Source organism: Microtus oregoni, unplaced genomic scaffold (genome assembly GCF_018167655.1).
Source record: "Microtus oregoni isolate MIOR12 unplaced genomic scaffold, Mior012 000004F_ref0000308, whole genome shotgun sequence".
NCBI classification, from domain to species: Eukaryota; Metazoa; Chordata; class Mammalia; order Rodentia; family Cricetidae; genus Microtus; species Microtus oregoni.
Window position 1 is genome coordinate 58796736 of NW_024543063.1, and position 71742 is coordinate 58868477.

A 71742-nucleotide genomic window follows, 5' to 3' on the forward strand; every position below is an offset into this window, starting at 1 on the left:
AGACTCCAGTTTTATTTTATGCTTACCCTTCAAGGCACCTATAGATTATTCAACATGTAAATCTGATGTTGAGGACAACACTTTGTGTGTGTGTGTGTGTGTGTGTGTGTGTGTGCATGCGCGCCTATGTAGCACTCAGTGCTGGACATACCCATCACAGAGATGGTGCACACTGGGGCCGCTGAATCCCTGGGAATTTGGATACAGGAGAAACAACATTGCATGGAAGGTTGATACTGCTTTCTTTGCTACCCCCCCCCCCCCCGCCCAGTCCACCTGATCCCCCTGCTTCAGGCTCTGAGTACTGGAATTGCAGATGGGTACCACCATACCAAATCATTTATTTTTAGAGAGACTTTGCACAGGTTGCTCTCTCTCTCTCTCTCTCTCTCTCTCTCTCTCTCTCTCTCTCTCTCTCTGTGTGTGTGTGTGTGTGTATGTGTGTGCGCGCGCGCGTGTGTAATAGAACTAGTAATTCCTGTTTAGTCTTTGTGGCTATGAAGCTTAGCAAGACGATGCGATGAGGGTGAAGCAGTACTTCAGAGCCTCTTGTCAGTGAAGTAAGAGTTATGAGATCATATCTGAACCACTGTTCTCTTCACAGATGAATTTTGAAAACCAGATTCTTCTTTCTTTTCTTTTCCACTGGTGCTGGGTATTGAACCTAGGGTCTTGTGCATGTCAGGCCATTGCTCAGCCATTGAGCCACACCTCCAGCCCAGATATCTATTTCTTTATTGATCTGGACAACAGTCAGGTTGTTCAACAACCTTTAAAATTCCAAGTGAGAGATCAAGAAGCCTTCAAATACCTACAGCAAGGAGTCAGTTCGCTCTCAGAAGTTATACGGTTCATTTTATTTTTGTGGAAGGAAGTTTTCTGTTAAGGAAAGGGAACTTTGAGGATGCTCCAGTTTATGGAACAGTTTATGGAAACACCTTCTGTCAGTTTAGAAAATATTTGTCATGCATGATAAATCCTCAAGTGTTGGTGTGTGGGGATGTGGCGTCCCTGTACACGCCTGTTCCTGTACCCTGACAGATGTCTGCATCCCACACAAACATTTGAGGTTGTGAACTTTGGTGGTGAACTCCTGACAATGACCATTTCTCATTGTACTTTCTGCAGCGTCTTCATTCTCCTTTGAACTTAGTCCAACCAGATGGGTTTCCATTGAGAAAGCTCTCATCGAAGTCACAGTGTTGCCAAGTCTCAGATGTCACCTGACTCAGCCTCACAAGAGTGTTGACAACCAGTTTTTCTCAACTTCTAAGACACCAGACTTCCCAGGGTGTCATCCTGCTCCAAGGAAACGGTTTCCTGGTTGGAGGTCTTCCACGTCTTTCCAACCTTGACTGGAAACGTCCTGGTCCTGCCTCTTCCCTCTCTGCCTACTCTTTTTCTTGTCACACAACCTTTGACTGTCCCCCTCCCTTTGTTTCTCCAGTCTGGTGGCTTGTAGTATCATCTTAAAACCCATCTCCAGCTGCCACTCCCCTCTTGAACTAGTGGCTCATCTGTCAAGTTGTCTACTTAACATCTCCACTTTGATGTCTAAAAGGCATCTCAAACTTAGTGTATCTAAAGTGAGTCCTGCCAACCTAGTTCAAGCCAATAGGCTCTTGCTATCATAAGCAACCCTTAGCCTTCTTGGCATTTCCATATCTCTGGGGTTTCATTTCCATCATTCTACTCTGATATGGGATTCCCCTCTGAATGCTGTTAATATGTTTTATTGCCATTGGTTAATAAAGAACTGCTTTCAGCCAATGGCTTAACAGAATATAGTCAGGCTGGAAAAGATATAGAGAGAGAGTAAGGCAGAGTCAGTGAGAAGTCATGGAGCTGCCTGCAAGAGACAGGTGCATCAGAATTTTGCTGGTAAGCCACACCCATGTGGCAATACACAGATGAATAGAACTGGGCTAATTTAAGATATAAGAGTTATCCAGAAATATGTTTAAGCTATTGGCCAAACAGTATTGCAATTAATACAGAATTCTGTGTGATTATTTCTGGAGTCTGGGCAGCTGGGAAATGAACAAGCAGCCTCCCCCAACAAATTGGTGCCAACATGGTCAACTAAATCTACTTAAAAATCTGGGAGAGCTTGAAAAAGAATTCTAGATACACAGACAAAAACACAGTTTCTTGCTTTGTTTGCATGGCTCCTGCAAGAAGTTTCCTGACTCAGCTTTAATGGCAAGAACTGTGCAGTTTCTTTGGAGGAAGGCTTCCTGGTTCATGCTAGTTATAGGAACAGCTCTGGCTCTTTTTGGGGGTTGATGCCCACCACCCACTTTGGGTTCTGATGCTAAGAAAGTAGCTAAGACTATGCCTCATGTGCTGAGAGTTCTCTGTTTAGGTCTACCAGACCTGCTTCTTAAAATGCTAAATGGTGTGGCTAAAACTAAGGCTGCTTTACTTTCTGGCTCCACCCAGTCCAACATGGCAGAGGCATGTTCATTGCCTCTGAGTCTGCTGGGTAGGAGCTCTCCTTACCACCTCAACTCTGGGAAGCACTGTGGAGTATATAAAACCTTTTTATCTTAGTACCTAGACAACAATGAGGACCCTGAAAGAGATATATATATATATATATATATATTGATCTAATCTACATGGGAAGTAGAAAAAGACAAGATCTTCTGAGTAAATTGGGAGCATGAAGGCAAGGGGAGAGGAAGGGAAGAGAGCAGAGCAAAATGTATAGCTCAATAAAATAAAAATAAATAAATAAATTTAAAAAAAGAATCAGTCTTGGTCAGAAAAGGGTTACAGATAAACAATAAAGACAAATTTAGATGAAAAAGACCTCTAAATGGGTCAAAGTGTGTTTGGAAAATGTATATAAGCTTGGGAGAGAGAAGAAAAAGAGTATAGAGAGTTATAAAAAGAAGAAAATGGTTTTTAAAAAATAAAACAAAGTCTTTAAAGAGCCAGAGTACAGACAGTCATAGATTAAAGAAAAAATAAGCCACATAAAGATGGAATATACATAGAGAGTCTGGATTATGTATATTATTGTGTTTTCTTTGAAATTTTTGACTGTGAATGAACTAAGTACAGAGAGATTTTTCATTGTATGGACTGCCAAGATAAACCAACATATATATTTTAAAGGTATCTTGACTTCAAAATGTGGGTCTTAGGATTTGTTGCTTTGGAAGAGAGGTTCTTCTTTTGTTTGCTCAAGCTATGAGAACCTGTGGATTCCTTTCAGACTAATGTTGTATGATGGACCAAGACTCCTTTGAAAGGTTGCCATGAACACCCCCAAAAATTACTTTGCCCAACAAAAAGCAAGAAGCAGTTTGGAGAGAACTATGTACAAATCCCAAAATATCATTTATAAATGTTTGTTTGCATTTAAAGGGGTATGCTACAGAGATTAGTGTTGGTATGGATCTTGGTTTATTGATACAAATTTAAGGTCAATTTTGTTATATATATATATTTCTGCTCTTGATTAAGGTATTATATTTGTGCAGCTCATTTTAAAATGTAGTGTATAATTAAGAAATATAGGTTAATAGATAATCATCTCTAATAGTCATACTTGTAGCCATATTAGTTAGGATATATATATATATGTTATATATATATATGTTAAATAGATATTCTTCAAATCTCTCAAAGACCTTTGAATATGGCATTTAAGATATTTTAAAAACTTGGAGTTTTCATGACAATGAGACACATCTGCTCCTGGCAGCACCAATTACTTCAAGAGGAAGATGGGCATTGAAGAGGCTCCTTATGGATTTTGTTAGCCATTTGAACAAGAAACTGCTCTTGCCTGGACTGCTTGATGTTATGCTGTATGGACTGGACATGCAGAACCCACAGAAAAATGACTGCTAAACTTTCCTAAAGATGAGATGGTCCTTCAGGGTTCCTGTTTCATGAAAGAGTCTGCCAGACATTCTAGCAGGGCACAGAAGAAAGTGGCTGACAAACTGCCAATATTGGTGGAACTGTCTTTGAAATTTCCTGCTTCATGGAAAAGTCTGCTGGATACTATGGGCCTGTAGGTTGAAGATGGGTGCCCCAATGTTGTGGAAGAACTTTGGGTGACTGTCCAGGCAGCAAGATGTCTCTATCAATCCTAGAGTTTTGGAAGTTCCTTACAATGTACTTCCTGTTTACTTAGGTAATATTATATACTTCAGGAGTCTTTGATGGAATTGAAGAATAGTTATAATTATAGTTTTTTAGTTATGATAAAAGATAAAGCAGATATGAATATTGTAACTGTAATTCTTGCTTGATAACTGTTTTGTTGTAAGTAATCTTGCTATGTTAAAGTTAAAACCTTCCTTTTTAATTAGACAGAAAAGGGGAGGTGATGTGGGATTCCCCTCTGTATCCTGTTAATATGTTTTATTGCCATTGGTTAATAAAGAAGCTGCTTTCAGCCAATGGCTTAACAGAATATAGCCAGGCTGGAAAAAATACATAGAGAGTGTAGGCAGAATCAGTGAGAAGCCATATAGCCACTTGCAGGAAACAGACATATTGGAACCTTGCTGGTAAGCCACACCCACGTGGCAATGCACAGATGAATAGAAATGGGTTAATTTAAGATATAAGAGTTAGTCAGAAATATGCTTAAACTATTGGCCAAGCAGTATCGGAATTAATATAGATTTCTGTGTGATTATTTCGGGAGTCTGGGTGGCCAAAAAATGAACAAGCACCCACCCCCAACACCACTTTTGTCCCAATCTCTTATAGAAGAACCAGAATAGTCCTCTAAAAATGTGACTCTGATCATGCCATTTCCTTGGAGATCAAATCTTCACAGTGATTCTTACACCAGGGTCTCCCTGCCCTTTCAGATGTCCCTCTCCCTCCTATCTCCCTTAAGCATTCTGCTCCAGTCAGATTTGCCTTTTTCACTGCTGCGCTCTCAGGACTTTGCCCTTGTTGTTCTCTCTGCCTAGATGGCTTTTCCATCACGTGTCCAAACAACTTATGCCTTTACCTCCTTCAAGTGTCCACAGAAATGTCACACCAAACATTATGCCATCCTTGACTAGCCGTTATAGAACATCCCAGACTTCACTGCTCTCTGCCCTGTTTTGTTTTTTCTCTTTTGAGTTGACTGATCCCTGCCTTATATTCATTTATATGGGCACATGGTAGGTGCTTACAAATGCTTGTTGATGGGTGGTTGAAGGGATGAGGCCTGGCAAACAGACCCCTAGGGGAGTAGTGTCTGCCTAGCAGGCTTCTTCCTTCTGGGCCTAGGGTCTCTTAGTCCTGCTGCCTAGGGTATGCTACTTCCTCTAGCCTCCGCTCACCTCTGAGGTCCAGATCCTGGACGGGCCTGGCAGCTTTGGCCACACAGGCGGTGGCCTTGGATCCTATCTGGCTCAGGAAGGGCAGGAGGGGGTAAAGAGCAACATGCTGTTGGGACTCAGGCATTTGGGCAAAAATCCTGAAAGGAGACAGAAGTACTTTACAGGAGAGGCCCAAAGACACATGGGTTGCCATCCCTAGCTGCCAAGTTCGCTTTGTCATCAATTCAGGGAGAATTGATCTGGCCTGATTTCCTTGGGGGGAGAGGTAATGTGTCAGGAATTATTCTTTAAAGAGGAGACACCATCTTTATCACAGGTTACTCAGGTACCTGCTCCCAGGGTTGTGGGAGGCGATAGGCCCAGAACCAGGCTCCTACCTTCAGGAAACCTCCTCTATCCTGCATAAGAGTTGGAGTGGGCATTGACTCAACACGCCGATCCGCAAACTGCCTCAGGAGACCCCACGTTGAGATAGAAGAGCCCCTCTGAGCTGGAGCTTGGGAAAGAACCAAGCCACACAGGGCTGGTTTTATGCTTTTAGCTGAGATAGGGATCGTGGAGGAAAATTCCCTGCATTTGTAGAATCATAAATTTTTTAAGGTCTCTTGGCTCCACTTTTAAATTTAGTGCCTGAATAAAATGTTGGCTCAAGCTCCATATTCGATTATTAAAAACCATCCTCAGGCCTGGGAGACGGGCATTTACACATCTGCCCGCTCGTCTGCAGGCAAGCACATGAAACCCAGCTCTCTGCAGCTCCACCGCGCTGGAAGAAGCCTCAGGGATCTCGGGCCCGCTCTATCCAGGAAGGAGCTGGACTTAGCTTGAATTCCCACCTGTTTCATCAAAAATATTGGTCAATGGCATGGGTTAGACCTTACCAAAATTCATTCTTTTTTTGTCTGTTTCCTTGATTTGTAGGGATTGAAGGACAGATATCTATAGTGTATGTTTGTGTGTGTGTGTGTGTGTGTGTGTGTGTGTGTGTGTGTGTGTATGGGGGGGTTGCATGGACATGTCGATGCCATTGATAAACACAAAGCCCATAGGACACAAATTAAACTGGTGGTAATATGAGTACCCTTGAAGATGGTCCCTCATATGAATTTTTTTTCTAGGAATGCAATCATATGTTTATTACTTATTTTTAGAATTTAAGAAAATGACACTTATTTTAGTGTGTGTTGCATTTATTTTTGTGTGGGTGTGCGTGCGCATGTGTAGTGTATGAGTGTTTGTATAATACACTGGTCACAACCTGCATGTGGGGGTCAGAGGTCAACTTGTCAAAGTTGATGTGCTGTTTTTTTTGTTTTTGTTTTTTTGTCAACTTGACACAAACTTTACTCATCTTGGAAGAAGGAGCCTCAGCTGAGAAAAGGCCTCCATCAGATCAGAAAGCAAATAGTAGGTAGGGTCTTTCTTTCTACTGTGTGGATTCCGGTGAGGGAAGTTAGGTTGCCAGGTGTGTTGGCAAGCCCCCTCACTCACTGAGCATCTTACCAACCCTGAAGTTACTCTGAAACTGGCACCCAACCACTCTAGATAATCCAGAAGTCAAAGAAAGCGAAAGTAAACCTTACTTCTCCCACTGCAGAGAGGCTCTGAGAAATGCGGATGTTCTGTATTAGGAAATGCTCAGTGAAGACCGGGTCCATCCACAAGGCGGCCCTGGGACTATAACCAGCACATTGCTTTCACAGGCAGGGTGATAGCTTCGGATTCCTGACCAAAAATGATAATATATGTTTTCCTGTAAATAAAAGTCATCCAGGAAATACTCTGGGGAGCGAAAGTCTCCACAGCGTCCATTTGGGCCACTTCGGTAACATTTCAAGAGCATCTGCATGCTTTATCTTTGGTGGGTTATGGATCCCAAGAGTCGCCGGTATGATAAATATTCACCCAAATGAGGAGAGAAGGGAGAGGGGATGCTGGAATAATACGCAGACCTCTGGTTTCTGTCTTAAAGAAAGTTTAGTAAAAAGCCAACTTCCTCCCAATGGCTCTATTAGCCCTACCTCCCCCCCCCCAAAAAAAAAAACCATGAAACACCTGCGATTCAGGTACTGCTGACATGGCAGAATAATAGTTTTTTAAAAGCCTGGAAACAGCTAATCTGTAGTTTGGAGACTTTCCCCATAAACTTTAACTGGACTTTGAACAGCATCAACAGCACACACTTACACACACACACACACACACACACACACACACACACACACACACACACTTTACAGGCACCAAAATGGAAAAACCAACATGACTAACTAGGTAAGTTACTTTTATATAAAAATTCTTAAATATTTTAACATCTATTAACTTTTGGTTAATGTACAAAATAATGGGTTTCCTTATCACATTTTTATAAATGGGTGACATTATATTTTGTTCATATTCCCTCCATATGTAAGATAGAACAATGGAACAATTACTTTCAAATTTTAATGCTTTTTAAAGTTTTTTTTTAAATTGTGTGTCTATGTGCATCTCTGTGTAGGTATTGTACACTAGTATCAGCACCCATGGAAGCCAGAAGTGTTAGCCACCCCTAGAGATAGAATTCTAGGCAGTTGTCAACCACCCAACATGGATGCTGGGGATAGAATCTGTATCCTCTGCAAGGGCACAGCACACTCTTAGCCGCTGAGCCATTTCTCCCGCCTCCATGGTTTTTAAAATTACGTCCCAGATAAGAATGTGTGGCACCATGTAGACTTCCACTATTCCTGGCACGTGACCGAAAACTCAAAGAAATAAAACAAGAATGTTTTTGTTCATAACATGGAGAAGTGAGAGACTCAGCTTCCCCTTCAGTCTTGAACGAGCTCTCTAGGGTGAAGTTCGGGAAGAGAGAGACCTGAGCACAGAAGCACAGAAATACAGCTTCCATGTTGGAACCTCTCACCAACCTTTAGCGGGGCCTCCTGATGCTCTCATGGGCACTCCATGGGGTCATGGAGGGGCATCATCTACTTTCGACTCTACCTGGCCCAAGGTGCTGGACCTTCAGCAGGTAGATTGCATCCGAGGAACCCCCAGGGCTCACACAGGTGGTAGGTCACAGGAAAAGTAGGCACAGTTCCAGGCGGGAGCAGGGCTCACGTTCCAATGACAGTTTCAGGGTTCCATTGATTTAAGCATCCAGGTTGTGATTTAAAGTCATCTCCATGGCAACTTGACCCTCACAAGCGTAATCCCTGTGCGGGAAAACCAGGGCCACAAGTGAGAACGACTTGGTTTAAACTCTCGCATCTTCATCCTGAAGATAAAGTCATCATAACTTAGGGTCACCAGGAGTGGAAGGGCTTCTGGTTAATTTTCCCTGTGACATCATGGGGGGACAGTTTTCTCCTTAACGCTTCAATGGGAGGGAGTTTCTTATCTCTACACAACTTGATGTGGGTAGCTTTTCCTCAGACTAGGTTCAAATAATCTATCCTAAAGTCCCTTCCTCCAGTGGCATGTGCTGTGGGGTCTTTATGGTAAAAGACCACCCCATCTTCCCACAGCCAACCGCGGTATGTTTTCAGCTGTCCCATTGGGCGTGTCTCCAAGTTCCTTTCCTATGCGCTTGTTGGGTTGGTGATGTCCCTCTAGTCTAGTTTGGGGTTAGTGGGAGACCTACAATTTGGTTATTCAAGGACAGAGTCCAGCTTTTGGGACAGATTGTATGAATGGGTCAGGACTCTTTCCGTACTAAATAATGGGATGTCCAGTTCAAATGTATGTTAGTGAAAAGAGGGGTTGGATTGGCTCACAGTGGGCATGAGGCCTGGCTCCATCTGTATGCTCGATAGCCTCCTCAGGATTCAGTCTCACTGTTTTTCTCTCTCCCATCTTTGTTGCCTTCCAGGCCAGCGAAATGGCACCAGCCTCTTCACTCCTCCAGTATGACCCCTTCACTTAAGGAAGCAGGAATTTGTTCCTGATGGTTTGGGAGAAATTCCAGAGACAGCCTGATTGGCCTGACCTGGCTCTCAGGCCTATGCCTACAGGGAGAGCTGAGGACACAGGGGCAATGTGCTCTGGTAATCCAGAATGAGCCAAAGATACACCAGAAGGCCGTGCTGGAGTCAACTTCTCCCAAACTGGAACTGACCAGAGGACAATGGGAACTGCCATGAGAGAGAGAGTGGGTGACCAGAGCAAGTGAGTGTCCTTTCTGTGGCTTCAGATCAGGGCGTCAAGGAGCCAGTGAACAGATTTTTGGAGAGGCTAGGAGATAGCATGATGGGCCTGCATCCAGCTCAGGAAAATCCTTTGTGAATGCAGTCAGCTGCCATGGCCAGCTTCCCCCTTGGGCTTTGGTAAAAAGCTTTTTCTTACAGTCTCTGTTTTCGCGCTACCATTCACACTTCCTAGCTTGTTGCCACATTGTTCAGAAGGAAGTTTGATTTTTACACCTAAGTTAGGTTGCTCAAAAAAAACAAAAACAAATACAAAAAACCTCCAAACCTCCAACAAAATTAAATCCTGGTTATCCCCTCTTTTCCTTCCTTCTTCCTCCCTCCTTCTCTTCACTTTCCTCCCTCTACTTCCCTCCCTTCCTCCCTCCACCTCCCTCCCTCCCTCCCTCCCTTCTACCCCTCCCTCCCTCCCTTCTATCCCTTCCTCCCTCCCTCCCTTCTACCCCTTCTTCCCTCCCTCCCTCCCTCCCCTCCTCCCTTCCTCCCTCCCTCCCCCCCCCTCCTCCTCCTCCTCCTCCTCCCTCCCTCCCTCCCTCCCTCCCTTCCTTCCTTCCTTCCTTTTTTTCCTTCCCTGTTACATTCAGAGACAGTATTCCTGCCCTGGACTCACTAGAGTCAGGGTGCTCACCACAGCTCTGAGTTAACTTGAGGCTGTCTCAGCCTCAATAGCCAGCAGGCAGTCCTAGGGTTCTGGGAAGGCTATGATATGAAGCCTGAGGGTCCTGGCTCCTGAAGAAACCTGGAGCCCTGCTGGACTGGATTCTGCTTCACGTGGAAACAGGGGTTAGAGAAGATCAGGGCTTCAATGACAGCATGCTTATTCTGTTTTACTCTAGAATTGTGATTAAGACATGAAAAGATACCAAAATAAAGCCTGAGAGGTACAGTTCAGCAAATACAATGTCAACAGAGCTTTAGTTTCAGCAATTACACTATGTGCCAAGATGACCGGTTCAGGTTTTATGTTTTGTTTTGTTCTGGACACAGAACCTCAGTATGTTCTGTCTGACCTAGAGCTTGTATTTGCCCTTCTCACCCTCCATGGTGCTGGGATGGCAGGGATGCTAACAGCGAGCTTGGCTTAAGGCATAGTGGTTTAGTTAAGACAAATACTAGTCCAGGAGAGAACTAGACTGAAGATTTAATCAGGCAGTTTATCAGTAACAAAGAACTGGTGAAGACTTAACTCCCATTGCGTTTCCATCAAGGAAACACAATATAAACAGAAAGAGGTCCATCTAAAGTGAGAATATGTATTTCCACATTTGTAAATAAATAGCCCAGAGCCTCAGACTAATGGGCAAGGGTTGTAGTTTACTCTTTGAGAGTTTAGCAAGTTGATATTTCCAGTCTTAGAGGGTTGGTTGAGAGAGCTGCAAAGGAGCTGGGTGTGCTGGCAAAAGTCTTCATCCCAGTGCTTGGAGACCAGAAACCAATAAACCTCTGTGAGCTTCAGAGAAGCCAGGGCTGTGTGAAGAGACCCTGCCTCAAAACCAAACCAAGCAAAGCAAAACAAAAACAAGCGAAAAGGAGCTTTTAAGGGCTGAAGAGATGGCTCAGCTGTTAAAGGCTAGGCTCACAACAGAAAGTGTAAAAAAGCTATGAAAGTCGTATTTCAAAAGAACTTGATAATATGAGAAATGTTTAAGATATATCTGAAATTAACAGACAAATGACAAAATAGCAAGCATATATATAATAAATAGCATGTTTATATGTGTGTATATGCATATTTGTGTGCATACATATAGACATATTGGCTCAGAGGAAGCTAGGAAAGATAATTCCTAGACTCTTAATTATGATTATTTCTAGATTTGTACAGTAGATGACATTTGTATATATTTTTTTACATTTCAATTAATAAAAAAAATAATGATGCTACCCAGGCATGGTGGTGTGTGCCTGTACTCGCAGTCCTCAAGAAGCGGAGACAGGAGGATACCAGTTTGAGGCTAGCTTATAACAGCAGCAATGGTGGCTGCTCCTTGTTGAGGACCTATGGCACATCCGGCACTGTGATAATCTCTTTGCTTAGACTAATCCGCCTCTGAGCTCCTGTGGAGGTAGACATCACGGCCCTATTTCGCCTTAGAGATAAAATGGAAAGGTTGTGGCCACTCACAGCTCCAGCCTCTCTTCTAGGCCACAAGGCCAATAGCAAGGGCTCGCTGCAGCCAGGGCCTGAGCCGAGCTCAGTTGGAAGGACAGACACAGTCTGTATATCCCCCTCCTGTCCCCCTCTGCCTGTCTCTCAGTTCCACGCACACTGATGAAGTGCATGTTATTGGTGTCTAAGTTTGAGCAGAAAGAGAAGAGAGTTTATACACAGCTGCCGGCAGTGATGTTTGAGTTTCTGGGCTAAAACCCTCTCACAGGTGACAGAAATAAGAAGGGCATAGTGGGTGCTCAGTAAATATTTGGTAAGCGTCTAATTCTCTTCGGAGGCAACCCTGAGATCTTCCTGAAAGAGGAGGCCATGAGGTTGAGTCTGGACACTAAATACCTCGCTTGGGCCCCCCTTGCTGAGGCCTGTATCGGCTGTTCACCATCCAGTCGTACTTTTTCCCAGAATGACCTCATCAGTTTCAGCCACTATCTTTGTCCAGGCTTCCGCCACAACGCTGCTCACAGTCCCTGCCTTCCTTTTATTCTTGTCCCTTCTCAGCTGCCCTATTTCTGGTGCTTAATTCTGGTCCTGCTACTCAGATAATGACGATGCCATCCTTCTCAAAAGATGATTGTGTCTGCAGGCTCTTTTGTCCAGAGCAAAAAAGACAGCAAGCCCATCCGATCGTCAAAAGGAGTGCTGTGTTGGTTGGGGACCCTTTCAGGAGGCACTGAGTGATGTCTGCTATCACCACACTCACGGGCTCATCCAAGTACCAGTGCAGCTTCTGGTCTGCTTGCTTCTGGAGGATAGCCTATTAAATTATTACACTTTTTAGATCTGAGTCAGCATATGCTTGAGTACTGTGTGTGTGTGTGTGTGTGTGTGTGTGTACGTGTGTACGCGCGCGCATGTGCATGCACTTGACCCAGCAGGAGAAAATTTAGGCCCTCAACAGTCTTGCTAGGAACTAAGTCTGTTCAGCCCGAGGTAGAGCTCCGCAAATGGACTTCTTGTCTCCATTGGCAACAGAATCCAAAGACTCTGAAACTTTTCAAGGCCCTTCAGATTCCACAAAACCTGGGGTGCCAAGTCCGGACAGAGCCATCAGTCCCCCCAAAGGAAGGAAAAAGTATCAACAGCTGAAAAGAAGTTACATACAGACCTAGAGAGATTGAAAGTAGCATGAACCATGAGATTCACGACCCCACCCAGGGCAACAAAGACAGACACTGCAGGTTGGTAGAGGACTCCGGAGGGCTGGCAGGCTACGGGTTTGCCTGTCTCCTTTCTCTCATCTTTTGGCCTTCTAAATGCCACCCGGAATGATCCGAAGAGAAACCTTTTGTGCCGTGCAGAAGAGCTTTTATTTCCCCATCATAAATCAGGGAATTGGAACTTCAGCGGCAAGAGGAAGACTGAAGAATTAAAACGCTGAGAACTTACAAGATTTCCCCAACAGGATGGTAATTGCGCCACTAATCCCCTTTGTTACAAAAGCTGCTGTATTTGGGTGACCTTGACTTCCATTATGTACTGCTACCTTTGGCTTGGAATCTATAACTCAGGGGACTATTAATTATCTTGCTGGAAGTGCGGGCAAGAGTGAGGGGCTTTCTGAAAGAGTAAATGCCACATCGATATGGAGTGGAGTGCCTTGGCGGCTGGACGGCTGTTATCAGTGATTAGGGTTCAACAGCCCATAGTCAAAGCCGGGAGATTATTCCTGCCGAGGCTCCCGCACCGACTCCAACTTTGCCCATCACCACGAGCTGATTTACTCCAGCTTGAAAAACAAAATAGTTTATATATATACAATTTAAACACTCCCTCACATCCCTGGGGCCATATTCTGCATCTAAGAGTTGGTTGGGAATAAAATACTGCGTTTTTTAAATATTTTTTTTCTTGGAGTGTTTTTCCCAGTGTGTAGCTTAAGCTCACAGAATCGCATATTCTCATATTTCCTGTAGGGCCAACAGAATGGAGCGCATGGACTACCCTACACCCAGTTCAATGAACATGCAATATGCTGTGTTGGGGGTTACACAGAGACGAGAGAAGAATTTTTTTTTTTAAAGAGCTAGAGATCAGATAAAAGGCAGGCATCTCACTTGCCATCTTTGTCTTTAAAGGCCTCACCCAAATCTGTGTGCTGGCTACCCAGCAGCATCCTTGGAGACTTTTGTCCTTCGATTTTAATCTTTAGTTGTAGCCGAAGAACTATTCCGATTCCAAGAAGTTCTCAGCAGTCATGCCTAACCCCAAAGCCAAATTTCCATTTTCCCTCCTAACGCCCTAATTGAATTTCGGGGCGGTTGTGTTTTGCATAGGCACCCACCCCACATCAATGGCGTCCGTTCAAAAAGAGACTTATGGAGTGGATCAGATAAATATGGGCTGCAAATGTGCTGATTTACCCCAGCTTGTAAAACAAAACAATTTACGTATACAATTGAGACATTCTTTCTAGTTTTTCATAAACCACATCCCTTGGGTGTATAATTGAGATTTCCTTGCCACCCAGAGAGGGTGAGATGGTCCTCAGGGCTTTGTTCCTCTTCCGCGCACTGCGCGGGGAGAGCCGGCTGGAGTTGGGAGCTGCTTCCTGCTCCCCAGAAAGACCCGCAACAGCTTGGGTTGGTCAGAGCTGCAGAAGCTGCAGATGGGGTCAGGTGCTTGACCCAGTCCACGACGCTAGGGGGCAGGCTGACACCAGGATTATGGCAGGCACCATGTCTGGAAAGGCAGAAGCCCCAGCAAAAGGAAGCTCCTCTGTTTCTTTAGGCTTGGAGAAGGAAAGGAGAGCCCAAAGAGGCCACGAATTATGCTCAAAAGCTCTTCCCAGCTTGAGCTATGCAGCCTTGGGAGATGCAAAAACAGCTTACTCAAGGGGGACACTTTCTTCTGTGACTGAGCCCTGTGGGCGGAGATGCAGATTTTTCTCTACAGCGGAAGCTATAGCCTCGCCAAAGGTCTGGAATCCACTTCAGGCACCTGAGTCCTTTCTCCCAGTTGATGTCAAATAGTTACAATAAGGCGATTCATCCTGACGAGCAGTGGCAGATATAGTCCATACGGCTATCATAACACCGTTGATAAGAACAAATTCGATTTTCAGGTTGGAAAGGCAAGCTGGAGAATTATACAAACAAAACGCTTGGGTGTTAGGCATTGGCTATGGTTAACTACGCCATGAAAGTGTAGAACCAAAGGCTAGCAGAAGGTTAGCACTGCCATTGGGGGAAGGATGTAGAGAAGGCTAAAGATGTTTGTGAAAGATGTGAGGTTTAGTTTATGGTTTTATTTACTGGTACAAAATAAGCCAAGGCACATATGACTGGGGAACTTGTAATTTTACAATTTTAGATTTTTGTATCTGAAGCAATGCGTTTTGCAAGAAAAGTAATAGGAAAGTTGTATGCACTGGGCACTTGGGATATAGCTCAAACCTTGGCTCTAAAACTCAAGCCCGAATTCAGCTCAAAACTCACAGAAGTCACTCACCTTTATAATTTCAAATTGCACCATTTGGGTGTAATGGAGTCTCTTTTCTCCCCCGCCCCTCTCCTTTTAGTCAAATTAAACTTATTGATTAGAGCCCATTAGTATGTAATGGATTGTTAATTTGACTCTTTTTACAAATCATATTTATCTGCACCAGTAAAATATTTGGATTTAACACTCGTAGATCACATTTATGACGACACTGATTGAAGGCCAAGCAATTGGAAGGGAAAGCAGACACCTTGTCCTTTGTGCACACCGGGGAAGTGTAAGTTAGTGCCGTGAACTCTTGGAAAGATGAGACTTAGGGGTGAGGAGAATTACAGAAAGGAAAAAAAAATGTACCCCCCTCGGTTTCTCAAGATCGGAAAGGTCATAGAGTGTTTGCATGTTCTCCAGCTGAAATGGGGGCACCCCGGGGTGCTGCTTCTGATGTTATTTAAATCGTGCTTGTAAAAATACCCACTAAGAACACAAATCAGATTTTTGATAAACATACACTGAGCCATAGCTTCATACCCCATCTCTCCTATGGAGAGAAGGGGGGGGGGGACAAGCCCCGCCTCCTGCTGCCAATAAAGGGCGCTGAGCAGGCGGTTGTTTAAAGGGAAAACAAGTGTGTTTTCTGTGTGTTTCTAATAGATTTTAACCGAGTGCTGCAGGTGATGAGGCGTTGGGGAATACAGGGCACAACACTACAAGCTCCTGCGCCGTACAGAGTGTCTAATCTTTGCATAACTCCCGGAGTGATGAGGAAAATACACGGATGTACCCAACAGCAGGAGCATCAACCGGTGGAATTGAGTGCCAGCCCAATGCCAGACACTGTAAGATCTCCTGGGCTGCCATTGGAGTCTTCTGCCTGCAGCGTCTACACTCATGTATTGCTCATCCATAGGAGCTGTGGTTTTCCTAAAGGAATAATATTCCTCCTTCCCTCCCTTCATTTTTTCCCCTGCCGTCCTCCCTTCCTCCCCCCTTTACATTTAAAAAAATTTTCCATCTGTAACAGTCTTTAAGTTTTTGTTTGCTTGTTTGTTTTCTCTTTGCAAGCCACCTCAAACCTATAGGTTTTAAATGAATAAAAAAAAATACATCCAGGTTTTTCCTGATTGTGGCCAAATCCCATTATAAAGAAAATCAAGATTGCTTTGTTACTCTCGGGGCCGTCCTATCAATATTGTATAAAGCTAGCAAGTCGTTGGCTAGGTTTTGGAATTCCTCTTATTATTTCAAGGTTTGGGAGGTCATGTGAGGTTTAATGAGAGCTGCCCTGTAAAAGTAAAATTTCTTTTTTGTAAAGTGGCATAAAAAAAAACTTCACTGATGGTGAGAGGCTATGGCAATATGTGGTCCATGATCCTTGCAGACCAGGAGACAAAGAGTGTTGGCTGGTCATCATTAAACACAGAGCTTCATAGCTACAACTTTTCTCCACAGCCGGCATCCATAGAAAGTATCCTCAGCCGATTGTCAAGTCATCCCACTGTACAGGCAAGTTCACTTGTCACTTAACAGCCATGTGTCACACACAGGTGCCCTGAATAAGAGTTGTGATCCTTATTCCTCCCTTCTCGTCTAAAATTGCTCATTCTGTCGCCAATCTGAAGCGACCTAATTTCGGAAGCAGCAACCTTTATTTTATGTAACTCTACTAACAAGTGAGTTTTCATCCTGAATACCTTTGTAATCCCCCCCCCCCCAAGAAACCCAACCCTCTCCTCAAGCAATCATTATCCCAGGTAAGAGTGTGGTCCGTAGCCCAGGAGATGAGGGAAGTCCCTGGACTCGGCACGCGTGTGCTGACAGGAGCAGAACCAGCCTGCTGTCAAGGCAGATGCTTCCTCTGCCTCTCTCCCCTGGCTCCTAGAGAATAGACTTCTACACACAGATCCTCCAGGGCTTCCAGCTGAACTGTAAAACCCTGCAGGAGCCAGGACCAGTCCTCCTGTTTATCTCCCTGCAGCGCCCTGATGGAAATGTGTTCCTTGGTTACACAGTAAACTTAGGGATTAGAAACAGTCTTCAAATCACGACTAAGTGACTTCCAGCTGCAGCGAAGCGGTTGTATCATAGCTGGGAAATTAAATGTTAAGTGATTCTTGTGTGTTTATTTTGACTGTTGTAAGAACTGAGTAATAACTTAAAAAGAACATGAAAGAATGCAAAAAGATTATTTAGTAAATTACATCACATGGCAGCTGTCCTTGTGATATTCAAGGTATCATGAGAAGCTGAACACCCTGAGACTGAAAAATATTTTTCAAGAGTCAGTTGACTTTGAAAGTTACCTAATGTTGTATGAGGTCTGAGGTTTGGAACTTGTTTTTTCATTTCTATATTTGAACACACCTCACCTGGGTTGACTCGAGCAAGTGAGTCTGGGTGCCTAATGGCATATCATAGAGGATCCAACTTAATTCCGCCATAATGAATTAATGCTCTCGGTGACACTGTTTTCATTATAGATTTTATGACATCACCTTGGCGAAGCTTCAGGAATTCCCGACTCCAAGTTATCCCAGACAGTCTAAAACTGAAAATGGAAAGGCAGTTTTGCTTTGAGTCCGTGTGAGCTCTGCCGATGAGGGGCTGGACGTGGAGAACATCTATTCTTCTGAGCAGATGAGTTAAACATAAAACTCCCCACACTGGTGAGGAAATTGGATTTCACGTTCTCCTAAGCTGTCCTCGAAGACCTTCCTTTGACAATCAAGAAGCCAAGTTGAGGAAAGCCTCGCCTGGCTTTCCTTATCCTTCGTGGATGCTCTGCTTCCTTGTTATTCATTGTAAACAGAGAAGGCTCCATGCCACCTCGGTCAGACTGCAGGGGAATGTTTGCACCGGCTCAGAAAAGGGAGAATGGGTGTAAAAATATTTATGCTGCATTTTCCAGGACTGTGTTTGATTTCCTTCTGGGTTTGTTTGTTTTGTGGAACGAGAGGGATAGTACATCTTATTTTTACAGGCTTGTATTGTTACCCCAGGAATGTTTTGGCTGATGCAAAATTAGAAACAAACTTCATGTTTTCTTCAGTGCCCTTCAGGGCCTGAAAGGATAGGAACAAAGTATGGTGGTTTGTCATCAGAGAGCCAGGAAGCCACAAGGAAACGGAGCTTATGAACCAAATTGCTCAAAACGGGAAAGAAATGGAAAATGTGCAGCAGATGCTCCCAGGCTGGAGCCCGAGCCCGAGGAAGCCCACAGCAAAGCTGATTGGCCTACGAACAATAGCTGTTTGCATGCATGCGCGTGCACGCATGCGCACACTCACACTCATGGCCCGGCCCGCTTGTCTCCCATTCTCTTCTATAGCCATTTCCCTGGGATTTGAAACTGATAACTGTGGACACAAAGGTCTAATTTGCCAGGCTATTTGGAGCCATGGGTGTCACCCTGCATGTCTGGTGTGTCTGCAGATGGCTCTAGCTGGCTTCAATACAATTGGAAAGCACAAAGTCTGTAATTCTTTTTCCCCCAGCCTATTGGAAGGGGCTGTTTGTCAGTGCCCGGGTGTTGAAATGGGAATGTTGTACTGAATTTTTGAAAGTGTTCCTCATGTTTACAGACCGGTAACCCAATGTGTGGGTGAGAGAGAGAGCCAATCAACACTGCAGTCCGGTCCACTAGGAGTGCTTCAGCCAAGCACGTGGGGTTTTTTTCCCCTTGCTGGCAAGCAATGTTCCTGTTTGATCATATAGGCATTCATTAAGGCAGCCATTTCCAAATGTTATTTAAGTACCACCTTGTGATTTCTCTGCAATATCTATCATTTACCTACGTTTCCAAGATACTTGGCTTCTTTCAAAATAAAATAGGTTGCCAGGGAATCTGAGGTGGGAGGCCTACCTGCCTCAAGACAACATTGGGGCAATCGGGTATTAAAAACAAAGCAAAAATAATAGCAACGATAATTATAGTTCCGCAAAGAATGTTTGCATTGTAACTCTAAAGAGAATCAAACAGGAAACAAGGCCGCTCACCAGTACTGTACGGCAGCCATCAAAATTACCTTGCATGTTTAAGGTGTGGGTGTTCCGAATAGGTGTCAGATCGGTGCTGAAGCTATAGATGCTGACACGGAGAACATCGCTAAAGATGAGGATGGACGGGCAGTGAGGAGAGGACCAAACAATCTAAACTAACTCTGACTCCTGCAGAAGCCCCATCTCCATCCTGGAAGCGGCCATTTATCTCGCTGTAAGGCAGTGGTTCTCAACCTTCCCAGTGCCGCAGTACAGTTCCTCACAGTGTGGTGACTGTGAACACTATTTTGTGCTGCTTCATAACTGTAATTTTGCTACTGTTATGGATTGTAATGTAAATCTGATATGCAGGATAGCTGATATGAGAGCCAAAAAGAGGTTGCGACCCACAGGTTGAGAACCGCTACTTCTACGAGGTCTATATTTCTTAGGTGAAGAAAAAAATACCTGCCTTTTCAGAACTGATAGCAGACATGTTTGTTCCTTTTTCTAGGTACGTGCACTGTGTGTTCCAAATGGAGCTTAATATGTAATAGTCCACTTACCAGTACTGTTTCTAGAAATGTAGAAGCAGACCCTTGGCTTTGTGATTTTGTGGGCTTTATGCACCACTGAGCCATCTTGCCAGCCTCATTTTATCTTATTTTATTTTGATTTTTGTCTTTTGTGAGACAAGGTCTCTCACGAGGTCTGGCCTCCAGCTCATTATGTCGCTAAAAGTGACTTTCCTGCCTGTCCCACGCCCCCAAGATCTGGGGCTACGAATGAGTACTGCTGCTCCTGTTCTTACCTTCAGGACAACAACTTCCCTGCAGCTTTTTTTGGTTACTATTTATTTTCTTAGCTGTAGGAAGTTGCCAGGCAGAGGTGGCACACGCATTTAATCCTAGCACTCATGAAGGCGAGGCAAGCTGATCTCTGTGAGTTCGAGTCCAGCCTGGTTTGCAAAGTGAGTTCCAGGACAGGCAGGGCTACAAAGAGATACCCTGTCTCAAAAAACGATACACACACACACACTCCACACACACATGTGCCTCATCCAACCTCATGCAAAACTGTTTCACTACAGAAAGGACAATGCACTGACTGGTTACAGAATGTCCAATGTGGCCCTTTTTTTAATTCTGAAGAAGCTAAAGTCTAATGAGTTTAAAAATAAACAAAACAACAACAAGCAATAGTAGGAGCAGCATCAACAAAAACAACTTTGGTAGAGGGAGGAGGGAAGAAATGCTAAGGATGCTTGAAAAAGCCCCAAGGAATCATACTATTTTTTATTTATTGAAAACTTTATATAATACATAAAGATGTATGCATATACATATATCATTTAGACAAAGTTGGACTGCTTGGGATGACCACACTCTGGCAAAGAACATTAGACCATCTAACAAAAACACTGTATGAGAAATCTCCTTTTGAGTTGTTAGTCAGGATTGTCCAAGAGACTCCCAAAATAATACTGGCTGTTGACATGGCTCTTTGTTGCCTCCCAGAGGTTGAAGGTACATCCCTGAAAACACGATGTACTTCAGACAGCACAGGATTCAGAAGATCTGAGTTAGATTTAACCTGAAAATCTCCTTCCTGTGGACAAGCTTGTGTAGTACTTGAAGGTGCTATGCAAGCTTCCAAGGCAGGGAAGCAACCAATAGTCCTACCTAGCTGTGATGTCTGTGATCCACAACAAAGGCCAGCATGGCAAGATATCCCCAAAACACAGAAAGCAGACCATCATGGGATGTCCAGCCAAATGAATGCAGCTACAAAACTCCTGTACCCAAGGCTAGGGGAACACGGAAGGAGAGGGAGCCGAAAGATTCTAAGAACCAGAGCCCCAGACATCTGCCGTGCAAGTCTATCCCCTAGAAATGACAGGGCAGCTTCACCAAGGATACCTCAGCAACATGGCTGTCTACATGAGGACAGCACCGACAGACATGCTGAGGTGGAAGGGTGGGAACTATGCCTAAACAAAGAACTACAGGCAGCTAAAGAGTGCTGGCCACAGGGAGGCTGTGAATTTTAGCTGGAGCAAGGGGGAAAGACGAGATTAGAGGGGGAAAGGGGCGTAATTTATTTTATTTTAAACTTAAAAGACATAGAGGATCAAATAAGAGCAGAGAAATGGACCAATCCCAGCTCTCTCTGCCCTGATATACAAAACCAATGGGGTCAAGAACACAGGCCTTTTCTTATTTTCTTCAGAAACTGAGGGAGCTATTGACCTTCAGGGAGAACAGTTTAGTTAAAGGCAAACACAAAGTCTTTACACAGTTGTAGCACCGCTGTGGGCCCATCCAATCCTTGTTTTTTCTTTGTTTGCTTTTTTTTTTAAGGTTTATTCATTTTATGTCTGAGTGCTCTATCTGCATGTACCCCTTTATGCCAGAAGAGGGCATCAGATCCCACGATAGATGGTTGTGAGCCACCATGTGGTTGTCAGGAATTGAATTCGGGTCCTCTGGAGGAGCAGCCAGTGCTCTTTACCATTGAGCCAGCTCTCCAGTCCCCATCTAACCTTTGTAACTGAAATTAGATGCTAGGCATGTGCATAGGCCCACACTGAAACTAATGCTTCCATAGCCTGGCTTGCCCTACCTGGAAGTATTTCAAAAGCATGAATAGAGAGATAGGCCAACGTGCTACCCAGCATAGCACTCACTGGCTCCTTCACAAAGAACCCAAGCCACAGGTAAATAGCTGCATGCCTGTGGTGAGTGACAGCAAAAGAACATAAGAATTCAATAGTTAAAAACAAAACAAAACAAAAAAAAAACTCATAAAATTCAGCGACCTGGGACAACAGCATAATAAGAAATAAACATCTCAGCAGCTTCCCCTGACTTCACAGATGGGGTCAATGAGTGTGGGGGGAGGTGTCTCAGTGAAAGAAGGAATTCTGGAAACATCCATCAAATGAGGGCTCTGATCATCCTAGCCAACGGGAAAACCAAGTGACTCCTGCATACTTTTAGGCCTAAATTGGTAAATGGACTGAGTGAAGGCTGCACAGTAGCCTGGCTTTAGATCTGGAGTTCACTGCATCTCTGCAGGATGCTCCAGGAATCGTGGAAGAGACAGCCACATAAACATAACCTCGAATCTTCTAAAGATCATAAGCTAATACTAACAGAGTTCAAAGATACTGAGGAGATCAAAATACTTGACAAAACATTGTTTTAAAAAAATGTGTTGAGATTTATTTCAATGGTAGAGCACTAGTCTAGCATGTGAAAGCCCCTGAGTTTTCAACACAGTAAGCAAATAAATACAGGTCAAAAGATTTGTTTCGTGGGAGGATTTGGGGGGTTTAAAGCCAAAAGTTGACAGTAGGATGCCTTCCTGATTCCTTTCTGCCCTAAGCTTTTTTTTTTTTTCTTTTTGAAACAGGGTCCCTGGAACTGGAAGTAGACTGACTGTCCAGAAAGGACCCTAACACACACACACACCATCCTGCCTAACTCAGTTCTCCAAGAGTAGGGTAACACACTTACGTTGCCACTCCTGGCTTTTTACATGAGTGTTAGAGATCCAAACTATGGTCCTTATGTTTACATGAACATAACCTCATCCAGTGAGTGCTCTTCCCAACCCCTAACAAGAATTATTTTAAAAATCAATAAGATCCAAAAGAATGCAGAAAAATGCATATAGGCATGCCATGTAAGGTGCCAATGAGAAATTTGGTGAAGGGATAGAAATTCCAAAAAGAACCAATATTGAAAATAAAGGGCTTCATCAGTCAGATAGAAAACCCAGTGAAATTGTTAAGAAGAATCTAAATCAAGTGGTAGAAAGAAAATATGAGTTTGAAGACAGATGTTTTTGAAATATTACAGCCAGAAATTTAAAACCAAAAAATAGTGACGAGGGCATGTAAGAACTCTAGAGCATCATTAAAAGATCAAAGGTTGCATACACACAAGGGAAGAAATAAAGGCTAATAGCATAGGAAATATCTTCAATGAAATAATAGATCTCCTTGTATTGGTTGAGATATTGACACCCAAGTCCATAAAACCCCAAATACATAAACTGTTAAAAGTACAGGACAAAGAAAGCATAACAAAATTTGAAAGAGACAAGTGCCAATTCACATTTTAGGGTAATCTCATCTGACTAACAGCATATTTCTCAACAGCCTACAGGCCAAGAGGGCTTTGAATTAAATAATTTAGCTCCCCAAAAATACAGATGGCAACCATGATTATTAAACCCAGCAAGGCTATCCTTCAGAATCTAAGGAAAAGGGATAAATAAAAACAAAAAGAATTTCATGACCAACAGACTAGATTTATAAAAGATGCTGGTCTCAGAAGCAGAAAAAAGAAACTATCATTCTTATAGCATATGAAAGTATAGAAGCCACTAGAAAAGTAGATACACAATGATAGACTAGAACACAGTGAGCCATCAAACCGTAAGAGGAAATGAAAATAAGAAATGAGCAAAGTTTATTCAAAACTATTATAAGAAAACCAACAAAACAATGGCACTAGCCTACACATTTCATGAAAAACTCTGAACGTAAATGATCTTAATTCTCCAACTAAGAGATATTTCCCAAACCAATTAAAAAACAAAACCCAACAATATGCTGCCTACAAGAAATTCATCACATGAGCTAAAAGATGGAAAGTGACATTCCATAAGCAAATGGAGGCCAAAAATAAGCAAGATCAGCTATAGATGTATAATTGATGGGATAGTCTTTAAAACAAAAATAGTAACAAGAGTCCTAGAAGGTCACTTTATAGCGGGATTCAATACACCATTCCTTATCAAGGGTATATTATCCAAACCAACTACCAATCAACCAACTAACCAACACACACACACACACACACACACACACAGATACACACACACAGATACCCACACACACACGGAGAGGGGGAGATAAACTACACTATAGATTAAATAGACTCAGTAAATAGAGAAAATCTCATACAACAATATAGAGCACAAACTCTTCTCATTGGCACATGGAACTATATCTAGAATGCACAATATATTAGGGCACAAAATCAGACTTAACAAAAATTTTGAATATGAAATTATCTACTGTATTTTTCTCCTTGTAGTGAAATAAAAGTAGAAATCAAAAAAAAAAGAAGAAGAAAGAAAAGAAAACTGTTAGAACTTACAGACATGCATGGAGTCCAAGAGCGCATGGTTCTGGGGATTTGAACTCAGATACTCAGGCTGACCAGTGCTTTGTTCATTGAGCCACCTCCCTAGCCCTGGCATTGCCAATTTAATAAGGGAGAGACACTTGTGTGATGCTACTAAATAAAACGTTAAGATGCAGGCTGTTTATGCCCTTAATCCAGACTGGAAAATGAGACATTATTGATTCAAAAACTCAACGTCAAGTAACAAATTTTAGAAAGCTAAAGAAAAATTCTGATAGCATTGGCTATTTGGTTTGAGTGTGTTACAGGTAGGGACTTGATATAAAGGCATCTGATGACAAGGGAAGGTAGGCACCCGGGTTTCTGCCCTGTCAGTTATAACTCAGTCATCAAGGGGTAGAGTTTGGTGATTTGAATTTGTAATAAATGCCTCAAGCAATCTTCATGGTCAAGAGCCTCTCTATTGTAAGTCATGGTTGCCAGAGATAGCAGAACCTTAGGAAAGACTCTTCCCACTATTTCCCACTGCACAGGCTAGGAAGCTGAGGTGCAGGGGTGAGTAGGGGTTGCTGCAGATGCGCAGCCATTTGGCAGGAGCTTCTGATTGTCTGACTGTGGTAAGAAATCCACGCAGTGCTGCGAGCACAGCCTTTATTTATCTTTTCATTTAAGGTCTTGATGATGTTTTCTTTTTCCAATTGATGAAAATAAAGTTAATTTTACTTTCACTCCTATTTGAAGAGGGACCTCAGTTTGGCAAGGAACGAATGGGCAGGGTGCAAGCATTCAGGGGGCGAGTGTGTAGGGTGTGAGCACCCAGGCTGTTGGCCCTTGGGTGAGTGCTCTCTCCCTCCATTGGAGCTGCCATTGTCAGTTGCTTTGTTGCCTGGCAGGTGACCCTGTAATAAAACCCAGTTATTTCCTTCTTTACTCTCTTCTGGAAAAGACAACAGGACAGAGGCAGAAGATAGGAAGTGGAAAGCTATGCAGAAGGAGACTGAGATCGACCGCTTTTGTTCCTTTTCTGTTTTTGATTGACCCATATTTGCATCTGTTCATGTACTACAATGTTACAATTTGTTGTAGGTATATAGGACTCAATGATCATAGCAGGCACCATTCCTATCTCTCCAAAAAGAATCCTTTCTATTTGTGGGGAGCATGTGAATTCCTCCTCCTGGTTATTTTTAAATGTTTTAAATGGTTAACTGCCATGCAGGAGAGTTGCCCTTCTGGGCTGTGGAGAATCATGGCTCTCTCTGCCTGTATTTGCATCTGATGCAGTAATTTCATTTCTTCTGGTCAGTTATCAGCAGTAAGATTCCTGGATCATACAGTAGTTTCATCTTCAGTTTGGTGAGGAGAGTGCATACTGTTCTCCACGGGTGGCTTACAGGGTGGCTTACAGCGGCTCTTTCCTTCACTAGAGCAAAATCACCTCAGAAAACACCTCAGGAGAGGAAAGGCCTTGTTTTGAAGTTTTCAGCTCGTCCACTCCACAGCTGTGAGCTTAGTGTGGCTGCCTCGCCTCACCTGAGGTGAGGAGTGGTGGAGCAAAGCTACCCACCACACGGTGAGCCAGGCACAGAAAGCTCAGAGTGAGCCCTGCTCTGGGCCCAGAGGGCATTGCTGCTCACATCCAACGTGTGCCTTTCCCTCATTTGCTGCTGCACTTGTGAATTTCTTCTTGAAGGACCCTCATGGACGAGAAGTGTGCTCGACTAGTCTCCCAACTGTATCTCAGAGCAATTCAGCTGATGGTGAAGATCTCGTGGGAATTTGGCTCACAATCTCAGCAACAGCATGTGACAACTTCCCAGCATCTGCATCCTTTCTTGACAGGAACTGCTCCAGCTGAGGTGAGATGGATATTGCAGTGAAGTTTGATTTGTCGCTTCCCTAATCATTAATGATGTGAAACATGTATGTATTTTAATTTGAAAAGTGACCTCCAGATCTTGTCTGTTTTCAGATTGCATCATTTGACTTCCCAGGGTTGCTTCAGTCCCTCAAGATCCTTGAGGACCTAAGTATTTCCCTCTTCACAGATAAAGAGTTTCTGGTTGTCCCTTCCTGTGGTGTAGGGTGTCTTTATTTCAGTGCTAGGAATTATATACCCAGGTCTCCTACATGCCAGGTGAGTGCCCACCACTGAATCCCACCCCTGGCTCTGCAGGTGCCTCTCATGCGGCTGCTGTGTAAAAGCCTAATTTGATGTCACCCATCCCATTTGTCTAGTTTGGCTTTTGTTGCAGGATTTTAAGTTAGTAGCAAAGAAAGCGCTGCTTCGACTAATGTCTTTAAAACTTTCCCTTGTGGGTTTTTTTCTTTCAGGGTTTAAGTTTAAGGTTTTTGTCCATTTGTATTGGCCTTTGCGTGAGTTAACTGGTAGGGGTCTTGTAAGTGTTAGGGAATTAGATCGGTAAGATAAATAACCAGACCAGCTCAAGAATCACTGTTATATTTTAATAGTCGAAAAAGGGAAACTCAGGCTACAAGAGTGGGAGGTCCGATGTGTCCTATATGTCCGGCGGGCACAGCACAGAGAGAGCCTGTGTCTGTGTCCTCCCAGTTTTGCTACCTGGGCTACAGGTAGCCACACCCTAACTAGATGTGATTGGTTGATAGTTTTCGCATCAGGGGTCTGGTTCCATTCTTCCACATACATAGATTCAGTTTCCCCAAGACCACTTGAAGAGACTGCCTTTTCTCCATTATATCATCTTGATGACTTTATATAAAAATCAGTTGAATGTAAACACATGGGCCAACACAGGATTTTCTTTTCTTTTTTTTTTTTTTTTTTTTTGATTTTTCGAGACAGGGTTTCTCTGTGGTTTTGGAGCCTGTCCTGGAACTAGCTCTTGTAGACCAGGCTGGTCTCGAATTCACAGAGATCCACCTGCCTCTGCCTCCCGAGTGCTGGGATTAAAGGTGTGCGCCACCACCACCCGGCAGGATTTTCTTTTTTAAGATCTGCGCATCTCTTTCCCTGGTACCCATGGAAGCCAGAAGCTGTCAGATCTCCTGGAACTGGAGTTACTTTTGCTTGTGAGTGGCCTTGTAGGCTCTGGAAAAGCAGTAAGTGCTCGTACCTGCTGAGCCACCTCTCCAGCCCTGGTTTGGGAATTGCTATTCTGTAGCGTTGATCTTCTGCTGTTGCCACCAGCACCACGGTGTTTCGGTTACTGTAGCTTCACATTTGAAAATGTAGCAATGCTAGCCCCCCCCCCCAGTCTTTTCCTTCTTTGAAAGATCTTCATTATTTATCTCCACTCTTCTTCCACACAGTAAGTCCAGTATTATGAGGCTGCCTTTACAGGAGTAAGACCTGAGCCTCAGAGACCCCGTGCAAGTGGCGCAGCATCCCACCCGCTAACACAGGAATGTGGCCCTAAGTCTCAGAGCCAGTTTTCCTTCAGACATGGAACTTTCGCATCATTCAGGAGAAGCTCAAATGAGTCAGTTTATTTACAGAAGAAAAATACCTCGTGGAGGCCCTGAAAAGAATTCAGTCTGAGCTCATGCAGAACCCAGGCACAGCAGATCAAATGAAGCTGCCTCGCAACCTGCTCTAGACAGTCCTGCTCTTCCTCCAGCAATCTCTAGGAAGTGCTAGGGAACTTCCTGTGGATGTATGTTATACTTGGTGTGACCACACAGCTGTTTTGGGGCTGCTTATTTAAGTTTAGGAAACACATAATTCTGGTACCTTTGATCTCCCGTCTTAAGCCTGGCTGTTATAAATAGATAGGATTTCAGCTGAAGTATACTAACGATTTTTTACTATGCAAATTATTGTGGTTCCTTAGCAACAGAGCAAATAAGTGTTTCCTCTCTAATTCTGTTGGTTTAAAAGAGGTACACAACAAGTTAATTAGAGAGGGGTTGGGGATGCTTCGTAAATGTCACATTAACATGTGGATCAGTCCTGTCGCACTCCCAGACTTTAAAATAGTGGCGACTATTTCCAATATGGCTGATTTGTTTGTCTCTAGAATGTTTCTCTTCCAATGAAGATTTGGAATAAAGTGGCTCTTGCTGCTTTGGCTACAGCTGCTGGTTACAGGTGCTTGGTTGAGAGAGAGAGGTCTATAAATATCTAGCTTGCCAGGGAGACGGTGAGTCACTCGTAGAATCCCAGTACTGCAAAGCCATAGGAACAAAAAGCCCTCTTTTTATGGGATGAGAACTTGGGCTTAGAATGAACAAAGACTTGCCTAGGAGGCCAGGGGCTTGGCGGAACCTCGACTCAAACCCAAGATTCCTGTCATGGAACAACATGGGTGGCCTATACAGCAGCTCTGGGGAGTAGAACCCAAAGAAGATGGTGCCAGTGTGGTCAGTTTCTAGTGAGAGCTTTCTTCCTGGCTTCTGGAAAGCCACCCTCTTGCTGTGTCTTCAGAGAGCAGAGAAAGGGGTAGGGGAAAGAGAAAGGAGGAGGAAGGGTGAGGGAGAGGCTTTACTAAAGCCTTAGAAGGATACTAGTCTCATCACAAGAACCCCATCCTCATGACCTCATCCAACCCTAATCACCTTCCAAAGTTCCAAGCTGCAAACCCCATCACAGAGATGGGTTGGGGCTCTAGTTTATGAATTCAAAGAGACATAATTTCTCTGTCCATAACAGCCCCCGTTGCTCTGTCTTCTGTCCCTTCTATATTCCAAGTCTGGCTCCTGGATTCTTTAAAGAGGGAACTTGTTGGTGTCTCCAAGTGTTTGTTTCTAATTCTGTCTGCTTTCTACTGATCTTGTGCTTGAGTTTTGGTCATTGCCCTTATGAGCCCCCTCCTCATTACGGCTGAACTGGCCTAATGACATCTGATTCGTGAACTGCTTCCAGAGAGAAGATGGGGGGTGAAAATGTGCTCAGAGAGCAATTCTATAATATTAGGGTAAATTCTGAAACAACAGCAACAATAATAATAATAAAGACAAAGAGAACCCTAGAGGATACCATTAGTTAATTCATTTAACTTAGTCTGAGCGTGGGCTGGCCTACTGGCTCCTGCAGATGACAAAGGCTATGCAGTCTTCAAGGAGGCAGTGACCAGAAAGTACAGACGGTCGTAGTGTTACGATGGGCTGTGTCCCTATAATGCCATCTAACCTGAAAGTCCTGTAGATCAAAAATGTACTTAATGTACCTAACCTCTGGCCTCTAGACTTAGAAGCGCAGCCCATGGGGGTGTTTCTGACTGTGGGGACAAGGCCTTCAGCACAGCCACTGCCAACACCTCAAGAGAGCATCTTATGGCATATTGATAGTGTAGGCAGAGGTCAAAGTTCAAAATGCATATGGGTCTTTACTTAGTGCCTATTGCTTTTTCATGGTAGAAAAGCCAAAGTAATTCCCACCGTCTTAGTTCTGGGGCCATCTGTATATAGTTAATATTCACAAGCACCTCCTTGTTGGGTGTGCTTTGAGAGGCAAGTGTCTCAGGCTAAAAGGAGCTAGAGACTGTCCGCAAGGATCTAGGAGCTCTGGGAGTGGATATGGATGCAGGGTCAACAGAGTGGGCTGAGCCAAGGGAATGAAGACTGCTCCTTCGCGCCCGGAAAGAAAGATAAAGATGACTGTTTAGAGAACCACTGTTATACAGCGCTCACCTGTTTGGCTGGTACACTTTAAACCCCTGCAGTCGGGAAGAATAAGAAAGAACAGCTGATTGGCAAAGTCAAAAGGTCACATCCGTTCAAAATAAGATGAAATAAAATGATAACCTCCCATTTTAATTATATCATCACACATTTTAAGTTTTGACGGAGGTTTGTAGTTTTATATCTGTTGAAATTGTCACTCGTGTTAATTACCCAGAAGTCTAAAGAGAAAAGGGTTTTTCTAGTTTGTAACCCCCAGGCAATGAGGAAGAGGAGGTATGGTATAAAGAGACAAAATTAAGTATTCGGTAAGAAGCACATTTAGCAGCGTGTAACAGAAAACCCAACTGGAAATGACTTAGAGCCTGTGAACTTCTATGGTGGACTTGGGAGTCAGTCTGAAGACATGGACTTTTAGTGTTGGCCCAGAAGACAGACCCTCATGATCTCTTCCGAGGGTCTCAGGGCTTTGCATGACCTGTGCAGAAGCAGGGCACAGCAGAGGCCAGAGGTGAAAGATCGTACATGTAACTCTTGTATCATCAGAGAAGAAGTATCATTTCTCCAGGTTGAAGTTGTGCTGTGTGCCTCACCCAGGCCAGCTTGCTTTGTTGGGGGAGAAGGCCGAGGAAGCTGGCAGAGGCCCAGCAGAAGTGACAGTAACAAACAGCTGTGGAAACACATCGCGAGCTGCAAGGCTTGGAAGTCGCAGACCGGTGCCGTCTTCTCCCAGACTCCAATGCCGTCACCTCAGCAGTCCTTGCCAAGCGCCCAGTCTTTGGCCCGAGGCTCCTTCCTTTTGACATGTGAAGGAAGCGTGATTGCTAAAGTGCTGCCTTCCCCCGTCTCAGCTAAGAGCCTTGCTTTTATGGCTGTTACTGCTCTAGGATTCCAATTAGCTCCGATTCTTCAGAGATGGGGGTGGTGACAAAGTGGCCGACCATGTCACGTTAGCGTCCGCAATATTCCACACACTGGCAAAGACGAACAGTCCATTCTTCGTCCAGGTACTCAGAGGGACATCTCTGGGGACCGGCTAACTCAGACTTTCCTAGGGTTTCATTTTCTCCATTGGGAAGAAAGGCACCTATGTGTATTAAACACAATCACCTTAATGAAACTGAGCTTTTAAAATTAAGAAGTAAAGCCAAGTCTCCATGCAATGGACGCTCTCATCTAATAAGGTGGCTGGCTCCTTGGTTGTTTTAATTGTCTCTCGAGCTTAAGGCTGGAAAACTCGTTCCCTCGCCTCTCGATTCCTGACACTGCCCGGTGTTTTTCTCCTGGCTTCCTGAAGGGAAGTAGTTGCCATCCCTTCTACCTTCTTCCACTAAGAGCATCCCTGTTGCCTATTTTCCATCTGCCCCTCCAGAGCTGTTCTCTGCCGTCCTTTGCCCTGTTCTGTATCCTTGGTGGCTGGCCTCTCCAGACCACATCATCAGTTGCCCTAGTTCTTTGGATTTCTATTGGGAAGCAAGAGGAGGAGATTGGCAGCCAGGAGAACTAGGCACCCTGGGTCCCTGGCAGTCTGCCTGTGAGCATGCTTGGTAGTGGTCTCTTCCTCTCACCCAGCCTTAACTCTGCAGTGAGAGGAGACTACATGTCTCAGCTCTCACTAGTAACCCCTGTGCCGTTCCTCTGGGCTTAGAAAGGTGAATGGCTCCCATGGCTGCCTTCTGTTGGTGCTGAACTACTCCCCTTGGCTCACTGAGTCCACACCTCTGTAAGCCGTCAATGGTGTCCCCTGTTTCCTGCACTCCAATTTCCGCTTGAGAAGTTGTCCTTCCTTCCACTTGAGTGAGGCAAAGGAACCTTGACACAGGGTGCCTGTGGGGGAACATGTGGCCCAAGGAAGTTCTGGGGGTTGCTCTGCCTCTGGAGTTCTGATCCAGAGAGGGCAGCTGCTAGTTCAAGACCTGCAGAAGCTCAGTCCTCTGGCCGTAGAATCAGCAAAGCTGAAGAGCATCTCCAGAACCACCCGGGACAGTGGCCTTCCTGACCTTACTCCACAGCTTTCCTTCTCATCCTCTGATCATTCCAGAAGTTTCTAGCTCTGGTGTCTGCCCCAGAGACTCTTCACCTTTGTGTCTCCCAAGCAGCTCCTGCAGCACTTGCCTGCCTCAGATGTCCATGTGACCCAAAGGTCCTTCCTGGTGCTCTCTGGGAGACACTGATCCTGCTCTTTGCCTCTTAGCCATTGAACTTGCTGGATATATATATATATATATATATATATATATATATATATATATGTCATATCTATCCTATGGTCTATGTGCAAATCCTTATTTTATGACCATGACTTTCCTTGGTATCTTCTAGGGGATCTTCCTTTGGGGGCTGCACTCCTTTGCCTGTACTTCCTCTGATAGCTAATATAGGACTCCAGACCTGTGAGCTACACCCCCAAATGCCAAACACCACAAGGAGACTGACTGTGATCTATTGCTCAATGACTGTCCCTTTCCTCTTCATTGACTCTTGGGAGAGGTAACTTAAAAACAAACAAACACACAAACAAACTAGGTCTTGCATCTCTCTTTGAGTGGTATGCACATAAGCTACCCTGCCCCCACAGCTGGTTGATACAAATCATTGGTGCTGATCCATCCAACTTTAAGGGTATCTTTTTCATTGTACGAGCCAGGGGAGACAAAGTCTTGACAAGGGAACACACAGAGATAGCTGATCTGAGCTCGTGGGTGCTCATGGACTATGGACCAACAGTTAGGGAGCTGGCATGGGACCGACCTAGGCCCTCTGCATGTGTGTGACAGTTGTGTAGCTTGGTCTGTTTGTAAGGCTCCTAGAAGAGAGGTCAGGACCTGCCCCAGGTGCTTAGCTGACTTTTGGGAACCTGTTCCCCATGCTGGATTACCTCACCCAGCCTTGTTGCAGAGGGAGGAGCTTAGTCATACCTCAACTTGATGTGTGCCTTGTTCAAACCCATGGGAGGCCTGCCCCTTTCTGAATGGAGACAGAAATGGTGTAGATGAGAAAAGGGGTAGATGGGAGTTGGGTGGGGGGAGAGGAGAGGAGGGAGGAGAAACTGAGGTTGGTATGTAAAATAAATGAAAAAAATGTGAATTAAATAATTTTATTTTTGAAAAAAGATGGCTTATGTTTTAGGTCTGGGATGGTTTAGAGATCTTTTTCCTTTGTTTAGTTGAAATGAGATTACATTTACTCAGGCTGGTTTCTGGCTATATAGGCTGAAAATGGCCTGTGAACTCCTAATCCTTCTGCAGTCACCTCCCAAGAGCTGGGATCCCAGGGGTGTACCACGATCCTTTCTAGTGTGTTTGGAGAATGTAGAAATAAGATCTCTGCAGACACAATCCAGCGAAAGATCCTGAGACGAGATCGCCCTGGACCTTAAGGTGAGTCCTAACCCCAGCGAATGGCGTCCTTATTGGAGATAGAAGATGATGAAGGGGTGAAGACAGAGACTGGGGTGACCCTGAGAGAAGCTTGCTAACACTGGAGCCATCAAAGCTAGGAGGGCAAAGAAAGGTCTTCCCAGAGGCTACAGAAGCATGGCTCCGCCAGTGCCTTGGTAGAAGTCTTGCCTCTGTGGCCAAGAAAGAGTAAACTTAGGTTGCCAAGCTTCTCGATTACATGTCACAACTCTAGGGGATCTCTCCCTGAGGCTTCTAAGGGAAGCGCTAAGCTGCACCCTATTAGGGGTTATACTCGGTAGATGAGAGATTAGACTCAGGTCTGCTGACTCCTGGCTTGCAACAGGTTTTTCCCATATCGCACCCTTCTGTGGGATTTGCTCCATCAGGCAGAAAAAGGGGTAAATATCCTAGCATTTCTCCTTCTCCTAATGATGGGGACAAAAGAACCCATGGCCACACACCCGGTCCCTCTCCAGTTTTATGCCACCCCGCCTATGCACCTCTTGTAGGTGCTGCCTGCAGGTGGGGATGTGGGGCAAACCTGCTAGAACTCACACGTGAGCAGATTAGAGTCTTACTCTCACTGGGGCAGAGTAAGGGATAGAGTGTCTTTGCAAACCTGTAATTCAGGCAGAATCATACACTTGATGGATGCATTTGATGGGCGAGCTAGTATGAATTTGCAGGCACATTCAGTACACGCTGCCATGACTCGCTGTCACTCCAGTGCCATATTTCCTGGGATCAGTGAGGATGGGAGAGATGATCCTCCCTCCTTGCAACTGATAAGAGCTCTGTCTGAGTCCCATGGTTAAAAAAAAATTGGCCTGAGGATAATACTGGAATGTAATAATATACCTTATTTTGTCTTACAACCCCAACCCTAAGAATAAAAACTATATCAGCCAATATGAAAACAACAAATGCCTTTTACAAAGGAAGTGTGTGTGTGTGTGTGTGTGTGTGTGTGTGTGAGGGGGGGACACATCTGGCTTTATTGGAACATATTATTACCAAGGCAGTGGCTGGCTTTCTAACAATTTTTCAAGTATAAATTGGCCTAAATGCGATCTGCTTGTCACCAAGCCCAAGCTAAAAGTATGCAGCTGTGGACACTCATCTCTATAGAGATGCAAGTTACCCGTAAATTATTTACTCAGACTTCTGGACTAGTGATCTGCTCCGTTGGGCTGGCTCAACCGCTTTGGTTAAGGGACCACTCTTAGGAAGGCAGTTGATCTTAGCCACGCTAAAGAAATGGGCGGAATAATTACTCCTTTGATGAGATGCTGTACTTTTCCTTCTGAGAGTCCCCGGTCCCACACAGTGCAGAAGCTTCTGGGCTGCCGACACTTATTCAGAAAAGCATAGCTTTTCCTCTTCTCTTTTCTTTTAAAGCTGCCTTCCTTGACACATCAAGCTTGTCCTGTGTGGCACCTTCCATACGCCTCTCTTCCAGTCTTAGGACTGCTTGTCGGCAGAGCAGCTGAACTCTATGCCCGCTTCCGGGTTGTGGCTTCTCTCCATCTCTCCCAGATTCGCCTCCCTGGGCTTTTCAGCTTTTTTGCTCAGTGTTTTTTTTTTTTCTTTTAGACTAATAAAGTTGTCTACCAATATGTAGGGCTCATTAGTTTTGGTGTGTTTCTCCCATAAATATTTGTGTGGACTTCTATATAATTAGGGGACAGAAAAAATGATTTGAATATCACACACCCAGCTAATGAAAGCCCCGAAAAAGCTAAGAACTCTCGCCAAAGGGAACAGCTAAGTCAAGAAGAGTCTAGCCCATTGAGCTCAACCCCACACCCGCTAGTCAGGCAATCAGACTAGACAGCTTTCCCTCTTGACTAAGGGCAGTCACGTGGTTAAATTCTAACCAATGAAAACTGAGCAAAGGGGCTTGTCAATCCCAGGCCTGACAGATCCTGTGTTACCCTCTGTTCCTTCTCCTCCCTCTGGGACCTAGAAGGCTGTGTTTGGAGGGCTGGGGCCTAGATTCAAAGAGTCCAGTTTCTGCCCTGTGCTTAGGAGAGGTTAAGAACATGGGGCTGGATGTGGTAAGAGCAAGAAATAGATTTTTGTTGTATTTAATCGATGCGATCTGGGTGTTTATGATACAAGCCAGTTTTACACAAACATACATTGGCTGTAGAATTGATTTTATTTTTTAAATAAAAAGATTGTTCATGTATTATTTGCTTAGTTAAAAATATTTCTTCACCGAAAGATGGGATGCTTCCAAACCATCGCAGGTGAGGCAGGTGTGCCGAATTCCGTGTGACAATGAAGTTCTTCTGCAGTCCCTGGAGCTCTGTGAGGAAGCCTGCTATAATCCCCCAGCTGAGATAAATGACTCTCCATGACAGATGGAGGAAGCTCTGGTGGGGAGAACAGGGGGGCCTGATTCCTGCACTCAGGGGTCAGCCGTTTTGCTACCTGGGTCCAGTTTCCCTTCCTGCTAGAAAATCAGATGGGTGGCCAGGAAGCCCACTCAGTCTCCATGTTTTTTGGACAGGACCCTTTGACCTGTTGTTCCAGGTGGACCAAGAAGATCTGGACTGGAGGACAAGTTGAATTGTGATATGTGTAGGGTCCTTGACTGGTTGCCCAGGGGGTGAGCTTTTGGAGAGGTCCAAGGTGGTTGGCCAAGTTGTTGTGGTTGCCTCTGGTTAGATTAGCTTTGTGATGAGGCTATCCCCCAGGGAGGGAATGCCATCGGAAAGCAACGCTCCCACCAGCTACAAGGCACAGTGTCTTACTTCTTGGGGGCTCTGGCAGTGAAATACAGAGTAAATTCCTGCCTGCATTCATAGCGGGGGAGGGAAGCAAGATAAACCTAGAATCTAAAAGAGTTTTGCAAACTACCCAGAGGCTCCCCACACAAAATGATTTTAGTGTTTTCCAGACATTTCACAAGACAGAAACTTTTTGTGAAGGGCTCCAGCAGGCCCAAGCTTAGCAAACATGGCTCCGGAAGGCCTCGTCCTTCCCCCATCCCCTCTTCTTTGTTCAACCATTACATAATATTCCTAAGCATCCAAAGATAAATATTCCTGAAGATAAATTCCTAAACAAGGTCCAGTCCCTTATTTGGCCACTTCCTCTTCCTGAGGCTGACCACCAAGGTTCAACTATCAAAGTATTGAAGTCTAGCAGTCAAAAGCCCCCTTTTGGTTCACCTACTTAACAAGCCCAATCAAAACAAGCTAAATCAGCCCAGCTGGGTCTCCCCCTTTCCCTTTATAAACTGGCATTCGCCAACCATTTGCCCAGAGCCCACGTCTGTCTCCTCTCTATCTAGAAGCAGCCCTTGGTACCTTGGGGCAAATAACCTTCCCTCCTCTCTCTTTTATTCCCTTACCCCTTCTCCCTCATCCTTTGTCTCTTATTCCCTGCCCTTTGACCCCCTGGGGCAAATAAATCTCCTTTGTGCTGAGAACTTGGTCTTGGTGTCTAGCACCTATCCTGTTCCTATTGATTTGTACCTTGAAAATATCCACAATTATTACTTATCAACTTAGCTAACCTTTGTCAAAAGTATGTTGTCCTGGCTCCTTTTCTTGTGGCTATGATAAAATACCCAACAAAAGCAACTTAAGAGGGCAAGGTTTATTTTGGCTTGTGGTTCCAGGATGCAATTCATCACGGTCAGGAAGGCATGGTGGCAGCAGGAGCGTGAGACAGCTGGTCACATGGGTGGCCTACAGGTGGGAAGCAGAGGGAGGAGAATACTAATGCTCAGCCGACTTCCTCCTTTTCTTTAGTCCACGGTCCCAAGCCATGATGGCATCCACAGTTAAGGTGAGTCTAACCACCTCTGTTAACGTCACCTGTCACCTAGGCCATCCTCACAGGCATGCTCCCTGCCTTCATATGTATGCCTGGGGGCCTGTCTTCTAGGTGATTCTGGATCCTGTCATGTTGACAAGAGTAAACATCACATGCATGTTTCAATATTTAAATGATTTTAAATAAAAAAAAATCTAGCCAGGTGGTGGTGGCACACATTTTAATCCCAGCACTCTGAAGGCAGAGACAAACGGATCTCTGTGAGTTCGAGGCCAGTCTGGTCTACAGAATGAGTTCCAGGACAGGCTCCAAAGCTACAGAGAAACCCTGTCTCAAAAAACAAAAAAAAAAAACTATATAAGTAAGATATTCTGCTATTGATGTTTTTCCAGATGGTTTCTGCTCCTCAGTCCCCGCTTTGTTTGTAGGTATTCATCACTGGACTCAAATACTGAGCATTAATTTACGGCTTTGCATCATTGTCACCAAATGGGTTGCTTTAGAATTTCCCTCCTCTGTAAGGCCTGTGTAAGGATTCATATTAAAGATTTGAAAGAAAGAAAACCATAAAGAAGACTAAGTGAAGGGCAGCCGGATTGTACTGTTCTCTTGCCCTGGCACGAGTGACAAGAGGGGAAAGAAACCCCTCAAATGCACGGTAAGAAGGCCCAAGCAAAGGTAGATCCAAATTAGCCTTTTCTGGAAATTTCTCTGCTCATGGTCACTTAGTGATGACGAATGGAGGGATGACGGGAAATTGTTAGTGTCCCCCTGATGTTCTGAAATTAGCAAGGACATAGCATATGTCAGAAAGGTGGGAACCAGGGCCCTTGTAGGAAATGAACTCTCATGGACGGCCATGCTGTGGGCCCATCTGCTTACTGTATTCCGCCTAAGAGGAAAGCCACTGCCCTTTGAAGTGAAAACTGATACTGTGCTACAACTTGGGGGTGGTGAGCATGGGAGCCAGCAGGCAGCAGGTTCTAGAAAAACTCTACCAGGAGGAAGTCTGTGTCTTCAGGATGCAGGAAGTGTTTTATAGACTTGCTGCGTTTTTCGACCCAAGGATCCTTATTTCCTGTTCATGGAACTTGGCCTCCTAAAGCAGGCATTATGTTGGCTATGGAGCCTGGAGACAGCAGCTTCTTATTGATTCTAGCAGTGACCCTTTCCAAAAGGGACCAGCATTTTCCAGGAAGGTGGCTGTGACTCCTTGAGATAGGAGATGGATATACTAGACTTTCTTAATTTCTGACTTTTAAATAAATGTTTTATATAAGTGTGTGTTGCTAATATAGCATAAGGCATGCTCAGAATTTATATGTGAACACATGTGTATTTGGAGCATCTTTGAGAAATGTTTATCTATTAGTAATACAGACTTCTTAGCTCTCTCTTTAAGGATCTGATGAGAACACAGGGTGCTCTATCCCAGAATATTATCTACCTGTGTATACAGCATGGTTCTGCAGACTGTTAAGAAGTTCAAGGGGCCTTTTAAAGGACTGTGGGTCCCACAGAAAGCCATTTTGTTTTCCTGTGTCCTCCTTGGGGGTTTCTCTCCTATCTCGTCTTCAGGCTGCTCCAGCATTTGGTCAGCCTGGCAGCACAGTGTGGTCTCACTGACCCTCCTGCCAGTTCCTGGGTTCCTGACAGGATTTCCCGTGTCCAAAGTATTGGACTCTGTACAATGACTGTCCCCTATCAGCTGTTCAATAGGAAAACCTCAGCAGGCACTACCAACTATGTCTCCCATCTATCATTATCAGAGATTCATACAAAGGTACATGCAAGCACACACAGAGAAAGAGAGACACAAACACACAGATTTTATATGTTTTTACTATAAAAAACACAGTCCGCCAGAAAATCTGAAAAGATAGAAATATATAAACAAGAACTATTAAAATGTAACACACCAATCTGGGGATAACCACTGTTCTCATCTTGGCACATGGCCTTGACACTCTCTCCTATTCATATGTACACTGATACAAAGTTTATATTAACCTCGATTAGGAAGAGGTCAGGCCCAGTGTACCCCCAAAATACTCTTGCTTGAGGTTTCTAGACCTACATCAATTCTGAAAGCTTTTATGGCATTTAAAGAACATTTTCTTGAGAGATAGTTACAGTTCTCTGTTCTCTCACAAAACAGTCACGGAACCACGCAAGCCAGGAGCCTTGAATTCTAGGGCAGAGATGGCGACTCCTCCCAGTAGAAGGTCTTGGCGGACTCTTCTCTTCTTTATTCTCTTGCCTCAGTCCTTTCTCTCTCTCTTCCTTCTCTGGTCCCCTGCCCTCTCCTCATCCATTCGCTCTTCCTGCAGAGCTGTTTTGGAGGTGTAATTTGTAATAGCTTCCGGAAGCAATTCTGCTCAGAGGATAACAGACAAAAATGACGGCTACTGGTTTTTGACAAGAGTGAACCTTACTTCAGTTTTTGCACAGGAGACACAGTGGGCACACTGGACTTGGTGTCCCTCCAGTCCTTCCTCTCTCTCTTTCTTTTGTCCGGTGTTACTTCCCATTATTGATATCCACCTGTGGGCACTAATTTCTTTTCTTTGTAACTTGCACCCCCAGAGAGCTCCATGCATGTAGTCTTCTCCCACAACGGTCAGTATACTGTGGACTGTCAGATCTGTGAACGAGGCCATTCTCTCTGGATTTATGGATCGTCAAAGCCATTTCATAAAAGATGATTAATGATAATTAACATTTTAACTTCAGGCCATTTAATGGCACCCTACAGAAAGGTCAAGTGTCATATGTCAGATGTCACAGTTGAGGATGGGGCTGGAGGAAGAGCTGAGAACTGGTTGAGGTTGGTGTGGGGGCTGCTCCTACTGTCTTGTGGGGGCTGCTTTCATTGTCCACAGCCGAGGCTGCTGGTAGCCCAGATGAAGGTATGCATGAGCATTCTGGTTATAAATTCAGCAATGGTACCCTCATCATTTCAATCCCTGCGTGCTGGGCATCAAAGCAAGTTCCTGAATGTCCGTCATTAAGGGACTTAAATTCTGCAAGTTTCCAAATGTGTTTCCTCTATAACCTGGTGGCTCTGAGCTGGTGAGCCAGTTCCCTCAGTGGCAGCCATCTTCATGTCCTCGTATCGTGTTCTCGCCTCAGCCTGGGTTCCTCTCTCCGTCTCTCCCACTGATATCTCTCCCTTGCTTTCTGTTTTGTGAAAGTCTCTGGTTTACCCTTTACAATGCTCCTTTCTGTGCAAGCCTCACTTGCTACTCTGTCCCAGCTCTGAAGATGAAGCTGCACACCAACCTGCAGCGACAATAGAAGGGAAAGGCTGCAGTGTTCCAGGAAAGAACCCAAGATGAACAGTCAAGAGTTCGATAAGAGCCAGGTGGCGGTGGCGCACGCCTTTAACCCCAGTACTCGGGAGGCAGAGGCAGGCGGATCTCTGTGAGTTCAATACCAGCCTGGTCTACAAGAGCTAGTTCCAGGACAGGCTCTGAAGCTACAGAGAAACCCTGTCTAGAAAAAAAAATGATAAGATAGCTGACTCCCAGGGCTGGATCTGGGTCTGGGTCCATGGAAGGACACAGCTTGTGTTAAGAAAGAAGCTGTAGTGAACATGAAGGCAGACCTGGTGAGGGAGAGGTCTGTGTGGTGGGAAATAAAGGGTTACACACGCACAATGCTTCTGTCAGTGACTGTCAGCACACACCCAGATTCCAGCATCAGAAGAATGGCCCCTTAGAGGTAGAGTTGAGACCACAGTGTATGGACTAGACCAGGTCATATCAGGGCAAGAACATGGGTGGCTACATGGTTGAGAGGCAAAAATAGGAACACAGCTTGGTGCATGTCCTCATCCATGCTCACACCTCTAAGCTCAGGCACTGGAGTGTGTTATGGTGAGCCGGTTCTGAGGAGAAAGCGAACATCAATAGTAAGATGCCGTGACACACGTCCATATGCTCTGAAAACATTTAACTATGCAAAAGAGAGCCCCCCCCTTTAAAAACTGAGGAAAAATAGCACAGGTTTGCACAAGGCCTAAATCTTGAAAGTGAAATACAAAGTGGCCTGGGCTGGCAAGCTCTGAAATGCACAGAGAGACCACGAGAAACAGGGGAGGCTTAGAGAACAAAGAGGAGCAAAAATGTCCCCCACTTGTCGGCCAAGTAACAGTCTCCGCGCCGCCGGTACTATTCTGACCTTGCATGGTGCAGCCAATGTCAATAGCTGTTGTCCCTAGTTGATGGGCCGCCATTTGCTGCTTAGGGAGTCTCTTCACGCACTTAAAAGGCATCGTTAGGACCAAGTGGCTATTAAAGCAGCCTTGCTGCTCCAAACGATCTTCTCAAGCAAATGCAGAGGAAACGTGTTGAGGGTGAAGTCATTATCGGTGACCACAGAAGGAATGACCACCGGCCATGGGTGCCATTAATCTCGCTAAGGGGAAGTGGGAGCAATTCATAAAACCTGCTTGGGGAGGTTTCTCCCTGAATGGACACCCGAGCGAATGACCCCACGTCTTTGTGCTAGGGAAGAGGGACACATTTGGCTGAGATATCCACTTGGCGTAATGAGCGGTAGGGACCCAGCAGAGATTCCAGGCGTTGGCAGGGACAACTGGAGTACAGGAGCTGGGAGAGCTGTCACAGCTGCTCTCTGCCTGAATGCTGACTGAAGGCCAGAGGCAACCCTGGTGCTTTACATGTTAGCTGTTTAATCCTCACAGCAGTCCCATGAGGTAGGTTTTTATTATTATTTCCATTCTAGAGGTGAAGAAATTGAGGTCCAGAGAGGCTAGTATGACTTGCCTGAGTCTACACAACTTGTCATGACAGAACTGAGATTCAAACCCATGTTGTCTGGTCCTCAAAGCTGTGCTCTTAAGAGGAAAGGGATAGCTGAGTCAGGAAAGTGCTTGCCATGAAAGTTTGAGGACCTGAGTCCCATGCTTGTCTGTTGTTATGATAAAATACCTCTTATAAAGTCACAAATGCCACCTTGGTACACTACCCACTTAGGTAAGTACTAAGTTAAAGTACTCAATTTTAAGTACTTTTCACAGGCTTCCAAATACCACTCTTAAATTAGGGGAATCAATTTTCAAGTATTCTTTTTAGATTTATTCGTGTGTTTGCTTTTGTGAGTATGTGAGGTTGTAGGATTGCATGTGCACAGGGGATGTGCATGATCATAGAGGCCAGAAGAGGGTGCTAGGTGTCTTCTGTCACTCTCCATCTATTCCTTTGAGGCAGGGTCTCTCCCTGAACCTGCTCAGGATTTCTCTGCTAGACTGGGAGCCAGCAAACCTCATCTTCCTGTCTCTGCCCCTTCAGAGCTCAGGTTACAGGTGTGTACTGGAAACACCAGACTTGTCCCATGGGAGCTGAGATCTAAACTCCAATCCCCATGACCACACAGCAAGTGCCTTGAGCTGTTAAGACATCTCTCCAGTCCCAGGGAATCAGTTTTTAGTGTGTAAATTGGGGGGGGGGCACATTCACACCACAGCAATGCTCTACAATATTACAGATTAATTCACTAAGTATAGACATTACCACTGATGATATGGGCTGGGTATGAGTAACGTTACATGGAGTGACATTTATGCTTGATTTTCAACTAAGCAGTTGTATGGGTAGGCTTACAGGAGCGATGTGGCATTTCAGTACAGCATGCAATGTCAGGATCAGACCAAGGAGTCTGTCACATTAATCACCTCAATCATTCATGTCTTTTTTTCTCGAAACTTCCCAAGTCCTCCTCACTAGCTCTTTTGAAATATATAATTTATTACTGTTAGGTGTAGCTGCCCTACTGTTCAACAGACCACAAGAAATCATTCCTTCTGGCCAACTTCACCCCTGTGCCTTTAACCACCTCCTCTCCATCACTCTCTCTCCCCAAGCCTCTCCCAGGCTAGGCAACTATGATTCTGTCCTCTATGTCTCCACTTCCCGATTTGAGAGAGAGCCTGGAAGATTTGTGGTTTTCTGTCTACGTGATTTTAGTTTCAAAGAGTAAAATGGTGCAGATAGGATGATCCTCTGCTACCTCATTGGGACATGCCCAATGAGAAGGCTTCGCTTCCTATTCCGATCCTTGGGTAAGGGCAGCACAGTCAACATACAAGAGGGATGCATGGAAAGTCACAGAAAAAAAAAATGAATCACCAGGAGTTCTAGGGACGAATCTATAAGGCATTAAGAAGCAATTGAGTCTGAAAAGAAAGAACTTTCTAGTACTCAGGTGTGAACTTGATGCATCAGGGAACAGCTGGGGTATTAGCCTGACCCTCGCCTTGGTGCGGGGAAGGGATTCACTCCAGGCCAACAGCATATGTCCTGTGCTGAGCTTCGAGTCTGATCTCTTGAGTTTCAGCCACCAGGACTCAGGTCAGAACTCCATCACATCACCTGTGGCACATATCAGATGGGCACAAAGGCTAGCTCACTACATGCTGTGTGAATCTCCAGGCTGATTTTGCCCCATGCTGGCCAGTGTTGTCTGAGACAGCAGGCTCTAGGAAAGCGCAGCAGTGGGGTAGACAAAGGTTGCTCCCTCTCAGGATGCAGTGTGGTCTAGGATGAGCCAGAAGCCCTTTCCCACTGCACATTCCTAAAGAGAAAGGAAGCATCCCTTTCCAGAGAGCAAAATAATAGGTTCCTAGACTCTCTGAAACCCATTATCTTAGTAATTGAATAAAAGAATTATAAAATGATTTAAAAAAAAAAACCCTGAAAGGAGAGCCTTGTGGTTAAAGAATCCATCTTACTAAGAACCCGACTTCTTTATGTAGCTGGATGCCTGACCCAGAGCTACGTAACCTCCATCAGTCCATTTCCTGACCTATTAGATCAGCATACTGATAAATAGAACGTTGTTTCTTCAAAGTGTTGCAATATATAAACAATTCTAGGCATTTAAAGGACATGGTAAGACTGTTTGTGCCCAATCCTGAATGTATATGCTGAAAACTACCTCCCAATATGATGGCGTTGAAATTTAGGAACCTACTGATGCTGGACGCTCCCCCTGAACTCCTGAACCAATTAAAGACCTCCTGAAAAAGACTCCCAGATAACTCTCTCTTATACCATGTGAGGATAATATAATGAAAAGTGTTGCCTAGAAACCTGACAACAGGTCCTGCTGGTGCCTTGGGTTTGGACCCTCCAGACTTCAGAACTTGTGAGAAGTAAATGCTCACTGTTTAACCAGTCCCTCTTTATAATATTCAAATAGACTAAGATACGAGATGCTGAACCTGGCACACAATAGGGGCTCCAGATGTTCTGGCGATCCCTAACAAGGCGATGTAATTTCAGGTTATATAAATATAGATATGTAAATGGGCATGTAAACACAAAGTCACCTAGTGAGTTCAGTGCTCATGTAGTGATATCTGGCACATGAAGGAATCACGCGGGAAGGAAGCGACTCTTGCCCCCCTAACAATTTCTACTGTCCTCTACAGGCTAACCCCTGGTGCTAACCCCCCAAAAACAGAGTACTTTAGCCATCTATAAACTTTGGGGGCCCAAGATCACACTGTGGGATGGACACTGACTCTGAAGAACTTCAAACAATGGCCAGCTGTCCGTGGATACCAGCAGGCTTCAGCGCCCCACCCCCACCATTACATTTAATCAAAAATGTATTCAAAATATGATTCTGGGAGATTATAGTGGAGATTTGCGGGAGGCTCTCAGTGTAGGCAGAGGTAGTGGGAACAGATTGTGGCTGGGGGCCTGAGGCTGGGATAATCACAGGCTCAGACGCGCCATTCTCAGGCCTTGGAGTTCACCATCAGCTCTGGAAAGACCTTGAGTACTGGCAGGAAGAACCGGCTACTCTGCCCCCTCCCCTTTCCCAGGGGTTTGCTGCGGAGAAGTCCCTGATTTCCACCCGGATTCAGCAGGCTCTCATCTGCGATTTGGGCTTCAGTGGCGTGTTTCCTAACGGTGATTCAATGTGGAAAGGCCCCTCCACCCTCCTCTAAATGAATAGACCCTACGAGGAATATCAGAAACCGCTGCTGCAGTCTGCAGCTTCTGGTGGTGGAGTGTCTACCTGGACCAAGGAGCGGGTATGGTGGAGAGCGCCTTGAAAGAAACCTTCAGCTAATGCTCTTTATTACAAGCGTTAATCCTGCAAAGCCGACTGGAAATAATGTTTATCTTTTCGCAGTTTAATTTTCCGGACCCTAAGCCTCAGGTCAGCAAGGGCGACTGCAAAGTCCCTGGGGGAAGCTGGGGGGTTGGGGGTTGGGGGTGGGACGGGACCAGCTGTTGCCCAAGAGCCAAACGAGGGGAGGGGGTCTCCCAAAGGAGATGAGAGGGGAACCAAAGCAGGGCTTTGGACTGGAGCAGAAAGCTAGGGTCAATCAAACCGCAGATCTGAGATATCTTCTGGCTCCCTCCTGGAACTTCAGTTTCCTCATCCGTGGAGACTCCATCCTGATGGAGATGGGCTGTTGGACTTTGTGCCCTGGGCGTGGGTTAGGGAGCACATTTGACCGCACTGGCTGCCGCAGTGTGAGCCAAGAACCAGATTCAGGGTTTCTGGCCGCTTGGGTAGTGTGTGATCATTGTGGGGCCACTTGACTTTTGGACTTTAAAGACAAGCCCCACTCCAAAGGGTTTTGTTGTTGCTGTTGTTGTTTTGTTTTTTCTATAGTCCCCCTAAAGCCCAAACCTCATTTCTTTCCGCACCTTCCAAAGACCTTAAAATCTGGACGCTTCTGCTGCCTCCCCTTCCGGCCCCCATGCTGCTCTGGAGGGAGTCAACCAACAGGGGCAGGTCTCATTGCTGAGTGGTTCAGCCCAGAGGAGACTAACTGTGGGAGAAGTTCTCAAATGCATATCAGCTCTCCTTCCTAGTCCCCATGACTTTCCTGAGCTCCTTCCAAGGACCTGCCTGGAAGCTATACATTTGCTCCTTGGCTGAAATTGAGTCCCCTAGAACTGGGAGGACCTGGACCCAGGCAAATACATCCAGCCTGGGTTCTATGGGCATCTTCATCTCACCCAGCTCCAGACAGATTCACAAAGGGGCAAGGACACAGAGACCCTGCCCTGCCCCTCAGGTCTCAGAGCTTGACATGTACTGGAAGGGTTTGCTGATACTGAAGATTAAACAAAAAATATTCCCTCTGTGGCCTGTACCAACCCCTCCAAACTGCCATGTTTCATTGTTGGGTTCTGGGGAAGCAGTGGGCCAAGGGGCTGTCAGATTTCCCTTCATTTCCCTAAACACAATAAATTTATAACCTCAGTCCCACCAGAGAACAAGTATTGCTCCTCTCTGATATTCAGTAATGGGTTTGTGCAGTTTCGAGGAAGGGGGTCACTCTGTCCTGGGCATTGTGTGTGTTCCTAAATTTCTCTCTCTGTTACAGAAGTCAGGTCTGCAGCCCAAGACCCTGTGTCCAGAAGCCTTTGTGGCAATTCTGTGCCCCACTTCAGTGCCACCAGACCTCTCCCGGCATCCCTGGCATTGACAGACTGCACACCTCGGGTTCAGCTAGGTTATTTTTGAAGTAAAAGCCTGGAAAGGGGAAGGAGACACAGGTAGTCTTTAGAGACCATTTCAACAAAGAAGTTACAAAGTGAGCAGGGCTGGGCAGGGGTGGGTGAGCAGGAGGAGATGCTTTTGGGGTCCTCCTTCCAAAGGAGAGACTTGGGAAAAGCAGACTGGGTATCCACTGGGCTTTCCACAAGGTGCCTGCCATCTCCTCTCCAAGTCTGACTAGGTGCACATTTGCCTGACCAACCCTAGCCCTGCGTGCAAGGATAGCTGCTAGGATGATTCTGTGTTTTTGTCTTGGGCAAAGTAAGAACTCCTGGTCCCTGCCAAGGCCTGGAAGCTTCTTAATATGAAGGTGAATTCAGAAGCAGCCATTTCCAGAATTATTCTGCAAACCGCAGCCGTTGCGCTAACCTGCTGAGAGAGGAAAGATTGATTAAAACCCGAAGGCCACTTGGCCATAATTTCTAGAAAATCGGAGGTCAGCTTATGTCCCACCCCAAGGGAAGCCAAGGTCTAGAGGCAATTTGCTTGTCAGGGGTAATGCTTGGGCAAGCTATGTGTGAATTCACATAACAATGTAACCCAATTTTCTAAACCAAGAGCTAATCCTGAGAGAAATTACTACAAAGACCAGAATCTGACATAAGTAATTGCTGGAGGCTGCCTAGTGCTTAGGGACTGTCCCTTTGTAGAGGTAAAGTTCCCCTTTACCAGGCCCTCACACATCAGAAGAAGGGGACATTAAATGACAGTCCTGCAATGCTAGGGGTCAAACCTTTGGGAGTATTCTCAGGGACAGCCTGGCCCTTGGCGTCCATGTTGTAAAATTCAGAGGCTGTCTGCACTGTCCGAGTAGTTCAGTGGGCACACTGACCATTAGCCCACGGATGCATGGCCCATGATCTCAGCTCCAAAAGTCAGAACACCTCTCGAACATGCTTGGTATCAGCCAAGCATAGGCCAAAAAGTCCTCTAAAAGGGCAGGCTGGGCCCAAGGGTGTTTATAAGGGGGAGGCCTGCATGGTCTGGGACAACTCGCAGCGTCCTGACACAGGGCTAGACTGTGTATCTCTTCAAAGGTTACATCATGGGGCGGTGGGGGGGGGGAGTCTTTCCTCGGCGTTTATTTTTATGATTTGGCTTTAGATTTTGGGAGTGTCTAGACTTTGAGACAGTCTCACACCAGATCTGGGGAAGGTGACAGGTTGGTATCTTTTGGATAGGCACCCCCAGCGCCTCTGGGGTCCCACTACCTTCTGCTCCAGATGGATACTGGAACCGCACTTCAGGCTCCCTCCGCCTTGGGCACGGCGCACAGTTCAGCGGCAGCCCCTGCAGTGCGAACGTGGAGTTCCCAAAGGCTTTGGCTGCGAGAGAATCCTCTTCGACTGTGGAGTCTCTGGGGACCAAGAGTCGCCTGATGGAGATGGGCTGTCTGGGAATCGTGTGGCACTCTGGACTTTGTGCCCTGGGCGGGGTTGAGGGAGCACCTTCGACAGTGCTGGCTGCCGCAGTGTGAGCCAAGGACCAGATTCGGGGTTTCTGGCCGCTTGGGTAGTGCACGATCATTGTGGGGCCACTTGACTCTGCTGTAATGAAATCAGCTTCTCCCGACCGCGGAGCCTCAGTGAAGGGGAAGCAGGGTACCGCCAGAGCGCACTCCCTACTTTCCAAGCGGCCCCCTTGAGAAGCGGTGCAGGGAGCAGGCAGGGACAGCGCACTCTTCTGAAAATCCGCCAGCCTGCGAGATGCAGAGACCGCTGCCTCCTCTTCGTCTGCTTCCTCCTCTTCCTCCTCTTCCTCCAAGTCTTCCAGGTCACTCAGTCGTAGTCCCTGGGCCTCCTGGCTGGCAGTAGCATCTGTAGGAAATCAAGAATGAGTGAGAAAAGCCTAGTACCCTAGGGAATCTCCAGGGAGAGTCCTACCCAGAGAAGCTTTTAGCGAGTGTCGCGGGGCACTTTAGCATTCTGGGTCGCCTCCCTCTGCTCTCCGCAAGGCCGGATGCTTGCCCCAGGGGAAGAATTCCCCACGCATTGCCTTACTCGCCCCGCCCCTCTGTTCTCCAGGACCTCTCTGAGCCAAGGCAAGGCTACTTTGCTTTGCTGGAGTCTCTCAGTTATAAAAAGGGGAGGGATACTTTGCTTTCAGCTCTAGCATCCACGGGCGACTGGTGTCATGTTATTTAATGCAGCAAATATTCACGTGCGCAGAGCATCATTTCCACATGAGACATTTAGAACCACAGCAGTAAAAAGTCTTCTGGGGGAGGTGACCTTCTAGAGGGATAGAGGCAGGGACAAAGTGAAGACATTTTCCTTACAGCGATAAATACGAGAAGCAAGCAAAGCTGGGAAGGGACATGAGAGTTTGAGTGAGGAGGGGAAGTCTTTCTGAGAGGACGCCCTGAAGCTGAGAAAAAGCTGGAGCTACACGGTTTCTCTGGGAGGTACTGATGCAAAGGCCCTGGGGTTTGCATTTGAAAGTCTATAGTAGCACAGGTGGCTTTGGACCCGATGTTTAATGCCCTAAGGAACCCACAAGGTGCGGGCTGGTGACTCGTCTGTACCTTTGGTGTCACCGGTCAGGCAGCCCAGAGCGTCTCCTGCACCTTCTGTTTTCCTTTCCTCCCCACCTTTGTTCTTGGGTGCCCACGTCATCTTGTTCTCTTTCTTGAGGCGCCGGCGCGCGTTGGCGAACCAGGTGGACACCTGGGTGAGGGTCATCTTGGTGATGATGGCCAGCATGATCTTCTCGCCCTTGGTGGGGTACGGGTTCTTGCGGTGCTCGTGCAGCCAGGCCTTGAGGGCACTGGTACTCTCTCTCGTGGCATTTTTCCTGCGGCCAGCACCGCTCAGCTCCACTCCGCTATACCTGTGGACAGACAGGGCTCAAATTCCAGGCTGGGGACCAGGGGCTTGCACAGTAGAAGGTCCGGTGCCTGGAAATAGAGTTCTGCTCCCTCCCTTTTTCCAGCTGGGAGAGGGCAGAGGCAAGGGATGACCAATGTAGGCCAGCCACCATGATCCCCATGTCTCACCTGTCATATTGATACTGCCCCAGAGTTGGCTCATAGGAGTAATAGGCCCCTGGCTGGGTCAGGCTGGGGGTAAAGTTTCCTGCAGGATCCTTAAACTCATACTGGGGATTCTGGGGGGAGAGGAAAAGAGAATTTGGGACTGCACAGGAGAATGATACAGGTGCCCCTGTAGGATCATTACCCCAGCGCCATCCCTCGCAATGGCTGTGCAGTGTTGGGCATAGCCATTTGACACTCTGTGCCTCAGTTTCTCCCTCATTGAGACTGAGTCAATAAAGTCATTCGTGCTGGTATAGTACTTGGTAGAGTCCTAGGGACAGACTAAGGAGTGATTGAGTATCAGCTACAAAGATGGCTGCAGCTTCTGGATTCCTCACCTCATCACTAGGACCCTTCCCAGCAGACTATTCCTGACCGTGGGCATGCTTGTGATTTTTGGGTAAGTTATTTGAGCTTCTCTACACTTCAACTATTCACTTGTAAGCCAAGAATAATGATGATTTACCTACCCTGCAGAATGAAAAGAAATACAAATGCTCTCTAAGCAGTGTGAAGTTCTGCAAACTGTAAAGTGCTGTGGACTTGGATTTTCCCTTACTCACTATGATATTTTCTCAGCATTGTCTGGCCCCTATAGATTTCTCTCTGGACAAGGTCACAGTAGAGTGCGTCTGTGCGTCCTGCGTGTACTCCTGAGCCCCAGTGTTCACTGAGCAGTCCCAGGCCCCACCCCCTTACTCACCAGGGCACCACATAGTGGGGATGGCTCTGGGCCATAGGGCAGGTACCCAGGGTAGCTCTGAGCAGCTGCATAGGGTGCTCCATAGATACCCAAGGCAGCACCCAGTTCTGGCCGAGCACTGCCCAGCAGCCGGCTGTCGTAGGGTGTACAGCAAAGAGTAGAGGCAGAGGTGGAGGCCGAGACCACATCTGACACCGATCGCGGGACAGTTTCACAGCAAGCGGCACCGGAACTCGCAGACACCAGAAACTACAAAAGCAGGAGAGGAGTCGCTAGAGGTTAGAAATCCAGACACCTCTGGCTCTAGCCAGAGGTGGGTAGCAAGGAAGCTGCTCCATGCTTTCCTTTCTTCTAGTAGCCAAGTACCACCAGGTGCAGAAATTCTTTGCTGTCTGCTGGAATGGGAACTCAACTTGTACCATTGTTGAGTCTCCACAGTCCCAGACACCTTGTAAAAACAGGACCAAAATCCCTGACTCTCCCCCATGGGATTCTTAAAAGGCATAGTTTGACGTTAGAGTCAAAACTATCACCATCCTGTCTCCATTGTGCTAAAAAGGAATCCATCCAAGATCAGGGTAGGAGACTTGTCCAAGATCCCACAGCAGGTCAAAGGTCAACCAGATGCTAACCCTCCCAGGAAAAGATACATACTGAGCACTCTGATGGAGAGTGTGGAGGACAGTGGTGGGCATTCTCAGATTTCCTAGGAAATTCACCATTGTACAACACCCAGGTTTGGAAAACGGAGGGATGCAGAAGCGGAGAGCTTGGACCAGCCCAAAAAAGGAGTGGGATCAGAACTGAGGTCAACAAACGAGCTCTGCGGGGGGCCAGTGCCCCGACCTGGAGCGTATTTGTTTACTCCTCAGAGTCCATTGGTCACCTCAAGAATCCGTACTAGGGAAACCCTGACTCAAGATCCCTCAGATCCCACCCTGCTCTGCGCAGAGAGCGAGGTTAGAGTGCCCACGTCTTCACTCAGGAGTGAAAGCATTCGAATGTCAGAGAGTGAGTGGCATTTTTCTCAACCCTTGCTCCTGGCTTCCCTTGGGTCACCGAGAAGAGGAAGGTCAGGGAGGCAGAGCATGCACGGGACATCTTCCCCGCCCCCGTACCCCTCCCACCCAGTAAGGCACTACTCACCTGGGATGCGCTGCCATACGGATGTCCAAAGGGCGGGAAGGCCATAGCAGCTGGCTGTCCTGGGACCAGTCTCTCTCTTTCCTTCTGAGTCCCTCGCTCAGCTCAGCTAGCTATTTGATGGCCCCAGCCGAGCGGCTTCTGCTTTCTTTACAGGGATGCAGGTGCTGGGCGCCAGGTCTTTGGCCTGCTGAGAGGGACTGCGGGCAGAGTCAAAGACAGCCAAGCCGCCAAGTCCTGCACTTGAGAAGGCGCCCCTGCGGCCAGTAGGGTCCTGGAGGCAGAGGGGCCCATGGATCGTCAGAGTTAGGAAGAAGGCGCAGGGTGCCAAAGGCGCCTGGTGGCGAGATGAGGTGCGGCGCAGCGTGGGGCTGTGAGGTTCCAGAGATGTCCCAGTCCAAGGTGGCCAGAGGCTCAACGTGACGTCACGGTAATCCCGGGCCGCCAGAGGGGACCGCGGGCCCCGGGGCCCCGGGCCACCGAGCGTGCCAAGGGCAGCCAGCCCGTGTACGCGCGCGCACTCTCAGACACTCTTCCTTGCTCCGTGAGGTTTATGCAGCAGGCGAGGAACGTCAAAGACCCTGACCTTCTGCTCGCCGCTAGATCCTACCAGCTTTTGCCTCCAGCTCACGCGCGCGCGCGCGCGCATACAGACCCTCTCCAAATTCCCCGGGAGAAGTGGGAGATGCGCCTCCCTGAGCACCGCGCGGGCCCAGGGCACAGCGTGCTTGCCTCCTCCCCTGCGGCCCCGAGGAGGCGAGGAGGCGCGAGGCAAGCGGGGCGGTGAGGGAAGAGAGAATACAAAAGAAGAGCCCGGAGGAAAGTGGGGGAGTCAGGCAAGGGGGGAGAAGAAGGAGGGAGAGAAGAGATGAGGAGTCTGATGGCTGGGGGTGGGGGAGTGGGGTGGGCGAGGGCTGGGCGGAGGCTGAGCCGGAGCAGGTGGAAGAGAGCAGCGACTCTCGGGACCAGCTTCCAACCCATCTCCGCCTCTCCGCTGCACCAAAGTTTGTTGGCCCTGCTATTCCGGAGCTCGTAGGGTTGGACTAAGGCGAGCAGCTTTGATGGAGACCACGTTTGTCCTTGGGGATTTGGTTTGGGTCTCCGTTTCCCAAAACAGTTGGTTAATTCTAGTCCTGGCAGGGTCCTTGGCCCCAGGGGTTTCTCTGTAGGGTTCTGACCCTGAGGCCGATGAGCGCACCCTCCAGACCAAGGTACAGCATCCGTTGGAGAGCCCCCCTAGACACGACAAATCTGATCGCTGGCATCTGTAGGCTGCCAGCCAAGCATATGGGCCATCTCCTCCAAAGGCCCGGCTTGGCTGCCTCCCTAGCGCCGCCTGCGGTGTCCGCCCAGAGCCTGAAGAGGCGCGAAGGCAAGAGGGTCCGGTTGCAACTGCTGCGCTTCTCTAAGGGTGGCGCTGGCGAGCCGCAGTGGAGAGCTCCGGAGGGAGCTGCACTGGACACCTAGCTGGGCCCTGTGTTGGAAGAAACCCCTCTGGGGGACTTCTCAAAAGAGCATGGATTCCCCTGGGAGGTGGGGGTGGGTGGCTTGCCTTCTCCCAGGCAGGAGATGCCAGTTGGCCAGTGCTATAGATTTTGCACACTTGCAGGCTGACACCTTTCCAAAGACTCCAACATCGGACTAGATGTCTGAGAGACAGGAGGAACTGGCAGACTCGCAATGACAGGTCTTAGGTGGCGCTGCTGCGACACCAGGTGGAATTTGCCAACCAGAGTCTTTTCTTTCAGTCCCTAATCACAGGGCAGAGCACTTGACAGTTTTTGGGCAGTCCTAGATCTTTGTTACACCTCCTCCAGGGGTCGTGGGGGCTTGCTCAAGGACAAGAGCAAATCTATCTATCTATCTATCTATCTATCTATCTATCTATCTATCTATCTATCATCTGTCTGTCTATCTATTTTCCTATTGAAACTCGAGACAGTGAGACCCAGAGGGTACTGATGGCTCTAGGTTCTTGCCTGGCAGAGGGATCTCAGCATCAAAGGCAAGGTTGAAGTCCCTGGGAGGAAGCCCTTGCCATGGACACTTGCCTCTGGCCTCTGGTCTTGTAGGCCATACCCAGTGACCTCTTTAGAACCGTACCTTGGGCTAGCCCTACTTACCTCTATGCAGGGTAGGCAAGGAGCTTAAAGAGGCCACAAACCACACCCGAGTCTACAAACTCAGCTGCTGCCACAGCCTGCGGTTACCGCCAAGAAACCTTGCTGTCAAGCTGGGAGAGTCCTAGTTAGAGAAAGAATTACAGTCATTGCCAGATTGACTTAGTGATAAAAAGTCACAGTAATAAATAGATCCCTTGATTCTTCAAAACCCCACTTTAGAGCAACTCATCCCTTTATAGCTTAGATATCTCTAAGCTCTCTCACTCTCTCCTTTAAAGTAGAAATTGAAAAAAATTCATTAAATTAGTCCCCTGGGGAAGATTACTACTAATTAATTAATTGCAAACATTTCCAGAGGGAAGGTATGTCAATTGTAAAGTAATAAAATTAGATAGTTGAAATACTTACTCAGCAACTTTGATTGCCCAATCATTGCTAAGCAGAGGAAATTTTTTTTGACAGAAAAATGGGGATGGCGGTGGGCAAAAAGCATTAGCTCTGTCCCTTGGTGATATCACAAAGTAGAAACTACCTTATAGGATTTATTGATTTTTCCACTGATTTATGAAGCCCTTCATGGTGTCAATGCTAAGTGTAGGGAACTCTGGGCCTACCTCTTGTCTTTGCTCCAGGATGTGAGAAAACCAACAGGATTTTGAAAAGAAAACTCAAAAACAGTGGCAAAACAAATTGGCAAGTAGGGCTGACCCTATAGCAGGGCACTTCCCTTTCTGCAGTGGAGTGGGTAATACACACGGAGCATGCTTTCTGGTACGGTTCTGTACCTGCTGTTTTCAGAGTTGCTTTATGGCTTTGCTAAGAATGAATCCTGGGGAAGAAGGCTGTCCCTCTACTTTCCGTGGTCATGACCTTAAGAGACCCTGGTTTACCGTAGCCTTCCCAGGGACAGGGTGCAAGGTCAACAAAGCCCTTGCTGGCTAGAGCACATCTTGAATATTTAGTGGAAGTCCCTAAAAATGATTATTATGAGATATACCACATAAGACAACAAAAGCAGCATTTTAAAACAATACTCACCTCTGGCAAAGCCCTCAGGGCCAGAGAAGTCTATTTCTTGGAGTTTCTGATTCAGGAATTCTGTAGAGTTTGTTTTTGTCTTTCTGCTTCCAGACTCTCGCTTCTATAGCCTTGTACTCTGGGCTCCTCCATCATGTCGGCTTTTCATTGCTTTGTTCAACGCTGATTAATTTATTTTCAGGGGAAAAATCCCCAATTGTATATGTGTGCTCAAAAGAATTTTATTGAAGCAAAGTAAATAAACCCATCAAACACAGAAGCCCCCCCCCCCAGTTATAGTTAAGGGAGTCAACAAAAAAAAAAACCCACTCAGTGTCTCTTGCAAAACTGATATTGGTCCTTTTGTGATATTGTGCAAATGTGTCTGCTAGTTCTTCTAGCTGCTCACTAAACCTAATAGGAAACAAAGTGCACAGAGACCCATTTGGATGGCAGAGAACACTAATCCACAGTGTCCAGTGGAAGTTCACATTGCTCCTTGTTAAGTACACTGAGGATCTGGAGCAAGCCAAGCAAAGGATGAGTCTTTGACCATAGCTTGAGAACACTACCCTGACAAAGGGAAAAGACAAACAAAACTAAGGAAAACCAAGCTGCCCTGCAGAGTTTAGGTTTCAAACTGCCTAATGATTTACACCAAAGACCAACGCTTATGGGGAGGCAAAGAGTAACAGCAAATTATCTGCAAAGGTCGCAGGTTACAGATAGAGCCAGTGAGTTCAGGGGCACAATGGCGTAGTTGAGACTATGCTAAAATACATTTTTAAAAAGTATTGGAGTATTTTTAGTGACTGTTTTTGAACTGAGAAGAAGGAACTCTCCTCCAATCTATGCATGACCGAACAAGCACATCTGGACAGATGCATCCATAATTTATACTGATCAGCCACCGCAGGTCTCCCCGAGTAAAGCCGAAATGAACACTAATTGTTTTGACGGAAGGACGGTGAGTGGCATCTGATGGAGAAACGCAGCGAGTCCCTGCCTTGCCTGAATACATATTGTCAACAGAAAAGCTGGCATCGCGAGAGGAAAAGAAAAAGGCAGCAATTCCCAGGCGAGGGTGGGAAGCAGCTCCTCTGGAAAAGGGCAAAGAGAAAGGATTAACTTCTTAGGCACAGAGTATAAAACACGGCTGGAGGCAGAGAACTTGTTTTGCAAGCGTTGTGTCTAGCTTAGTGCTAAAATCGAAAGCTTGATAATACGAGTCTAATTCTTTTGTATTCTGTGAGCCTGGGAGAATTCCCAGACACCTCCAATTTATCTTATTAGAGGCTCCTGAGAAGAGCACTGAGAGGTGAGACGGAAGTCCAAGATGTCACCGAGCCAAGCAGATGACAGACAAGAGGCCAGAATGCCGACCTCTCGATTTGAGTCTTCCTGTAAAATTGTATTTTACATGCATAGAGTCAGATACAGTCACGAGAGGTTGCTGACTCGGGCTGAACCGCGCGAGTGTGCAGCCAGTGCCTCATGGTGACAGTGTAATTCAGTAGAGAAAAATCTGAAAAGATGCCGCGGCAAGCAAACAAGTTTCAGGAGGCTTCTGAGTGTGTCGCGCCAGTCTGTCTTGTGAAAGGGCTTACTGACACAGAAATTGGGGAGTTTTAAAATTTGATGTGACCCATTCCTTAAGAGAGTGAACAGTAGTCAGAGTCTGCTGTAATTGATGAGCATATGAAAACAAGACAAGAGGGAGGAGAAAAGAAAGGCCCCCTTTAAGCAACGCAGTGAAGAGTGCGTCTGTATGCCTAGACCGATGTAAGAACAGTAATAGAATTTAGTAACTGATTCTATTCACCAAGAGGACGTTTCTTAATCTTTGATTTGGGTTGCCCTGAGCTGGTGTTGCTATATTAACATTGCACTTTCCGAAGGAGCAGTTCTTGATTATGTTTTTGTCCTGTGCATGTTGACATCTTTTTAGTGATAGGATCAGGCGTCTGCTCTGGCTTCAAGGAACTAAGCCTTAAAGTAAACAGCAGATGTATGGATTTGAAAACCGGAGAACGGATTTTGAAGCCAAAGTCTTCGGCAAAGAAATACAAGGAAGCAATGGAGACATTAAAGAGACAAGCTGAAGGGACCCGACGGCAAGACTGAGTGTTCTTTTTCTCTGTGTGATAGGGTTTGGGGATGGGCCTTGAGTGTCCAGCAAGGGAGCAGCATCATGGTCTAAGACAAATGAGAAAGGGAAGCACAGCATTGCGTGTTCCCACTACAGAGGGCATAGGACACAGTTTTAGCAGGTAACATTCATAAGAATGCTATTTTGTTATTCTTGACTCTAAAGGAGTTCACCGCAATAGAAAATAAGACCTCAGTAAAATCGTGAGCAAGTTGGAGTTGTGTATCACCTAACTTGTGGCACTCTTCTCAGAGTGCCCTTTCCTTAGATTTCCAAGTTGAAAGCTGAGTATTAAGCTGGGCGTGGTGGTACACGTGTAGAATCACAGTACTTGGGAGGCTGAGCCAAGAAGCTTGCTGGTTCAAGGGGTACGTGAAACTCAAAATACCGAAATAAACAAATAAACAAATGGCTCAGCTATTTAGAGCTAGCTTGACACCTACTCTCTGGTGTGGCCTGCGGTTTGCTACTCGAGGAAAAGGGGAACTTTTGCAAAGCCACTCCCTGGGCAAGGTAATTTATTACGAATGTTCACAAATCAATAAAAATATGGGAAGTATTATTTTTACAGAAAGAAGGAGAGAGAAATACATGAGACATGCCCATTAAGGCTTGGTTGTTCTAATACCTGTGTGTCTGCATGGGTCTGCAATTAAAAACACTCTGGCAATAAATCTCCTTGCAGTCTCTTTTAATGCTTTTAACTTTTCTGAAGGTTCAAATTGGTATCCCAAAAATGTGCCAGGACATTCACAAGGTATTTTATAGACTCATAAATAAATATGGCAATTAATCTATGCTATATTTCTTTCATATTTGATGACAATTTATTACGGCGTTCACCCATTCCATGCACAAAAACTCTAATGCACTTAAAATCGGATTTCAAACCAAACATTTTATGGGAAAATATAGTATTGATCATCCATTTAAAGATATCATGAAGATGATTCATAACCTGCTGTAAAAAAAGATCTCATGAGGATCTTACAAATGAGTGGGCTGGTCCGAGAGACTATTCATAAAAGCAAGGCTGTCGGGTCAGCTCCTCTTGTTTCCTTCGTCTATCTCTGAGTTTTTCCAGCACTGATTGCTTTTGCATACTGCTGTTTCACAAGTAAAGCCCCCTCCTGCGACATTTGTCATAGTGACACAGGCTGTGGGATTTCAAGGAGCCGTTTTTCTTGCTACAATTTTACACTGATGTTCTGTCTACAGGAAGAGTTTGTGGGGCAATGGAAGAGCTCTCTGGGACTTGGGTGCTTAGCAGGCTCTTGAGGAAACACACGATAAGGTGCCTTAAGGAAGGGAGGGCTGGTGTTTCTCTCACCGTTTGAGGGTACAGTCCATCATGGCGTGGTGGTGAGAGCAGCTCTTGTCGTGGCGGCAGGAGTGTGGGGTAGCTGGATGCCCCAGCAGAAGGTGGGAGGAGACAGAGAGACAGAAAGGATAGATGTTGTGCTCAGCTTGCTTTCTACTTTATTACTTTTATTTTTATTCAGTCAAGGCTTCCGGTCCATGGGATGGGACTACCCACATTCAAGGGGGCACTCGCCTCCTCAGCTAAACCTCTCTAGAAGCACCCTCATCACACACATCTAGAGGCTCATTTTCTAGGTGGTTCTAGACCCAGCCCAGCTGATCGTGAAGATGGCCCTTCAGTCTCCATCATGCTTGTTAGTTATTGCCCAACAGTGTCACATTCAACCCGGCACGGCCCATGGCTTCTATAAGTTATTAACATCTCTTGTGCACATGTCCTTCGAGACAGTAGACTATAAGAGAATCTGAATCTGAGGGTGCTGGCCCCTCTCTTCAAGAAGCACACAGCTTATGAGGGGAGAAGAACATTATTCAACGGACATTTGCTGGGTGTCTAGGAGGCACCTAGGAGACTAGAATTCATTGTTGAACAGAAGCCTAGTTTGCCCTTGTTAAATACATTAAAATCAGCCTGGCCCCACCCAGCCCCATAGTAATCTGGGAGAAACACCTAGTAGTTACAGAATACACAGAAGTCTCAGAATACACAGAATACTCATGAGCGTGTGTATGTTTTATGTCCCCCTCCCTTAGAGCCTTCACCACACAGTATTGAACACTTGTTAAAGAGTCCTGCGTTAAGGGCTAGAGGTTTAGTGATCAGCTAGACTCTTACAGTCACCCCGTTCCAGCCAACCTTAACGCTTAGCTACACAGTCTCTACCTCACAGGCAGGTAGTATGTGCCGCATTTTACAGTTTTTGTCCATAAACGCTTCTTCATTTGTTCAAGTCCTTTTACTTCTGTTTGGCTCCTCTAATGTTTTCTGTCTATAGAATACCAAGTATTTGCAGAGAAAATGAGAGAGCTGGGTTTGTTTCATCTCCTCTGGATGCTCAGCAGATACTGTGAACTCTTGATTCAGTGGCTGACTAGTGCCCTCTATAGTGTCTAAGGGATGCTACCTCTCAAAAGCAGGGGCTGATGCAGCAGAGGACAGAGTAACTTTAAGTCCATCGGTTACTTCAAATCTGGGCATCACTTCACGCATTGCTCGCTTGTGTTCTCTGAGTCACTCTGGGATCTGATAGGGCAAGGTTCTCATGCTTTCTTCACCAATGAACAGAAAAAAAAAAAACGTTCAGGAAGCTTAAATCACGGATTTGGGCCATGAAACTGAGCAGCGTCAGAGACAAGCCTGGGACCTTGAGAGTCAGAATTCCTGCCTGATTCACTTACAGGCCTCAGTGTCTTGTGAAACAGAATGGGCACCTTAAGAAAGGTCTAAGCCTAGAGCTGCAAAGATGCTTTTGTGAATGGCCCAGAAGCTCCTCCCACCCCTGGGAAGGGGCCTGCTTATTCTTCCAATTTCATCTGCAATTGGACACCCTCTAGCAGCGGTAGAGTTCCGTGAGTCACCAGTTTCTGCTGGCCCGGGGTTGCTGCTGCCCTGACTCCCAGAGAGAAAGAGAGCCTGCTGGGCTCATCACAGTGCCCAGGGCCTCTCCACCCACTGTATAGACTTGGCAGCAGCACCTAGCCATGTGCAGCTCCGAACCCCTCCATCCTAGGCCCAGTGTCCTATAAACAAGGTGTCTGGGTTTGCTGAAGGCTCTCAATGTTCTTCATCTGCAGGGATGAAGGCATCGGTAACAATGCCTCTCCTGTGCTAAGAGAAAATAGATTTGACAAAGACAGCATGAAATACACGGGGCAGGATTAGACCATCCATGGAGGCTGGAGAACATAAAACATTTCCTGTGTCACTCAGGCTGGAGGGCAGGGGTAGAGCAGAGGGGGAAACCTGTGGTGATAATTATGAAATGGAAATTTATACACGTATTATGGGAGTTTTGAGAGTGGACAGGAACCACTAAAACCCTTTTACATTATCAATACCACAGGGATCTGGGAAGGCAGGAGGGGGATTAAGGGCATCTTCCTGCCTCAAAACTAATTTATAGCCGTAGATGATGTGGCCAACAGAGAAGAGAGCACTGACGTGCAGGACTTCACGTTAGAAGGTCAGTGTGAGTGTTGAGAGGTCCTGGCCCCACCTGTAAACTTGTTATTGTGAACACGAGGTATCTAGGCTAGAAGAGGATCGAGCACAGGGGTCTGGTATCCAATCTGGCCCCGATCACTTGGGAGGCTTTGGACAAGGCTCTTTGCCTCTGGAAGCCTCAGTCTACTCATCTGGAAAATGGAGACATTGAACCCACTAATCCACAGGGGTTTCTTGGGCTCATCTACCTATGGAAGTTAGATTATACTTCCTCTTCTGGTGTTCAGAACCCAACTGCTACCTGTAAATATTGGGCTTTCTAGAAAGTTTTCTTTTCTTTCTTTTTTATTCTCTCTTCTCTCTCTCTCTCTCTCTCTCTCTCTCTCTCTCTCTCTCTTTCTTGATGGAAGCTCACTATGTAGGGTAGGTTAACCTAGAACTTGCTATGCTGGGTTTGAACACTCTGCTTTCCTGCCTCTGCCTTTTGCATAATGGAATTACAAGTCTACCCTGCCATGCCCAATGCTGGAAAGATCCTTCTGTCCTGTTGAATCATCAACATCTTTTTATTTATTTATTGATTGATTGATTTAAATATTTATTAAAGATTTCTGTCTCTTCCCGCCACCGCCTCCCATATCCCTCCCCCTCCCCCAATCAACTCCCCCTCTCTCATCAGCCTGAAGAGCAGACCGGGTTCCCTGCCCTGTGGGAAGTCCAAGGACCTCCCACCTCCTTCCAGGTCTAGTAAGGTGAACATCCAAACAGCCTAGGCTCCCACAAAGCCAGTATATGTAGTAGGATCGCAAACCCATTGCCATTGTTCTTGAGTTCTCAGTAGTCCTCATTGTCCACTATGTTCAGCGAGTCCGGTTTTATCGCATTCTTTTTCAGACCCAGGGCAGCTGGCCTTGGTGAGTTCCCGATAGAACATCCCCATTGTCTCAGTGTGTGGGTGCACCCCTCGCGGTCCTGAGTTCCTTGCTCATGCTCTCTCTCCTTCTGCTCCTGATTTGGACCTTGGGGTTGTAGTCTGGTGTTCCAATGTGGGTCTCTGTCTCCTTTCATCCCTTGATGAAGGTTAATATCCAGGAGGATGACTATATGTTTGTCTTTGGGTTCACCTTCTTATTTAGCTTCTCTAGGATCACGAATTATATGCTCATTGTCCTTTATTTATGGCTAGAAACCAAATATGAGTGAGTACATTCCATGTTCCTCTTTTTGGGTCTGGCTTACCTCACTCAGGATAGTGTTTTCTATTTCCGTCCATTTGCATGCAAAGGCAACCCACTGACTGGGAGAAGATCTTCACCAACCCCGCAACTGACAAAGGTCTGATCTCCAAAATATATAAAGAACTCAAGAAACTAGACCGTAAAAGGCTAATGAACCCAATTATGAAATGGGGCACTGAGCTGAACAGAGAATTCTCAACAGAAGAAGTTCAAATGGCCAAAAGACACTTAAGGTCATGGTCAACTTCCTTAGTGATCAGGGAAATGCAAATCAAGACAACTTTAAGATACCATCTTACACCTGTCAGAATGGCTAAAATAAAAAACACCAATGATAGCCTTTGCTGGAGAGGTTGTGGAGAAAGCGGTACACTCATCCATTGCTGGTGGGAATGCAAACTTGTGCAACCACTTTGGAAAGCAGTGTGGTGGTTTCTCAGGAAATTCGGAATCAACCTACCCCTGGACCCAGCAATACCACTCTTGAGAATATACTCAAGAGATGCCCTATCATACAACAAAAGTATATGCTCAACTATGTTCATAGCAGCATTGTTTGTAATAGCCAGAGCCTGGAAACAACCTAGATGCCCTTCAATGGAAGAATGGATGAAGAAAGTATGGAATATCTACATATTAGAGTACTACTCAGCAGTAAAAATCATCAACATCTTTAAAATCCTCAGAGAGCCTGGGATTCTGACCAAGTTGGCAATGGGGCCAGTTTCTCTATTCAAGAAAACTATAAAAAAGTAGCTGCACCCCTGGGAAAAGCACAAAGTGTGTGAGATGAGGACACTCATCCAAGTGTGGTTGTCCCTGCCTATCGCTTGCTGGAGTGGCCTTAGGCAGTCATGGACACTGCCTCCTTTTCTGGGAAAGAAAAACATAGGTTAGATGTCCTACTTCTGGTTCATCAGACTTAGGGGAAATCTACAAGAGAGGTTTGGGGAGAGCATATGTTCTTTAAAAAAAAGAGGACATAGTCACTGACATGGGAAAGGACGTGGCTGAAGTCACAACATTCACCTATCCTTTCATCATCCATCCAAGTCTACCTAGCCCTATCTGCCATCCATCCGCCAATCCATAAATCACCCATCTGTCTATCCAGTCGTCCATATGTCCACCCGCTCACCCATTCATCCGCCCATCCTCTTGTTATATTTGTCACCTGTTTGCCTAGCCTCCCACCCATCCATGCATCATCATCCACGCCATCCTTCCATTCACCTGCTATTCCTCCATCTTCCCAACCTTCCCTCTCTCCATCCCTCCCTTCCTTCTCTCATCCACCCATGCTCCCCCAGCAACCTGCACTGCCCTGGTTAAGGTTTTAGAGCGCCGGGAGGCGGCTGTGAACAGAAGACAAAGTGCCCATTCACCGAGATGGCATGGTAAACGACGAATGATAAGCAGGTAGACAGGTGAGATGCACAGGTGGTAGATGAAGATAAATTCTGTGGGTGGAAAAGTAAAGAAAAGAAAGGTCATTATCAGGCGCGTAAGAAGAGGCTTGCCCAGAAGTCCTGGAGCTGTGGAGCCAGCAAGCCACTGCTCCTCCTCTCCTAACTGTGTAAGACAAACTGGTTCTGTTCCAGTCTCTGTTAATTTGATTTCCCATTACTTATGGCTGATGGATTCTTGAGACAGTGCAGGAGTGGTGAAAAGAGACAAATAAGTCATCTGATTATTTCATCCCCACTTCCCAGAGGCAGGAACTCCCAGCAGATTCTTGGCTGCCTTCCAGAAATCTTCCATGTTAACACTAGCCATGTAAATATGGGCTGTATACACCAACTCCCCATGTCTCCATGTATGTTCTGTCTAGCATGGCTGGGATGCTGCATGTGAGCAGTCATTGTTACATAGCACAGCAGAGAAACAGCCTGACCCCTGACTAGATACATCACCCTCAACATGCTAACCTTTGGGTTTTGATTTCCTTCTTGGGGAACTAAGAATAATAAGTCATGCATGCAGGTTTATTATGATAATTGACTAAGTTACTATATAAAACACATAGAATTGTGCTCAGTACATTGCAAACAAGCAGGCATGTAATTCTACATGCTGTGAGTGTCTTTGTCATGTAATAATCTACTCTTAGATCTTACCAATAGGGACAGGGACAGCCCTCTTTTTGGACCCTGTGTCATGGTCCTTAGTATAAAGGACACAGTAACTTTTCTTAACTGTTCTTGATGGAGTACCATGTTCTATACTAAAACTGCCCAACAGCAAACAGTATTACCTGCTCAGACAGGGCTTCTTTCTTCTTCACCATCCTTTCTCTTAAAAACTTTCCTTTCTGGTTATATATACACCCTGTGGACTTACCCCTCTAGGGAAAGGCATACAAACAGGGCAATCCTGATACGATCCTGTCTTTCAACATTTAAGAACTAGTTCAAGGAGATGGAGAGATGGGTCATCAGCTAAGAACACTGGCTGCTCTTCTAAGGGACCTGGATTTCATTCTCAGCATCCACATGATGGTTCACAATCTTCTGTAACTCCAGCTTCAGAGGACCCAGTGTCCCCCTTTGGCCTCTGTAGGCACCAGGCATGCATGTGGTGCAGACATATTGCATCCCAAGCACTTATGCACATCAAAAAATAATTTTTATTTTAAAAATAAAAGAATCGATTCTATCAAAACTTTTCTTCCACGAGGCCACGTCTCTTTAAATAAACCCAGACGTCCTCCTCGCACAGAGGTGCGTGGTAAGATAATTTGACACCATTACTCTTTGAGGAGAGAGGTATTTAAATAGCAATCAGTCCAAAGGGAGAGAAGACATTAAATAACTCAGAATCATAATCCAAGGAGGGAACTAAGCACAAAGGGCAGCAGCAGCAGCTAATCCCGCGTAATCACGCCTTAGAGATACAGCAAAAGATCAAGAAGTGGCCTGCCAGAGATTGGCTAGTTGGGGTTCTCACCAGAGGGGAGACATTCCTGGCAGTGAGCCATGCAAAGTCATGAGGCCTGGAATGTAGGGACCACTGCAGTAAGTAACTGGAGGGGCGAGAAAGAACTAGAGAAGGGGATTGCAGTGGGCTGAGAAAGGTAATGGGTTTTCACCAAGTCCCCAGCAGCAGCCGTTCTGGGCAGAAGGGAGGCAGTGTCTTCTAGAATTCTACACTCTTGCTCAGGCCTGTGTGCTTAGCTTTGTACCTGCTCAACCATCCAGTTATGCCGTTTCACGGTGGGTTCATCTGTTGGATTTGGGGGAAAGAATAAAGAAAGCAGGACATGGGCAGTAGGGGACTGGAGATGGTATGTACGTCCAGAGGGTGTGCAGAGTTAACATAGGTTAAGATTCTTTGGGCTGCGAGAACAGAAGATGCTGGTTCATTTCTGCTAAACGAGAAAGCTACATTCAAAAAGTGGCTGGGTAAGAAAGGGTAAGCCAGACACCTCACATTGGAAGCCAGATTTGAAGATCTCAGTGAAAGTCCACACAGTTCCTTCCAGGGAGTTCTTATTAAGGAGACTTAGCCCACTTTTAGTAAGAGCCATATTCCTAAGGGAGAGAATCTGATGGGAGCGTCTTTTTCTGGTTCAGTATCTTTGTGATTAAATCAATCACCATCCTGTCGTGGAGGTGATACCCCAAACTTGGGTTGGAGGGACCCACTGTGGGTCAAGGAGACTCCTCTCTGGAGCCAAAATGGTAGACCCAGGTCATCGATTGCTAAACTCCAATAATACGGTAGAACAGTCCTCCATTGAAAGCTTGGCATACGGGCAGTTAGCGCTACATGGGCTGGACCCAGGCCCTAGGAAAGTTGGCCTTCATGATTTATGAAGGCAGCAGGGAGCCAGCAAATCCATTCAGCACACGTGAAATATTTCAAGTGAGGCATGAGGGAACTGGAGCAGGTCTCGGCGAAGATGGATTTACATCTGGTAATAAAATCCCAACCCTAGGAACCTTTGCACTCAGGTCTGGATTTTGTCTGGATCTTAAAGCTTTCATAAGTGTGTGAGAGCCTGAACCTGACGGAGGTGGCAGTTTCTCTTGCTTTCTCCCCCGGGGATGGGGCTGCCAGGGCAAGGTTGGGAGAGCTATTGCCTTTCATTATTTGCTTTGAGTATGTTCCATACCTTGGCATCATGGTCTCTTAGGTGATGTCATTTTGACCTAGGACAACTCCAGTGCCCTCACCTATGGGGGTAATAACTCAGACTTTTTTCTGAGTCTAAATCTATAACATATCTGAATGCATTTTGCAAGGTAACAAATGAGCGAATGCCGTCGCTTGGTGTTTGGGAGACAGAAAACCCTTGCTTTCCACTGGGGAAAGCATCTCACTTTTTGAGTATCTACCTTCCTCTCATCTGTTAGACTGTGGGGTGGTAACAGTGCCCATCTCATGGCGTTGTGAGGTTTACGTGGAAACATACATCTTGTGGAGTATGACCACGAGACCAGTACAGAGCCCATGAGGGTCAAGCCCTTTAGATAGGTTCAAGAAGGCCAATCTGACACTCGGTGCAGGCACAGGACTCCCAGAGACCTTTGGAACTTGTTTGTCAAAGCTGTTGTTACCTACACACACTTCATTCTCAAGGCTCCTTTCAGTTGGTCAGGGCTCTCTTTCTAGTTTGAATCTTAGAAGGTTGTTTTCAGGCTGGGGTAGCGAGAAGTCTCTGTGTGAGACGCTTATCATCCTCTTTCCCGCTTTTAAAAGTGTGGGAGACATCTGTTGACATGATGGAGCCACTGGCTGTCCTAGTCTCTACATGGAAGGGCGTTGGCATTGAGTCCCTCAGGACTGCGGTAAGTTATACAGAAGCTCAGCCAAGAGACCTGGAGACTGTTACCGCAGCATATCCTTGCACATCCTAACTGATATTCTGTTATATTGCCGACTTCCCTACATTGTCTTCCAGGAGTCACTGAATTTCCCCAAAGCTTACTTTGCTCAGCTGTTTAATAGGACACATAGTTATGCTAACTCAAAAGCTTGTAATGAGATGATTGTGAAAATGGTTTCTCGCTGTATAAAAGTGCCGGGTGGACAGTAGCAGCAATGGCGGTAATAATGGCAGGGCTGTGATGGCAATGGTAGTGGTGATGGTGAGGGTCATGATGACATCATCCACGTGCAGTCATAGGACTCCAACCCTTCTACTTAAGTGGGATAATCAGACAGTCTCCTACCCATGACAGTGGGAAGTTTTCTCTGACACACCTTAATACATGATTTTTTTTTTAAATAGAGTAGTGCTGTTGAAATGCCAGTACCTTCATTGCCTACACAATTCCATGGTCTACACAGAAGAAAAGATAAATGTAATAACAATTGATCTCATTTAGAAAACTGCTAACCAGTGACTTTCAGCCTGCACTCTAAAAATTACATATTTTATTAATTATGTGTGTGTGGGGGGATTGGATCTCCTGAAGCTGGCATTATGGGCAGTTCTACGCTTTCCACTGTGTGTGCTGGGAACAGAATTCAGGCTTTTCTGGGAGCTGATCAATTGAGTCCAACCACCAAGGTGTTGCTCCAGTCCTTAATCTCCTTGCTTCCTGCACTGCTTTTGCTCATATTCTTGCATGTCACAAGCAGGCTGAGTCAGACCATGCTAAGTTCTGTCACTGGAGAAAATTATGAATGACTTTTACTCTGCTGTGTCAACAAGGAACTCATAGTCCACACTAGAGTTCCAATAAGCACTCTGAGCGACTGTGTGCCACACCACCTCACCCCGACCTTACTCCGGGATTGTCACAGTGTTGTCCTCTGGAATGAGCCTGAGAGGGCGTTTGCATGTGAATTCCAGCTCTGCCACTTTGGGGTAAAATTCTTGATCTATGCTAGCCTTAGTTTCTTAACCTGGAGTTGGAAAGAAAACTTGTGTAATGAGGACTAGGTGCAATACACACACCCGGACAGCTGAGGATTTAACAAGAACTCGGGAAATACCAGCAGCTCCTGGTTTCCAAAGGCAATAGTCTAGATTCTTCTGTGGTCCCAATACTGAGATATGTATTTGTGAGATGGAAAGAAGGGAAATGGTGCCTGCAGAAAGCAATTCTGACGGGATCTGAGGAGTTTGTGTATTTTGAATTTAGGCTTAGGCAGAAACTTGAATTTAACCAAAACAAAACATCGAGTGTCTGTCATACGGTAGGTTTGTGCTACTTGGGGTTTTCAGTTCTTGGCCAATTATTATCACCGTGTAGATGCGGACCCTTAGGAGCGATTTCATTTCCGACTTCTCTATCCACTCCTCTACCTATGGCAGGCATATGGGTGACGTATGTGAAACTCGTAAAGTGATGTGTGTTTTTAATTTATGTGCCTTGATTTATATTGAAAAATTTCCTCTGTTTTCCACTTTCCTAGTGAAGCATTTTATTTTTGCAACCTGTCCCTCTTCGTCTTTGTACACCTAATTTATTGTCCCTCCCTACTGCCTAATATTCCACGTACTCGCTTTTTATTAACCAGAAAATTGAATTGCAGGAGCACCTCTATTTCCCAGCCAAGTCTACTGTGCTAGCGACGTTGTCTTCATTTTGCGCCGGCGAAATCAGTCATAAAATTATGACCTCACCACGCTGTAACAGCAGTGACGGTAGCGTGTGCCCACTTAGTCATGTTGAGAACAGCAGCAGGTCAGAACTAAAAGCAGACTGATTTTTTGTGCCTGTGTTGTTGGTATGTGTGCTCATGTGCGTGTATGCTCTTGGCTATATTGTTCTTTCCTGTGTTTTAAGTGAATATTCCAATTTACATTATTGAAGTGAATTTCCATGGTGCATGAAGATACAAACTCAGGGCTACATTGTCAATTAGAACAATTCCTATCCTGCAGCAAAAGCAGCCTTGAGTGTAAAGGAAGGCAATCTATATTCAAGTTTTGCTTCTGCGTTTTGCTAGCTGAGTGATTCTGCCGAGCCATTTAACCTCTTCCATGAGGTGGAGAATGGCAAATAGTGGGGTCTCACGGAACTGAGTTGACATAGCAATTAGGCATGCGGCAGAAACAGGACACAGTATCTGCAAGTCACTTAGTCTCAAGTATGGATTCAAGACTGTGATGTCAGCTAACGCTGAGCGCCTTCTTAGAGGCTGCTTCTCCTTGGCCACTCATGCAAGATACGGCTGAGCTGGACCAGCCCCATGCTCTTGCCCCGTGCCATGCCAGGAGGCCACTACCAAACAACTAGAGCTGCCTTGCCCCTCAGCCATCTTATTTGAATCCCTGATTCAGTACTGAGCTGGGTTCACTGTGGGATAGCAGAGACAGAGAACACAAAGTATCCAAGGGAGTCACCTCTTAGTCCAGGCACAGTACTGTGAGGCAAGTGCGCCCAATGTATGTAGCTTGGACATCTTTCTTCTTCTTCTGCTGCTGCTGCTGTTCTTGCTGTTGCTAGTACTCACCGATATATGTTGAACATTTGCGATGTCCCAAGTACTGTGCTAACCATGTTAAAGACATGATCTCATTGGATACTCATAAATACTGTGTGTTCAGGTTAGGTGGTGGCAGGGAAATGACAAGAGACTGAAACCAGAGGTGAGCCTGGTCTCCATAGTGAGTTCCGGGATAGCCTGGGCTGTCCAAGGAGATCCTGTCTTATAGTTACAAAAACCAAATCAAACAAACAAAAATCCCGAAATTCTCCAGAGTTGTGTGTGAGTTATTGAGCTATTGACGAGGAACACACCACTCACACGCTTGGTTGTTTCAAGAAGCAGCACTGAAGAGCTGGGCTAGCCTTGGCTCACTGATATGCCCAAGTCACTGAGAAGGTCGGTATGGGCATGGCTGGGCTTCACATCCTTTCAGATTTACCAGGGCTTGTTCATTCCCCTCTGGGGGTGGGGCTGGGGAATCTGAAGTAAAGTCAGGGACTATACAAAACTCCTTACCATCTAGCCTTAGTTTGGACCTGGTCACTTTTGTTATAGTCTATTAGTTTGGTGTGCCCAGTCCAGAAGCTGGGAATGTGGCAACGGACATCTTTTGTTTTTGCAGATATTTTTATTACTTTATAAATAATACCAACCAAAATTTTCACTTCTTCCCCTCCTCCCACTTCCATCCGGCTCCCTGTTTCCCCCTCTCCCTCCAGTCCTAAGAGAGGGCAGAGTACCCTGCCCTGTGGGAAGTCCAAGGCCCTCCTCCCTCCATCCAGGCTTAGGAAGGTATGCATCCAAATAGAATAGGATCCCAAAAAGTCAGTACATGCAGTAGAGACAAATCCCAGTGCCATTATCATTGGCTTCTCAGTCTGCCCCAATTGTCAGCCACATTCAAAGGGTCCAAGTGTTCAAAGCCCCTGATCATCAGTCTATCACAAGTTGTAGCTCCTAGTTAATGCCCTCTTAGGTTTGTTATTTTCCAAAACAGGGGATTAAACCCAGTTCTTCACATAGGCCAGGTAAGCACCCTGCCACTGAGCTCATTCCCAGCCCTTTGCAAATTGACTTTCAGGTAAAGCCCCACTAAGTTACTCAGGCTGCCGTGGAAATGTTGCGCTTCTTGCTTAAGCCTCCTGAGTAGCCGGGATTACAGGCATGTACCACCCTGCCTGACATTGTCTCCATATGAAACACACAGGGACTAGGACTTAAAGGGGTTGAGTGTCCTTCCCAAGTTCACATGAACTGCCAAGGGGAGAACCAGGATTTAGACTTGGCTTAGCAGGCAGAGATGGCATCAGCAGAAAAAGAAAAAAAAAACAGGAAGGGAAGGGAAGTGCCCTGGCTAAATACCAACACTGGGGGGAATAAAAACTCTCGGTCTTTCAGTCACTCTGATGCAAACACTGCTCGCTCTGCTCCAGTTCTGTAAATGCCCTAACTCCCAGGGAGCTCCACCCTCTTTGCTCCACTTTGTGGTTGGGATGAAAAGCACTCTCGCTGGAGCTGCCTGACTCTGGACTTTTAACTGTAGGAGCTTCTCTACAGGCAATTCCACGGGCTCGGAGCACCTGGTGATTTGTGGTCCCTTCGAGTTAAAGGGCCACAGCACTTTAAGGAGTCATGTTGGTAGTCACTGCGCGGTCCAAGCAGAGCAGTAGCCATAGGCAGAGCATCCTAAGATTCTTAATACTAGGGTGGGCCCCGTAACTGCTCACCTTACCTACCACCAACGTGAGGGTTGGGCATTAGAAGATGGGGCCCCATGCAGTATGTACCCATGCAGTGTGTACTCATGCTGTAACATGAACAGGGGTCCTGCTTGTTTGTTGGGGTTTTTTCCCGCCTGGTACCCCCAACTGTTTAGCCCCAAAGAAAATCACAGTAGGTCTCCATAAAGTATAAGCTGATTGGCCCATTAGCTCTAGCCTCTCATTGGCTAACTCTCACATCTTTATTAACCCATTTTTCTGATCTATGTTAGCCATGTGGCTCAGTACCTTTTTTCAGTGGGGCAGATCACATCCTGCTGCTTTGGTGGTCTGGGCAGGAGTGGGAGGCATCAACTTCCTCCTTCCCAGAATTCTCCTGTTCTCATTACATCATTTCTATTTCCTGTCTGGTTTTCCCGCCTGGCCAATCAGCATTTGTTTATAACATGATTGACAGAATACAGACAATTCTCCCGCACCGTGCAGTATGTATGTACATGCAGTATGTATGTACCCATGCAGTATGTACCCATGCAGTATGTATGTACCCATGCAGTATGTACCCATGCAGTATGAAGCTTGCTTGAGGCTGTGGCTTGAGAGTGGCTCAGTCATACAGGGAAGGTCAGGGTCTCCTGTTCCAGCAAGGATAGCTGGGAGGATAGGGTCCAAGAGGCCCCTTCTTTCCACCCTAGTTGGTATTATAGGAACGGATGAAGGTTTGGAACAGAGGGAGCAGAAGCAGAAAGACTGGAGTTCAGCTTGACATCAGATACACAGCTGACTGTCTCTGTGCAGACTTCTACCAATGAAGGAGGCCTGTGATTCATACCTGTATAGCAACCAAAATCTTTTTTTTATTAAAATGCTCTGTGCTTCAGGATAAGGGGGAGTTAAGCTGATCTGTCTAGGAGAGGATGTTTGCCAAGAGCACACTATTAGATACTTTGTCTCCTTTAAAACAATACTAAGAGATGGGCTTTATGTCTCTCTGTTCTATATTGCAGCTTGAAACAGGCCAGGAGAAGAGATCAAGGGTCTTTGATACATCAGGGACCTGGAAAGGCCCCACTTTAGCTGTTTGCAAGCTGGGGCAAGCTGGCACAAACAAACCGGACGCCACCAGTGAAGACACAGCTCTCCACTCCAGGAGATAGAGC

The 71742-nt window shown here is 46.0% G+C and overlaps 1 protein-coding gene across 1 annotated transcript; it reads right to left on the bottom strand.

Moving 5' to 3' along the window:
- Positions 1 to 5259: 5259 nt before the first annotated feature.
- Irx6 (iroquois homeobox 6) lies at positions 5260 to 51539 on the bottom strand. Its single transcript, XM_041650544.1, has 7 exons — positions 51465 to 51539; positions 50319 to 50567; positions 49577 to 49686; positions 49106 to 49410; positions 47793 to 48398; positions 45723 to 45783; positions 5260 to 5443 (listed from the first exon to the last, which is right to left on the bottom strand). Exons 1-7 carry the CDS (start codon positions 51507 to 51509, stop codon positions 5260 to 5262), a joined length of 1560 nt encoding a protein of 519 aa, XP_041506478.1. The 5' UTR covers positions 51510 to 51539.
- Positions 51540 to 71742: the final 20203 nt, after the last annotated feature.

Coding starts and splice junctions, on each gene's coding strand:
- Irx6 (XM_041650544.1), bottom strand. CDS start 51,509: ATGGCCTTCCCGCCCTTTGGACATCCGTATGGCAGCGCATCCCAG. Junction 50,568..51,464: donor CGTATGGCAGCGCATCCCAG/GTGAGTAGTGCC, acceptor CTGCTTTTGTAG/TTTCTGGTGTCTGCGAGTTC. Junction 49,687..50,318: donor CCCCACTATGTGGTGCCCTG/GTGAGTAAGGGG, acceptor CTCTCCCCCCAG/AATCCCCAGTATGAGTTTAA.